At 37.0% G+C, this 68,938-nt stretch overlaps 2 protein-coding genes across 2 annotated transcripts in view; both read right to left on the reverse strand.

The window, feature by feature from the left end:
• Positions 1 to 575: 575 nt before the first annotated feature.
• USP53 (ubiquitin specific peptidase 53) lies at positions 576 to 38,920 on the reverse strand. Its single transcript, XM_061443718.1, has 17 exons — positions 38,755 to 38,920; positions 30,161 to 30,828; positions 27,484 to 27,576; positions 23,707 to 23,841; positions 21,606 to 21,719; positions 21,442 to 21,524; positions 21,023 to 21,128; positions 20,077 to 20,223; positions 19,415 to 19,564; positions 18,732 to 18,903; positions 17,598 to 17,747; positions 15,849 to 15,992; positions 14,843 to 15,566; positions 13,361 to 13,402; positions 12,138 to 12,205; positions 4,141 to 4,240; positions 576 to 3,355 (listed from the first exon to the last, which is right to left on the reverse strand). The coding sequence occupies exons 2-17, from the start codon at positions 30,302 to 30,304 to the stop codon at positions 2,491 to 2,493; spliced, it is 3,237 nt and encodes a 1,078-aa protein (XP_061299702.1). The 5' UTR covers positions 30,305 to 30,828; positions 38,755 to 38,920; the 3' UTR covers positions 576 to 2,490.
• A 15,982-nt stretch (positions 38,921 to 54,902) lies between these two features.
• MYOZ2 (myozenin 2) overlaps positions 54,903 to 68,938 on the reverse strand; it is an 18,592-nt gene continuing 4,556 nt past the window's right edge. The window contains exons 3-6 of the mRNA XM_061443714.1: positions 67,112 to 67,281; positions 63,483 to 63,612; positions 61,735 to 61,918; positions 54,903 to 55,333 (exon numbers count right to left, since the gene is read on the reverse strand). Of these exons, the coding sequence (XP_061299698.1) occupies positions 55,102 to 55,333; positions 61,735 to 61,918; positions 63,483 to 63,612; positions 67,112 to 67,281 (716 nt within the window). The 3' untranslated portion in view covers positions 54,903 to 55,101. The remainder of the gene's footprint in view (positions 55,334 to 61,734; positions 61,919 to 63,482; positions 63,613 to 67,111; positions 67,282 to 68,938) is intronic.

The following is a 68,938-nucleotide window of genomic DNA, read 5'->3' on the forward strand; positions in this document are numbered from 1 at the left end:
GGCATTCATATTGCTCATTGTACACAAGTATGAACATTGCTATGCATGTTTAAAAATAAGTGTCCTAATATTCACAGTTGTTGCTGTGCTATTCATACATAAAAATACTGTCATTTCAAATAAAAGATTTTTTCAAAACATTTTACAAATTTTACATTATTTACAAATGCCAGTAATCTTTATTTTTACACAAGTATCAGAGGGCAGTTTTACTTAACTGGCTATGTATAGTATGTAACATTGCTAGATGAACTAGAAAAAGTTTAATCTACAGGTTTTGAAATACCTCAAAAATACTACAATTAGGAATCTTCCAAGTTGACACATTTTCAGGGTTCATTTTCTGTATTCAACTGATTTTCTTATAAAAGGATACTTTTTAAAGTTTTTTTTTACAGTTTACCAGCAGCCATACATACACACATGCATAATTATTTGCACTATAAATCCTAGACCTCCCCAACCCCTCCCCAAAGTGCTACGATTGACCATTTATTTTATTTAAAATAAAATTAATCTGAGATTATGTTGCATATATTACGTTCCAGCTCTACTGTAAGTTACATGTAGTTTAAAAAAGAAAAAGAAAAAAAAACCAAAAAACCAACAAAAAACAACCCAACCCTGACCTTGACAAAGAACCACCAAAGCTACTGTTCAAATGTCTACCCTGGACAATTGTGCTAAACAATTGCTAACATTTGGTTGAAGCAGTAAAACTCACATAAGGTATATACGGTTTATAAACGTAAAAAAGCTTTCCTAACTGTGCAAGTATAAAGGTTTCTTATGCATATTTAACTTTCTTGCATTATTTTCATAATGAAAAGGCATTGATGTTCAGATGTAACTAGCAGCACCCGAAGTTAACACTAATATGAAATGGCAAAATTTAGTCTTTTTGGATTGTGTCAGTCTTTGCTGACGTTAAATTACATATTCTTCAGTGTTACAAGACTTAAACAGAACTCTAAGGCCCTCCCTCTGACACCACAACACACAGCAGGTAATTTTGAACAGCCAGGGTTGCTGCTTTCTTCCCCAGCTGTCACTGAGCCACATGCTGGGCCTCAGAACAATTGCATAGTCCTGTGCACCAATTTAACTAACCAAATAAAAGCCAAATGAATCCTCCACTTTTGTTACTTAAAAAGTCAGGTTAAGAAAAGACATGGCAAATGCCAGAGCTGCTAAAACTGCAGGGCAGAGTGCTAGGGCAGATGAAGAGAGGAACCTCCGCTTTTCTAGCCCCTTCAGCCACTGCAGCCTAAATGGCTGCAGGTTCAGACAGCCTGATCTGCCAAGTACAGAACATGTGTGTGGGGGAGTGCTCTGCATAGGAAAAAGCATCAGTAAAATCAAGTGTCTGACCTCCATTAAACATTGCTTGAAATGTCAAGCTGAAAAGAGAGATAGGAAGTTGAATAAACAGCAGCATTGACTTTGCATGCAATAGTGGAATAAATCAGAACTGAACATAACTAGCAAATATATCTAAAACCTTACAAAATTAAACTTGCCATACTTGCATGGTAACTGTATTTTAAAATTAGCATCCTATTCTGCTATATCAGTTTGTAGTTTATGTGGTTAAATTTAATTTTAATAAGTTAAAGTATATATAGCTTATAGGGTGAACAAATCTGATAAATGTTTTAAAATGTACACTAATACAGAATAGGTGTATTAATAGGACATGCTATTTCTGCAGTTTCCTTGAATTCCCTTTGAAAAATCTTACTTAACACTTGCAAAACAGAACAACCGTTTCTAAAGAATTCTTGTTAAGGCTTTTAAAACAAAAACTTTGAAATTATCTGGGTAAACTTGTATTAAAGACACTTGAAGGTCTGTGAAAGCACATACTCTCAGAGAAGTCAGCTGAAAAAGCCCCATGTCACCTTCTACTATCTATCAGGACAAATACTGTTCCATTATAACTACATTTACTTCATTATGTATGGTAGCATATTTATCCCTTTTGTTAGTCTATGCATGTAGTGACCACAGTCCAAAGGAACGCTTTTTAAATTGCAACTTATTAAATTTTGTTACAAAAAAAAGTAACATCTAGTTGATTCCGCTGCTGTATGATGTATGCACTCAGAGGGACTGTTTTTAGTATAAAGTGTAAAAGACAAGCTGAGTAACAAAGGCAAGCATTAAGGCAACAAGAGTAACAAATCTAAGAACCCTAAGTTTAGCACCTCTCCTCCTTTGTTCACCTCTATTTGCATATTAATTTAGACAGTCATGAATCCAAAGTACAGTAAACTCGGTACATAGTCATCACACACTCTCTCAATGTCTGTGCCCATTTACAGGCCACATGAAATACCAAAGTCAGATCCAGAGATTCTTTTTTTAAGACTATCTACTGCAGCGTACACCTTCTACGTTTGCCTTGTACCACTGCTCAGATGTGGAATGCCTGGGCTCAAGAGCAGCATGGTATGTAGCATTCAGTTCTACTCCAATTGATGGGGTATGCTATTCTTTGTGGAAGCTTCCACTATCTGTGAAATACAGCTTGGGTCTCTGATGATATTTCATCCTGTATGTGTCAGTCATACAACTATCTACTGAAAAATAAGTTGTTAAGGATACACTATCATTTCCATCCACATAGCCAGCACTTGGTCCTGTATGATGAGATCCTGTCTTTAAAAAGTTTTCAGACAGAGTCCAAAAATCATTAACTGATAAGCGAGGTGGAGAATCTGGTTTATGAACAAACAGCTCATTCACTTGAAATGGCTCTTTAAGCCTTTGATCGTTTGTAAATATGCTTGCCTCTGATCCAGATTTTAAAGGTGTACCTGTTTGCCTCGACGTATTGTTTTGCAACACCTCTGTCGACTTTTTACTGGCTGCCAAGTTATTTTCTGATCCTAGAAAAGTATTCAGAGCATACTTCTTTGGCGGTAAAGGCGGAGGAAGATTCTGGTACGCTGCTTCAGGCACCCAAAGAGCATCCACCCTTCGGAGTGGGTGTCCGGCATACTCACTGTGAGGGTGAAACACCATGGGCCTTTCTGACAGGTTCTGTGGTACACAAGGTGACAACCCCACCTTGGGACCAAACATTCTTAGGTGATGAGGCTGCGGCTGGGAAGAGGAGTCAAAGTCGTCGCTCATCAGCTTCCTTACACAGACATTTTCTGTATAGGGGTGGGATATGCCATCTGCACCATATACTGGCACGCTGACCTTCTCTAACTTATCTGGACTAAGCCACTCTGAAGAATTCTGTTCACTTGACTTATTTCTGCTTTCTGACTTCACACCGTCTTTAAGAATTGGCTGTAGAGCTAACGATGGGAAAAGTTTCCTATTGGTCTCAGGCATTTCAGCTCTGAAATAGAAAATCACATAAGTATCCCTAAACACATATGAAAGAGCTCGTATAACCCAAGGATTTTTTTTTTCAAAAATAGTCTTGGTAACACTGCTTACATATTCCATCTGACTAGAGAACTGGAATCTGCTTAACATACAGCCATTTGATTAAAAGTTGTATTAAATCAAAGTTTCTTTCATTTGAAATGTAAAGTGCCCCAGAAAATGTTTGCAATAGCATCAATATCTGTAAGACAAGAAAAATTCTTTCCACATTTAAGACTACATCAAAAATGACCTCTGCTTTCTTCAAAACATCTGACTCAGACTGATACATCCACTTTTCAAATATTAGATATTACTTGTGGGTGCCAAATTTTTATTTAGATTCTTCACTTTTAGGAGGCACTGAGCACTTACAGTTCAAATTAGAAACAACTGGTATATAGCAGCAGCTTCCAAACAGAAATCACCTCTTTCTCCCCTTCCAGTATACTTCTCAAGATTTCATGGGGTTACTGCTCTAACCACAAATAAGTTAATCACTGCCCGTTGCAGTACATTAAAGGAAGAACATAAAACTATTGAACCCCTTTGCTCTGCTAAGATGGTTTAAAACAGTGTTAGCTATTTGATTCCATTGACAGAGAGAGCCTTTAGCCTTATTAATTATATAAAATAAAAAAAGGTGCTGTGTCAAAAATAGTCAATGTCTTAACATTTGAATGGTTAACACTGATTACTATCACATAACAGAATTTGTAAACTGTTACACAGTAAATTAACACTAGTATTAGTTACCTCTTTACTGGAGGACTGGGCACCTGCAGATATAATTCTGTTGGAGAATTAACATGAGGTCTATAGTTAACTTCTGAATTGACCCGGTCTTTCCTCAAGTCTGGGGGTAGAAAAAAATTCTTTCAAAATCAGCAGAAATACAGTCCAATTCCTTCTTTGTAATTCCTCAGATATTACAAAAGCAAAACACAACATAACAGGACAACTAATTCCTTTCAAGAGGTGACACTGGTCAAAATAACCATTTTGAAGACAATTTGTCACAGAAGGTCAAATCTTACATTCATCCAAAATAATCTGAAGGAAATGAGGAAATTTGTTGTTGTTTGGTGGTTTTTTGTGTTGTTTTTTTTTTTGTTATCAGAATATAGGCAATTATCTCAATTTAGAAGTCCTGTATTCATGTTTCCAAGATCATCTTAACATTTCATGTAATTAAAAGCAGATTTTGAAAAGCAGCTTTTTATGAAAGCATGTTTATTCAAACATCCAAAGTAATTTAAATTACAAAATAAAAACTATTTACTATTTCTGAAATTTCACATCATGTAATTATAATAAAATGGGATGAATATTGCAGGGATTAGGGGGTGGTTTTTTTTTTGTTCTTGTTTGTGGGTTGGGTTTGTGCTTAGGTTTTGTTGGTTTTTTTTTTTTTATTGAATAAATGCATTCTCTGAAACCAATTAAAACCAAACCTACAGCAAACTGTAATGTTCATAGAGATGCTGAGCAGACATACAGCACACTCAGTCATGTGCTCTAAACACACAGTATGAGTGTGCCAGGGCCAGCACTATTACACTCCAGAAGCTCCTTTTATTCATAGACAAAGAATCATTCTTTAAAAACACACAATTTCTGAACAATGCAGCTTCTAGTTAACAGTAAATAAAAGGAAGCACTGAAGTATCCATGTCAACAACACATAGAATAAAACACTCTCTTGGCAAGTGACAAGCAATGGTCTATTTGGAGACAAATATTCAAATCTTCCTGACGCAATGACTGGAGATTTATAATGAGCCACCTGCTCTGAAGCTATTCAAAGTCTTATTTTATGTATATCTAGACTAGATTCAGATAACTACTTAGTCTATTTAAAAAAAAACAGAAAATAAAGGCAGCAGGCATTGCCCAATTTCTAGTAGAATAATCCTGTATTCAGTATTTAGACAGTTTCCAATGGGGTAACTGTTCCACACTGTCATTAACACGACCGAAATTCTGTACCTATTCTTAAATTATGTAATCTTAGCAAGATCAAATAGTTTAATTTACTTATTTCCCCAAGTTTAAATAAAGTCTTGTAACTTTTGACTCGTGAACATACAAGTCAAAACCCCAACAACAGAAAAGAACTAAACTCTGGGTGATGCTGCTGGGCGATACTTGCTTTGAGGGTCAGTATCTGCTCTATCTTTAATTGACGAAAGACCAAAGATACTAAATCTTCAACAAACAAGACAGGCTGTAGAGGTTAACACAGCACACAGCACAAGAGACAAAGCCCCCACATGGCTTTCCTTTAAGCCTTTAAATGAGGAGGGGAAAAAAAAAAAAAAAAAGAAGTTAAAAAACCTTGCTATCCCAGCATGATAAGCAATACCACAACCTTAGGAAGGATACTTATGGAAAAATATAGTTACTGAATGAGCCTGTGTGAAACTTGCATGGGACAAGCAATTCATTTGAAAGAATGTTCAAAACTGTTCCAGTGACCCATGGCATTAGAACTAACCAACATTAGGTAATATTTCAAACTGAATTCAAACTACAGATTTTAATGATGTATAAACTGCTTTACTGAAGGAAAACCCCAAAAAGGCACAAGCTCTGACATATTATTTCCTGTGATTATTTCCAATTCAGTATTTAATTTCTATCCCAATGTTATGCTACAGTCCTAGGAATGAATTAGTTAAATAACTTGCTATATTAACAGTTCCGAAGCTAGTGTTTTTAACCTTCAGACTCTATTATAGGAGAGTACATCTACAGAGAAACCACAAATACATCACCCATACAACTGCGCCTTAATTCCCCAAACTGCCTGATGCAAAGAGAACAGATATTAATTCTATCTTTACTCCAAGCCAAGCTCCTAAGGAGCTCTCAACAGGCAGCAGCACAAGCTGGTCCGGAGGCGGCAGCAAAGGTCTCTGTCTCAGCAGGTCGCCGTCTCAGCAAAGGTCATCTGTCTCTGGTGTGACCACAGCACACATTCAGCCAAAGCTGCTCAGTGATACCAGGTGGTTTGTGCCTCCAGAATTCCAGCTAACTTAAAAATAGATGTGTTATTTTCTTTTCTGCTGACAGGATATCCATGCATGGTTAAAACCAGACGCAGATGCAATTGGGAATTTTGGCTCTAGGTTCATTGCAAACTTAAATATGGGACACACAAGCACTACGCTCAGCTGGTGACTGATATCCTTATCAATGGGTCATAAGAAGTTTACCAATAAATATAGGATAACTGTTTCCTGAAATACAAACCAATCTGCTCTGAAGATTTATGAACATGTATTTTCACATCTGAATAACCAATCTAGATTTTCAAAAGATTAACATCCATTCTATAGCCAACAGGTAGGCCAGAGAAGTTCTCCTCATATCTTCATTTACACATACAGAACATTTCCAAACATCTGCAAAGCTCAGTGTTATAGGGAACCAAATAAACAGGACGAACCCCAGCCCCAGTTTTCCTTCTAATATGTTTTAGCCCCGTGCTTCCTGTCCTTTTGATTATGTGATAATTATTTTTTTTCCCCCTAAGTTTCCAATAAAAAAGACAAGGTGTACTACTTAGAAGTATTTACAACAGAAGAAGTACCGTGGCAAATTCTTCTCTCTGAACCAAGATATTTTTCTGTATTCAGTTGACACGACAAACTTACTGGAAGCTTTGGAAACATGCCAGTCAAGAGTCATAGACTCACAGAATAGTTAGGGTTGGAAAGGACCTTAAGATCATCTAGTTCCAAACCCCCTGCTATGGGCAGGGACACCTCACACTAAACCATGTCCAGCCTGGCCTTGAACACTGCCAGGGACAGAGCATTCACAACTTCCCTGGGCAACCCATTCCACTGCCTCAACATCCTTACAAGAAAATAAACACATTATAACTTGTCCAAAATAGAATATTATCTTGGAAAAAAAAAAACCAAACAAACCAAAGCAAACCAAAACACAAAAATATAACACCAAACTAGTGACCATCTTTAGAAGAAAAAAAAAAAAAATCCTTATGTTCAAGAAACTCGTCTTTTGGAGCAACATTCAGTTGCAAAACATTCCTTATATACTCATCATTGCTTTTTTTCCATGACTTTAAACATCTGGAGAAAACTAAAATACAAGTTTCACTGGGGTTGTGTTTTTTTTTTTTGCTTTGTTTGTTTACAGGGTGGGGTGGCGCATATCTACATGTGTGCAAGCATTTAAATAAATTCTGAAGTGAAACAACAGTTGACAAGGACTAACCTTCCCTTCACTCTGACCTGGCTGTCTCAAGAAGTTCATCAGCTCTTAGTTTTAAAACACAGTTTTGAACCTTTGCATCATCTATTTTAGATGTGAACTTCTCACATGAATGAAGTGAATTGGAAATGTGAGAGTACTTTACATTTCAATCTTCATGGGCTGCTTAACTACATTTGGGAATCTTGAAAATTGTATTACGGGGGGGGGGGGGGGGGGTGTGGGGGTGTGTTGGTGGTTATTTTTTTTTTAACCAAAATCTTTAATCATTTAAAGACACTCCAAAAAAGCATTTATTTCTTTCTGTTTCATATTAAGTAAATTAAGTAGCTTCGTGCTTTAATTCTCTACTCTGTTCTTCAAACAGATCATATACACTGGCTGCACTATAAAGATATCAACTAGATTTTCCTAGGTATATTTGCATTATTTTAAATCATTACTATAAATGTATGGTTTTCCTAAGAAGATGAGTTTTCTTTTTGAGAATTTTGACTTGTTTGTGAGGTTTTCTGAAGTGACAAATAAACAAAGGCAATTTGGATTATTCTTTACATATTCACCAGAGCTTCAGAATGATTCTAGATTTCAGCTGGAGTTGTCTCATGCTATTGAACCGAATAGTTATTAATGGAAAAAAGTCTGGGTTTGTAATATTACAGAAACAATTTTGCATTTATTTTCAAGGTGGAGCAGTTTTAATTCCAAGTATATTTTCTTTTGAGATCACTGAAAAGGCAGCTTTTAATACTGCATCTTAAATAGGAGGCCAACAAGCACTTGGCTAATTTTAATCACAGTGCTTATTGTACTGACAAGTTAGCTCATGAATGAACTGCTCTGAGCTTTGGGGAAGGGGGCTGAATCTAGAAAACAGGGCTCCTAGGATTTAATTCCCCCTCCTCCCCTCTTAACCTTCCCCAAAGTAATGCTTTTTATTCAGTGGCAATATCATTAAGGCCTCTGTGCCTTAGGAATCAGGGAGGGTTGTAATGAAAACCACCAAAATCACTTCATGACTGAAAACGATTCTTAGTAGCTAGTACAGAAATTGCTCTGAAAATCCATTTAAAAGTTCTATGGCCCTTCACAACTTTGAAGAATTAGTCATCTTTCTTCAACTTGAAGATGTGAGGTTCAAAGTTTTCCTCTCTCACTGTTTATGCCAATGTTCTTTATAAACAAATTTAAAAAATAACCTCAACAGGTTCATCAAACTTCAAAAACACTACCTCATTAATATAAACTGAAGCTATTATATCTGCTTACTGAACACCCAAGTTTCCCTGTGAAAATCTGATCACACAAATTAGGGACTGGCCTTGCAGGACATTTGTTTCAGTACTACAGTTATTTATTATTTATTACCAGAGAAAGAAGCAGCCATTTGATCTGCATAACCACTGTGTGATCCAACATTACTATCTTTATAATGCTCTAACAATAAGTTTTATTCTCAACTGCTGAACTGACTTATGCAGCTCCAGTTAAAGGCAATGAAACAATAAAGCACTATTATACAAATGGTGGGCATAATTTGGATTTCAACATTATTTCCGTAAGAAACTTTTCCATACAAAAAACCCACTCAGAGATATTTTTTTCAAGTTGCCCTGAGAAGCTAACAAAGATTTCTTACATTCTGCTCTTCTCTCAGAAAGGATTAGGCATTTCTGTATTATTTTCTGGGAGGCCATCTGGTACTATCACTTAATGTTTTGTTCATAACATTCAGAGATATATAACATAAGGTAATACAACTAATACCTGTAAATGAGTACTGTCTGCCCTTGCTAAAGGTGTCCTGACATTCAGACAATCAAAAAGCCTGAGTCTAAAAACACCTGTAACCTCACACACTTGTGAAATTTCTTCAAATTCTTCAGGTATCTTTTCAGTCCATTAATCGCTTTATTCCAAAATACGCTCATATGTGAGAACTTGACATTTGATTTAAATACATACCTTTTTGTTACAAAATTATTCAAAAGTTAGTTACTGAATTAGAACAACTGAATAGATGGGATCTTATCATCAATGTTTTATGGTAACTCCAAGGATCACCTGGAATCTCTATACATTTTCTTGAAGAAAATGGACAATGCACATTGAAAGCTTTAAGTATACTGAAGTAAAGTACATGGTTGTCTCCAGAGATTGCTCATTATTAAGCTCAGACATTGTCCAAACCTATTTTTCATTCCAACGGAGTCCTTTATGCATTGTTTTTTTTTTTTTTTTTTTTCCTCTTTTTGCTACCCAAGTGTGGTATAAGTATAGTACAGAACTAAAGCAGAATCAATGTCATGCAAAGACAGATCTTTGCAATATGAATTTTGTTGGTGGTCTTTTTGCTTTTTGTTGTTGTTATTGTTGTCAAAAAACACAAATACAGAATTAGTTCTCTCTCCACAACCAAAAAATAATTTCAATAATTCCAGAAGAGATGAGTGGTATGAGACATACTCCCCTCCAATTTAAGTCTTAAAAGAAACTATATTATGCATTCTTTTCAAATAAGTATGGTATCTATAAAAATCAAAACATTTCCTGGGGAAGTAGCCTGATATTTATTGCACCTCTTTGTATAAGCCCCATTCCATTGTTCCAGCAGCAGTCGATAATAATTTTGGCTGGCCCCATGCTGACCTGTAATATTTACATGCCTAGGCATTTATCAATTTTATAAAACCCCAGACATATTACTATGTCAAAGGAAAGAGACTTCCTTATTACATGTGTTTCGTCCTGATACTGCTTCATATCTTAAAGAAAAACAAATGGCATCACAGTCCACCCAGACATTAAAACAAAAACAATAAAAAAATCTTCCTTAGTATTCACCAAGAAAGTTTGTGGAAATGCTGTTGGGAAAAACACAGGGAGGGAACAAAATTACTATCATTGTTCTTTTTTGTTTATTTTGGTCTGTGGGGTCAGGAAAGCAACATGCTTGCTAAAAACAAACCTTAAAACCAAAACATTAAACTGAGACATATGTTCTGAAAGCAGAACTTAACCAACAGAAATGGAGATGAACATTTAATAATTTCAATTGGATTAAGAAAAAAAAAGCACCAATTAAGGCCAGTGAAAATTGATTATACTGCATGTTTTACACCAGCATAGGGTCATCCAAAAATCTCACAATCACTGAATGATAGAAGGGTTTGGGTTGGAAAGGACCTTTAAGAATCCCTTAGTCTAACCCTACTGCTGTGGGCAGGGACACCTTCCAGTACACTGGGTTTCTCAAATCCCTGTCCAGTCTGGCCTTGACACTTCCAATGACAGATCTGCAATTTCTCTGGACCTGTCCCTGTGCCTCACCACCCTCATCATAAAAAAATTCCTTCCCAGTGTCTACTCCAAATAAACCCTCTTTCAGTTTAAAACTGTTGCCCCTTGTTCAGGTCACTACAAACCTCAGTAAAATCACCAATACCGGTGTTTTCATTTTTTGTACAGAGAACCTACACCAGCCAGTAGTAGTTACGCACCTGCCGCTTCCTGAGCGGGCAGTGGCACGTGACATACACAACGAAGGACAAACTGCTCTACCAACCTAGAGAGAAAATGCTTTGTAACAAAACACTCCAGAAGAAGACCACTATGGCAAGAAGACTCATTGTATTCTGATTATCTAATAACTTATATAAAAAAAGCTATGGCCTCCCAAAATGATACTTGTATTTTCCACACAAAAATACTGTATTTAAAACAGATCCAAGCACTACAAAGAAAAAAAAAGGAAAAAAGAAAAACCACTCAGTCTGTCACTTTGGTGCTAGAAGTCATGTGAAACAACTGTTTGGGAGGCATGTCATGCTTTTACATGACTCAGCACACTGAACGCTGCCACTGCTGTCTGAAAAGGAGATGCTAAGAAAGGGTAAACTCTCAAAATGCATACTGATGACCTAGCACCTACATAGGGAACTGCTCCTGCTGCTATCATCATAGCATTAAAAATTCTCTTTACATGACGGTGATGAAAAAAACCAACTCCTTTATTTGGGAACACATGTATCATGGCAGATAGCTACGAATCCATTTACACTGTACATCTACTCTGCAAGAAAGCCAAGAAATGGAATAAATTAAGGTGCTTCGTGGAACAGAACGCTTTAAATGCCCCTAAGAAAAGTGACAGTTATTGAACTGCTGCTCTATCACATTTCCATCAAAATAGCCCAAGATGGGGTATGAACACTTTCCATCTTTATCGATCAGTCTTAACTCACTGAAGAGGCTAAAAATGTGAATAAGAACAAAATTTGACATTACCTTATGCAGAAAAACTATGAATTACAAAAGACACATTAAGAATCTGTTCATCTCTTCTGTGATATTAGTAATCTAGTATTTAAATTTTGTTAGATCTAAATTGGTTTTAGAAAACTTATATAAGTATATTCCTTATATTTCATATACAAGTATAAGGAATAAGTACAAGGTACCTTATACAAGTATAAGGTGTACCCCTTATACAAGTTAAATGTCCTTACCATAAAAGTTTCTTCTCTGTTGTGTATGTAACTCATTGTCAGGTTTTTTGGTTGCCAAGTTCTGTTCACTGTAAAAGAAGCATACAATCAATTTGAAGGCTTAAATCAATGATGTATGATCACAAACTTTACTGCCTTAAGTGCATAAATGCATAAGAACTTTACCTATGTGAAACTGACTCTTGTTATCACCGTCACAATTTTTACTAATACATACAAACTTCACAGAAGATACACAGAACAGTAGGGGTGGCTCTTTAATACTTCAACACAACTGCCACATGTTAACAGTCTGTGCTGATAACAGAGAAATTTAGCATGACCTGAATACTTCAGTAAGGACAGACAAAAAACATACAGTGCAAGGCTGGAGTTCTCAGTTCATTCTGGAGACTGGACACCCACTCATCCCAGCCTTATTCCAGATTACAAAAGCAGGATACCGAAAACATAGCATCTAAAAAGCAAATTTTCTTGATGTGGGTATTACATCAGCCTGCTTAATAAAAAGAGCTGGTTCCCAGAGTTGTCAACAACAGAAAAATGACATGTCACCTGTGAGAAATAACCACCAACTGCACTTTTTCCCATTGTAAACTAAAGAATTTCATAAAAATGTCACAAAGTGCTTATTAACTGAGATCACCAAGAAAGTGTGACGATTTGAATACCCATTTTCTGTAGTGATTTTCAAATAGAACAGATACCACTGGGCAATTTCAAATTCATTTGCAGGTTTTACCTAAATTGTCGCTTTTATTGCGGCTAAAGATTACCACTCATGTGGTACTATACGGTTTCAAATTTATCATCAGTATCACCCACATCTGAAACAAATACATTTTTCAGCTTTAATAGTTCTATACCCTGAATATCTCAAAGTTAAACGTATCTTATTAAGACAAGCTCAAGTTTCCTAGAAATGCAAGCATCTCATCAGTATCAATATCCTAAGTATGTAATCTGTTAGCTAGCATTCTATCTTGCCCATTTCTCTACTTTGACATTCTGCAATTCATTAATACTTTGTTGTGACAACAAACATAATTCTTGCAATTGTCACTTGGGTCTTTCATTCATGGAGATTTTAATTTTAAAACTTTTTATCAAACTCAAAGATAACTAGAAAATTCCAGCAGCAAATCCAAGAGGAAAGGGGAAAAAGTGAAATCAGCAGATTTAGTATGTCTTGCTGGTTTACTTAAGTAAAAAGTATGCCTTACCAATCCAGATAGGGAGCTGACAAACACCCTGCCAATTCCTTCCTTCTCCAAGAGTAAAGCAGGGAAGAAGATACAGTGGCAATTTTTCAATTAAGATAAACAAAAGAAACTCTTGTTATTGAAAGCACAGAAAAACACGAAATATAGTGAAATAGGAAGAACTGGAAAAGAACCTATCAGAAAACAAAACACTTGATTTTTTTTTTTCTACCTTCTAAAAGAACTTTCAAGTAATTCCCTTGTATTTTCTGTTTTTATAAAACAAAGTATGAAAGGTTAGAGGAGAGCTTGTGGGTATTGCCAGTCAACTCCAATTACCACTCGTATAAAAAAATCTTTCTGAAAATTCTAGGAAGTCGTTTGTATTTTGATAAAGAAAATTGTTTTGTTTCGGTTTAAAATTTTTAGACAAGTCAGAGCCTTTTAATTTCCAGGTATATGCTGTTCTCTTTCAGCACATTAAAAGTTATTTTAATAACTTCTAATGAAAATATACATCCAAAATTTTTCTTAAATCTAGCAAACGTGTGACTAGACTTGGTCTCACAACTGTGCTTTTACATTTAATGGATATAAGTAAGATTTGAAATAAGAATATATGACTTCTAGTAGGAATTAAGTTTCACATGCAGTTTAAGAAACCCAGTACAGGCAACCCCATGTGGAAGGTTGATAACTTAATATTTCACAGCACCGCATTTAAGTTGGAAGGGACTTCTGCAGATCATCTAGTCCAACCCTCCTTGCTCAAACAGGGTCAGCTACAGTAGGCTGCCCAGGACCATGTCCAGTTGAGTTATGAGCACACCCACAGACAGACACTCCACAGCGTCTCTAGGCAACATACTTGTTACTAGCATACATCAGTTCTTAGTAAATTAATAAAATTTGGCTATTAACTAAGTTTTTGGACAATTTTAGTAATTTTACACTTTTTTTGGAAAGATTTCTTTCAAACAGGTGAATAAATTATCAAGTGATGAATATATATACCTGTTCTAGAAAACTGAATTTCAGAACAATGACCAGTAACTGTGTATCAGATTCACCTACTGCCATTCCCATCTCCTCGTCAGGGCCTGTTTGCACAACTGCTAAAGATACCACTTACGTAGACACCTGTATTCCATTACACATGGCCACAGTCGAAAACCTTCCAACTAAATAAGTGTAGCAATTATTTTAAATTCAGACACCCTGCCCCCAGTCAGGGATTAACAGTTCTGGCTCAGCACCATAACAGTGAGGCTCAGTGCCTTCCAAAGGGAACTAGTGTTGCAGACTCAGAGTGAACATAAACTTAACACTTAATTGTCCGCACCCTTATTTCTAGATACATTGCTAGCTTTCTACATACCTGACCTCAAGCATACGAAGTTACAAAGTATGTTATCTTGATTTTTTTAAAAAAATGCAAGCATTGTAACAACTTACTTTACCTATAAATACCATCCATGCAAGTTCTAAGAGCATTAGTGTTACCTGCAGGCAGCACTTTCTCTAATGTTCTTGACATCTGCTGGATTGATTCCTTCAATAACAGGTGAGTCTGGATTTGTAGATCCATTGCTGATATGATCACTGCTTTCATATCCAGATTCTGTCTTCTGATTTTGCCAGTTATCACCATGCATTTTTCTCTCTGTAAATCCTTTGCTTTTTTCAGCATTCCCTTTTCCTTCTGAATCCAGTGAACTCCGACTTCCTGTACCCTGTTTTGTTTCATCTTCATATATAGTCATTAAACCCTTCTGGATTTGGTTCTCTTTTGGCCAATAGCTAAAGCTTTGCTCCTTTTCATGCTTAGATTTACTGTTCGGATTTGCCTTGTGCTTTGGGCTATGCTGTTTTTTATCAGTCTCGCTGAAAATGCTGTCTACGTTCAGTGTCTCCCGCATAGGTTTCCAACCTTTACTTCTGCTTCTGCTGCTGATACTTCCTTTGTCCCTAGAGTCTTGACTGGTGTCTGTATCGTAGCCAGTGACACCATCAGTCCGGGTCCTTATCAATGGTTTCTCCCCAGCAGGACAAGCTTCTATTTTATTTGATCCAATCACTTGTACAGAAAGCTTTGCTTGGTGAGGTACACCATCATGCTTGTAAGAGCCTCTTCCCTGGCTGCTGTGTATGCGCTGATCAGCACAGTGTCTGTTTCCAACTGAAGGAGACCCCAAGTTAACACTGGCACGATCTTCCCCCATCAAATCTTAGAAGGTAAAAAAAAAAAAAAAAAAAAAAAGGAAAAGAAAAAAGCTCCATTAAAGTCCATTAAAGTTCTCATTAATTTAATTTTTAACTGATAGTGTAATAAACATAAGTACTGAAACCTGAAACAACATCTCAACAAATTCGGTACATTTGTTTTAGAACACCAAAAATTGAGAAATTCTAATCTTACAGGTATGTTCTCCTCAAGGAGATTAAAATCTGCATATATAGTATTGATTTTTACAGATATTTAACCCATCTGGTCATATTTAGAATGTACCTCTTTGTCTCCCAGACTCTTTCCTTGGTCCTCTGTCTGCATCTTTCCGTAAAGATGAGAAGTTTTTCATATCAGCAGCTTTCTGAGCACACTCTCTGGATATGTCCTTCAGCTTGTCCTTTTGATTGCTATAAGCTAACTTAGCTACAAAAAATATTTTTGTCAAAGATCATTACTAAAAAGTTATTCATCATCAAAACATGTCAATACATTTACGTACCATGTTTTTAATAGTACTCCTACTTAAAAAGGCTAATTAATTACATAACACAAATTAAGAAAACAAGATATACAGTATATACACACAGGTATCTCCAAGTACTCCACCCAATGGAGCTAACGAAAGGAACCAAAGCAGCATAACATCAAGTATGTCTTAAACACCTCTTACTAAAACTGAATTCTCAAAGCATATACCACTCGAAGCATATGCTATTTACACCAAATTTTACGACTTATACTAAAATTACACTAAAAAAATAAATGTCAGTTTAATCTTGTCTGAACATAAGAATCATAGAATGGCTAGGGTTGGAAAAGACCTTAAGATCATATAGTTCCAACCCCTTGCCATGGGCAGGGACACCTCGCACTAAAACACGTTGCTCAAGGCTCTGTCCAACCTGGCCTTGAACACCGCCAGAGATGGGGCTTTTATCACTTCTTTGGGCAACCTGTTCCACTGCCTCACCACCCTCACAGTAAAGAACTTCTTTCTGTACCTAACCTGAACTTCCCCTGTTGAAGTTTGAACACATCACCCCTTGTCCTACCACTACAGTCCCTAATGAAGAGTCCCTCCCCAGCACCCTTGTAGGCCCCCTTTGATACTGGAAGGCTGATATGAGGTCTCCATGCAACCTTCTCTTCTCCAGGCTGAGCAGCCCCAATTTTCTCAGCCTATCTTCATATGGGAGACGCTAGTTTTACTTTTATTAAAACAGTGGAGCTTATGAAAAGTGGAGTTTATGAGGAGAAATAAAAATCTTTCTGAAATGGTAAATACTGACCATTTTTGAGCCATAATTCCATTTCAAAGCATTCTGTTTCAAAAAAATCTAGGTATTCAACAATAAATATGGAGGAGAAATATCTCAAGAGAAAGCAGCATCTCTCAGCCTAGAAAGTATGGGAACTTGAGAACAAAGGCACTCTGACAAGCAATGCAGAAGTCACGGCTTCATGACTTCTTATAGCTTCATTTGCTTGGAAGTCTAATGTACAAAGAGAACACACTTCAACAAAGGACACCACTGTTTTGCTATTCTTTCCAAACATAAGGTGAAGTCCATTAATATACAGGACTACAAATAATGCTGAGTATCACAATATTGCTGGGGAACAGCATTCTTTGAATACTGTGGTTTTGTGATCACAGGCTATGTGTTCCAAAACATCAGTCAGGTTTAAGTTTCTAATATGTCTTTTCATAAATAATATGATTTGAAGGTATAATGATGACTGAGAAATAGATCATGGCCTCAAGAGCCACTTCAGCAGAGGAATAATCAGGGGTATTAAAAAAAATTTTGCATTTACAGTTCTCAAGAAAAAGTAAACATTCCATGGCAGGTATCACTTAAACACTAGCTGCGATTCCAAGATTCATTCAAGTCAATGATAGAATTCTATTTTTAGAAACAGTTCTAGTCCAGATGCTAGCATACATCTGGAATGCTATCAACTGAAGTATTTCATAACAGAATACATTTTGTTTTTTTTTCAGGGACAGGAGTAGGTAATACATACCTGCACCTCTACCACCACTAGCTTGAATATGGCTTCTATTGAATGCTGAATTATCTGGCTGAAGTTTTTTATAAACCCTTTGATTAGTGGGGTCTCCGATTCCATTCTCCTTCATTTGGTGTGATTTAGGAGCAGAATGCTTTTCAAGTCCTATCAAATAACATAATTACTTTTAGAAATTAGGAGTTGCTAATTCAAAGTTGCCAATATCTAAATTAAAAAAATAAGAAAACTTTTTAATTGTGGATTAGAGAAAACCCCCATCAGAAAACCACACCCCATTTCAATATGGTATACAATAAGGTTCTGCAGTACTTTATATACTGCCATATTTATAGTGGTACACTACAGTGAAATACGGTCCTCAATTCTTTCTTCCCTGAAGCAGTCTATGTCCAATTATTACTCATTATGTAAAGAGGAACATGTCAAATTCAACTGGCTTTTTATGTTACGTTTAATATTAAAAAACGAAACATAAACCCTTCCCCAAAAAAATACTACCACCACAAAGTCCAAGCCCCACCCCCCCAAAAAAAAAATCCACAAAATAAATCCACAAAACCCACAAACTACAGAACCACAGAACCAACAGAACTGGCTTCTTACATAGAGGCCTATGCTTTATGAATCCTGGAGAAAAGTTTCCTGCAGCTCCTCCTGATTTTTTCCCAACATTCTGACTTGTGCACAAACACACATGCTCCAAACAGATCTTTCTATGGGTATGAAGCTTTTTCTTTTGTATAGCATTTATCTTTTTATAGCATTTTTGAAGGTATTTTAAATGTATCAATAGACACATAACATCTGCATACACAAATATACATTTTTCATCTGGAATTTCTGAAATTATTAGAAAGTAGCTATGAACAATCTACAAAGCAAACTCTATTCCTCATTATCCATGAGTCTCAATTTACATTCCTTTATCAGACACAAAAGAAACAGTTCTAGTATTGCATATATACACTAATCTCTTTTCTTTTGAGACCTTTTAGATAATTAGGAACTGAAGTATTTAAGAACAAAGCAGCTAATTCATTACATTCTCCTTTTTAATCCCCATTTCAGAAGTACAGTTAATACGGCTACTGGAAAAAAAAAAATGTTGAAAACAAAAATCTTAATTACCCAAGTTTTTGCTATTTCCTGCTGCTGCTTTACATTGAGACCAGTGAATAATCTGCTTTGGAGCATCTTCTGGAGATACAGCTGTGCCATCTGGGTTAGCATAAAACAGCAACAGTGGCTGAAAGTGACATCGAATGCACCGGGAGACCACATCTTTCCATTTTGTTCCAATCTAAACAAACAAAAAAAAAATTAAAATAATCCAAACAACAAAAAAAATATCAAAACAACCCCCCCAAAACTTTATCATCATCATTGAACCCAATTATGGAAAGAATAATTTATTAGCAATTCTAATGCCTAATTCCAAAGGTACATTAAGATTCAACATTCGTCACAAGAGTTTATGTAAATTGCAGAAAAAAGCCAGAACCTGTACTACATGGGCTAACAACCACATCAACACTGTGAATGCTGCTGCCAGTAATAAGGGCTTCTTTTTCAGTAAAAGAAGCACAAATATGATTAACTGTAGATAAATTCATTAATATTCTGAAATAGTTGGTATTTGGAAGGCAGAACTGGAAAATAGTGAAATCAATTCTAAAAATCTGTGAAACTCATTTACAAAACTAAAAGTTAATTTTATTAGAGATATTTGTTTCTCTTGTTTCAAGTCTTGTGTCAGAGAACATATTAAAGTAAAGATCATGAAATTGGGTAGCAGTAAAACAAATATTTACCTCTTTTACATTTGCATCATCAAACAGCACCCATTTGCAACTCTTGGTGTGAAAGGCAAAGGCACAGTAATGTCTGCTTGTGTAGCAAATCATTCCCACTAGAAAAAGTTCACTATTTTTGGCATTTTCATCTGTAACTCTATAAAACAGCTATAAAGATGGTTATATATTTCAAAATGTGTAAAACATTTAGCCTCAGTTTTCAAACCTACTACTGGCATTTCAGCGTAACAATTGGTATCAAATACACTGTTGCATTATAGAATTTTTCATCAGTAAAATAATTATTTTTGTACTTATTAGATCTATTTTAATATTTATTTTTGCATAGTTCAAAGGGTAAAACAACAATGCTTTGAAATAATTCCACAAATGTCAAAATGTCAAATGGACATAATATTTCTAGATTTTCAACTAGGAATTCATCTACATTAAATGCTGTACCTAGGCACAAAAACTATACTTCTGAATGGACTTTTTCCTCTCAGACACTAAGTTAAACAGCACATTATAAAATGGTGAAAGTAGACATGAACTTTGAAGTTTAATTGTGCTTTTCAAAAAAAAAAGTATAAGTTTATTTTTACTATATTTACATATACATAATACACATGTAAAATAAAGATCTAGAATGAGCAAATAGTAAGTCTTAGAACAGATACCCCAGGAAGATAAAGTTGTGTTGCCAGATTCCGCATAACCTCTTCTGTCAGGTCAGAGTGTTCTGAATCCCAGACTAAACCAATTGTGACAATCTCAGGACAATTCATAAGAACACGGCGAATTTTTATTTTTTGACCACAGTTACTCTAGAGAAAGGGAAAAAAAATATGTGATGGGAGGGAAAACAAAGATGTTGAAAAAAATGGAAGTCCAAAGTTGAGTTACTAGACAAGAAATAGTGCAATAATACAACTCTACAGCTTCCCAAATTATGCACTCAAATTCTCCAATTATGGCGTTTGTTTCTAACAATTTAAGGATAAAATTCATGATAAAAAAAACACAGTCTGATGAAGACTACAGCTAAACTTCCACATCCAATCACCACCTTAAAACAGAAACCTCCAAAACATCTAAGTCAACATCACATTTTCTCTTTCGTTCCTCATCCATTTAATCATTCAAGCTTAACTCTGTGTTCTTGTGTACTTTTCTATGGTTCCTAAATTAACAGTATTTATGCAGAGAAAGAGATATGTTACATAGAATAAGCGAAAAGAGATTATTTTTGTCAGCAGAAGCACACAATTCTTTCAATTAAAAATTAATATTGTTGGGCTGTCAGTGTATATGAACTACAGCAGCTTCACTCCAGAAAATACACCTGTTCCAACTAACCAGGTTGAACATGAACTGAGGAATAAAACACAAACCTAATAACTGTCTAAACAGGCCACTCGCACCTACATACGATGTTTATCTGTAACCGGAACAATACAATATAAATTTAAATAAAATAGAAATTTATTTTTTTTCCCCCTAAGTTGGGCTGTGTAGAAGTGGCCACAGGTAATCCTACTTTTCAGGGAATACTTTAGTCCAATGTATTATCTTAGAAAGTTGTCCCTTGTGTCTTGAAGTAATGCAACATCTTTGGTTACTTACAGGACAATTTCTGTAGTCATCACTAGTATTCGCTGCCTGCAGCAGTTCCGCAAACATTTCTGGCTTGAGGCGTTCATGCCTCTCCATCATTCTTTCTACTTCATTACTGTTAAAAAATAAATGGAAATAACTGTTGATATCCTTTCTTAAGAGTTAAAGAGATTTCAGTCAAATCTCAACTCTATCTTTCAACTAAAAAGGAAAGATAAAGTGATAACACAGTAGCAATACATTTTGTCAAGTTCTCTCTAAATCTTGGTTTTGAAATTCAAATGTTATTTTTGGACCATATCTCAAATAAACATTTTAACAAAGGAACACACATCCATTTTTAACAATTACAGCATTTCTCTGGTATGCTTTGCTTATTCTTGAAAGGGTGTATATAAAAAACGATATACAAAAATAAAAGCTCTTACCACAGGGCTGTGGTAGAAATATAACGCACAAATTCCGTAAAAGGCAATGGGTCTGATGATGCTCCACAAGTATGACATACACACTACAAAAATAAAAATACTTTTTATTTACTCAGGACAGTGGAAACCAATTATTTGTTAAAGAAATCAAATAAAGGTCTGACCTGTTCGTACAGTGTCATAGCAAACTTCTGATGAGAAATACAGGATTTTGAAGTGCACATATCTGTTTCACTGTTTGGTACCAAGTGAAAATGGATCCTCTCAAGGATGTTTTCCTAAATAGAAATAATAATGTAAATATAAACTCAACTGGTGAAGTCAGAATATAGGAGCAACATTAAAATTACAGTTTAATACTCCAACTACTCCCCTTGGCTCCAAATAGTCCATCTATAAGTCTAATGTGTATTTAATAACCCTTCCTATTCACAGTCCAATGAGAATTCTCTTCACCTTAAGGTTTCCATTCATTAACAAAACAGCATAAAACAACAGTTATGTACCTGTTCTTCCAGAGTGCATTCTTCTTTGGAGGAAGTGAATCATCAAGAAAAAATTGAAAAGCTGTTCTTACAGTAAGATATGATATTAATGTCATTGCATGCAATATCTGAAATGTTTTTTTAGATTAGGCCTCTGTCTCAGTTCTTCATGTTTTTATGTTTTTCTGTATGCATGTGAAAACCCATCTAGCAGGTAGGTATCCACCTGTGGATACTCACATGAACGTCCAAAGCTGAAAGTATTCAAAGTAGCAACTATATCTTCTGTCCCTCAACTTTGTGCCTGAAGGTTAATAGTGATATATTTTTTCATAGAATCATGGAACCAACTAGGTTGAAAAAGACCTTTAAAATCATCAAGTCCAACCATTACTCCAGGACTGTCAAGACCACCACTAAACCATTATCAGTGAGGGCCTTATATACATATTATATACATTACACTTCCACAGATGGCGATTCCACCACTTTCCTAGGTAGCCTGCTCCAAAGCCTGACCACCTTTCTCCGTGAAGAAATTTTTCCTAATACACAATCTAAACTTCTCCTTGCGCAGCTTGAGGCCGTTACCTCTTGTCCTATCCCTTGTTACTTGGCAGAAGATACTGACACCTATTTCACTACATAACCTCCCTTCAGGTAGTTTTAGAGAGTGTTCAGGTCCCCCCTGGAGCCTTCTCTTCTTCAGACTAAAACAGTTCCCTCAGCTGATCCCTGTCAGACTTATACTCCAGACCCTTCACAAGCTCCGCAGCCCCTCTCTGGACCTGCCGGCACCTCAATGTCTGTCTTGCAGCGAGGGGCCCAGAACTGCACAGAGGATTTGAGATGCAGCCTCACCAGTGCCAAGTATGGGGGGATGATCACTTCCTGGCCCTACTGGCCACACTATTTCTGATACAGGTCAGGATGCTGGTTGGCTGCCTGGGCACAAGCTGGCTCATGTTCAGCTGTCTATCAGCACCCCCTGGTCCTTTTCCACCAAGCAGCTTTCCAGCCACTCTTGCCAAGCCCGTAGCAGTGTATGGGGTTGTTGTGGTTCAAATGCAGGACTCAGCACTTCACCTTGTTGAACCTCATGCCACTGGCCACAGCCCATCAACAGAGCCTGTCCAGATCCCATTTTATTTTAAATGATCCCATTTTTTTTAATGCTGAACAATTTTCATAGTCTAACAAAGGACTTCTTAGAAAGGCCTCTTTACCAGTGTTCTACACGATTTTCAGCAACAGTAATGGCTCATGTTTTTCAGGGAGACACTTCATGCAAGAGTCAAGATCTTCGTGTATTTGTTCATTCTTGGACAAGAAAATGAAAATATCTTCTGCAGAAGACTTTAGAAACAAGATGGCTAGTTGCAATGGGATACATTTCGATAACTGATGAAAGAACTCTTGGAGGAACAGTCTATATATTCAAATCCATAGACACCTCTTCTCCCTCGAAGAAAACCCTTCTCTCCATTCATGAACTTTTAGCAATGACTGAGAGCTCATCATCCTCAGTGACCTCCTGCAGTAACCATATTTCACATATCCCTCTGCCCAAGAGAGTTAGGGAGTATGGAGCAAATTACTCTACCCCACATTACCAGACACTTAACTCCATGTGCCTGTTCCCCTAAACTGGCATAAAGGAGGTTTGTAGTATTACATCACTTGTATCCTACCTGTGAGCCTGGAGCGACAAAACAAGCAGCCAGCTTGGCATTCACAAATCTAACATAATTCTACTCAGCTATTACAAAGAATACTTAACGAAGCATTCTGCTGCATCATCCATGAATCCAAGCTGGAAACGCTGTTCATCCTTAAAACTTTCTGCCAGGGCATGTCGCATATTATCTGATGGGAGTGCTTTTTCTCGACTGTGTTGAAATTGTGAAAATATTGCCTAGAAGGAAATACGATTACTTAGCTTTAGTAGTCATTTGACTAGACATTATAGTTCTACAGAAATACACCAGTTCTTACACAGCATGCCTAAGCAGCAAATATTGTAAACGTTTATTAATCTGTGCAACTTTAGAAGCTACCACTTTATCTTAAGGCTACATAGGTTCCCTGTTCTGTTCCATATTCCATTATAATAAGTTATGCTACCAAACTTAACTTAGATCCAATAGGAAAACAACATAGAAGCATATGGAAGTGCAAGTGATTGACCCCCAGAAGCAACACAAGCCCTGGTCCATAAATGTACAGCTTTTTTAATGCTATTTCTGGAATAGTGGTTCATGCATACATATCTCATCTTTACAGATGATGTGCATTTCTTGAGGCATAATGTAATGCCACTCAGATTAGTTTAAAGCCCACCGCTTATAAAGTAACAACTACAGACAGGATTGTATCGTTATTTAAATTATGGATATGCAAAAAACCTCACATAAATTAGATAGAATGCTTATAATCCTTGCTCAGCTCTCTGCTGAACCAGTGCACACAATACAAACAGAAAAGGTTAGTATCTGCAGATCCAGAACATGAGGATAAATTGCACTTGATTTTTAATTAATTTCCCAGAAGAGGTAGTTGGCTGCTACTACTCTTTTTGGCAGAGATATGTATGCAAGTGGCCTTATCATTTAGCAAGTAAGGGAAGTTGATTTTGAAAAAAAATGGAATTTAAAAGACCTTAAACAAATGAGAAAACATTTGCAGATATTAAAGGGTGTATTCCACTGTCAAGAATTTTAAGCCAAAATTTGGAAAAAAAAAGAAGAGAATAAACACAAAACAAATAGAGAGAAGCCATGTGAAATATAAATAAAGATCTGCATTTTTCACACAGGCCTTAATTAAAAAACAACCTGTTGGACAGAAGGCAAAGACACAAGAGATAAGCCAAGTTTCAGTGCTAACACAAAGTAGTGTTTTAACCATGATTCGTTCCAGGGTGTCTGTCAAATATTTAAACTTCCCTCCATAACAAAAAGCATGTACTACTCATAAAAATTACAGTTGCTATCTCGTGTAAACATTCAAAATTAAGTTTTAAACAGATCTGATAATACAAGTTAACTCTGCTTTTAAAACATTTATCACTTCTCTTTTTTGGCTGGTAGGTCATTTTTTATATGCAACAGAGCCTTACATGTCCAGATTTAAAAAAAGTACAGATAAGCAGTTATGCAGATACGTATGCTCATTTTAGTGGCCTGCATTGTCCAAGTCCCAGTGTTATCCAGAAAAGAAAAGAGCATATTGAATTTCTGAAAGAAAAAGATAAATGGATTGAACTGAAGGAAACCAGAATTTATTGGCTATGCAGTTCACAGGAAAGGCCAATTTACATAAAATAACATCCTTTTCTGGGGAACAAGAATGGTTAAAATAGCCCAAGACCACAAAGAAAAAAAAAAACCTAGCCAAAACCCCACACTAAAACCAGAAAACAACCCAAGTTACCAAAATGCATCTTCATCCAGTATATACACTGCATGAAAATCAAAACACCATAGGTTCTGAACATAGAACAAACAGAAACACTCAACCAGTATCTCTAAAAAGCCAAGAAATAAAAATAAACAGTTGACATAATGACTGAGGACAGATACTTCCAAATGTGTTAACTACGATGTTTTGAGTTCAGTACCTAGGCTACTGGCCATGGAGTTATAAAGTGTTCAAGGCCAGGCTGGCCAGAGCCTTGGGTGACATGGTTTAGTGTGACATGTCCCTGCCCATGGCAGGGGGGTAGGAACTAGATGATCTTAAGGTCCTTTCCAACCGTATTCTATGATTCTATACTATTAAAAAAAATAACTAATTCCATTTTAACCAATTTCAGAACAGGCAGCAATACCACTGTTTAACAGCATTCTTGGGAATTGATCAGAATAGGAAGACTGTCCAGGCAACGCAAAATATTCAGGTACAGTAAGCTGTTTAGACAAATCACACACGGAGATGCATAATGGCAGTAAGCAATCCCTCAAGAACAGATACTTGAAAGAATAAAGAAAATTTAAAGTCCTCAATTACAGCTGCCTTATGAAGCAGCTGAAGCTAGTGTACTGCTTTGGAAAGTGACTTCAAGTGATGCAAACCTTAACCTTCTTCATACTGGAACCCAAAAAAATACAGGAAGAGAGAGGACATTAAGGTACAGCAAGTGGTATGTTCTGCTTGAAAAAAAAGCAGCACCTGGTCTTCACAAGCGCACCCTTAGAATAGAGCAATTCCTTACTAACAGGTTCAACTGCAACACACCACACTTCCTTCTTCATGTTTGAGCACACTGAAGTGACTACATTATTTTTACTATAATTTCAGCTATATGATTAGTCATTAAGACTATGTAGTGTAACACACACATTCCAGCAATTGCCATGCACCAATCCCTCTTCATTTCTTAAAGGTGGTTACAGCGCAACTTGGAAGACTGTGTGTGAACTTCATATGTAATATCGGTCAAATCAAAAGATCATAAAATTTACTATGTATTATATCAGATAGAGACATGAATCTCTGGACGCACAAAACTCTAGGAAACTGAAGATATAATCCCAAGACTGACACAGATTTTTTTCTGAAAACACAGGAATGCCTGAGTTATGATCTGGACTTTATGTACAAGTAATACATTTCAGTCTGTGAAACTCCCTAAGAATAAACTCGAAAATACTTGGGTTTATTCTCACCTACAATTTAGCATCATCAAAAAAACACTTCCTCAGTTAGCTACATTTTCAAATAATGTTTTCCTTTTAAGCTCCCTACAGATGAACAATTCCCAGTTCTGTATATTGCTATATCTACTACTGTATTTAAAGAACATTCTACAGCCCTGTATAGGAACCCCAGAAGTGTCTTTATTTTCAAATTGCAGTAAAAGTAGAAAGCACATACTACTAAAAACATACCTGTGTTTCCTCATTGGTATTTATACCCAAATGAAAGAGATATGCTTGCAGCTATTTCCCTAGTAACTGCAGACAGCCAAAGCAGTAAGAATATAACAGAATTTGACAGACTTCAGATGAGTTAACAAAATGGTTTGAAGCTAAGTTTTATGCGCTAGTAAAGATATGCAGATCTGACTTACTTTCTACACTAAACACAAAAAAGGTACCAGCTTTCATTAGTTTTCCAGTACTACTACCTTCCTTTCATTACTTCTAAACTGAACAATTATACTCTCCACCATCATCATGAACTACAGAATAAAAAGAATCTTGAGTACTTAACAGACAGTAATATAGTTATTGTAAAAGAACTGTTTTCAAACACTACAGGAAAGAACAAAAGCATACGTACATAAAAATATCTCCAAGAGGATAGCTAGAAATTTTCAAGTAAGTCTGTCTTTAAATAGGAAAACCGTTTTATGTATAAGCAGACAAATTTCTGTACTGTAAAATACCTTCTTTAAACACAATATTTGTTTCAAGTATCCTTAACTCTAAATTGTATATTCACACAAGAATGACTTAGTCAACCAGACATATACATGACAGGAATATAGATTTGTGACAATTACTTATTTTTCCCCTCATTTTGAAAGATAAGTCTTCCAAAAATTATTCTTTACCTTCAAAGCACAAAATATGCACGCATCTCCCTGACACACATGTCCAGTTAAACCTCTTAAACTTCGTCGAAAAACGTCAAGCTGCCACAACACCTATAAAAATAAAGTTTCACAGAACAGAAGTAATGAGTTCTGAAAGTTCTATGTTTAAAACAATAACATACAGTAATTTATTTTTTGTTTGTTTGGGGTTTTTTTGATTTCATATAATGTACTACTAGAGCATCATACTGCTACAAGAATTATGGTCCTTTTCCATTAGCTTGGTGAATAGTGGAAATGCAGTTGCATTTACCACTCAAAATTTAGATCTGTTTAAACTTTGTGAAACAATGGCAGACCATGTGTGGAAAAAAAGGTGAAGCACTCTTATGGAAACAAGTAGCAAGCTAAACTGTGTACAGAGATTCTAAGACTTCTTACGGCTTTACAAAAGAAGAAGGTAGCTATGGTTCTCTTTCTCATTCCCCCTCCCTCCTTTCGTACTTTCTTTCAAATAAAGAATAAAAAATATGGAAACTGAACTGCTGGGTAAAATGCAAGCATTATTTTGGGTTAAACCTATACTACATTCTTATGGTCTGTTACTAGAACAATTGCTGTAATGTATTTGTTTTTCCACATATCAAACTAACCCTGGGGCTTAATCAGGCCTGTTTCTACTTTTTATTTGTATAAGGGTAATGTCAGATTGGCTACACACACTACTTTCAGTAGCTGACGTCTTAAGTACATAATCTGTGCAGTAGTTCAGAAAGCTGAGAATTAAAAAAAACCCACAAACTTCCTCTTCCCCTTCAAAAATAAATTCCAAGAGGCACAGTAACAAATGCATATCCAGGTGAAAAACCTCAATCCTATCTATAAATATAAAATCTAAAACTAATTAGGATGCATTTGAAAATTAATATCTGAAACTCAGTTCTAAAGGGTGAACGTAAGTTAGAAGCAACACATTCCTCCTTGCAAAACAGCAGTCACCAATCAGCCACTGCTTCACAAACAGCAATAGGATGTGAAGTAGTAGGATTCTCTGAAACTATAACTAAAAATTATTTAGAATTTATTTTTAGGTCACTCTAAGTGAAAACAGCAAAACTGCAAGAGAAAATAGGTCAGACTGTTCCCACTGAATGTAAAACAGCAAACTCCTTCTACTAAATCTATTACATATATTTTAAGTTTATGCAGTTGCTATACACACCACATACAGATCTTTCCAATTTCCTATGTTTAAATCCATACTGTTTTTAAGAACTAGAGTGTTGTGGTTTTCTTTTGAAGGAAGCCAATGCAGCTATTTATAGCCCTTGCCAGTTTGGTAAATAATTTTGTACAATTTGATAACAATTAGGTCCAAAGTTTAAGCATTACAAAAAAGTACTTTGTTCTGCTCTTTATTTACAGAGTCTAGAAACTTGCTGCTGTTAATTTCCAAATTTAAAAAAAGACTACAATATAAACTTAGTTATTCATGGTATACCAATTTGCAGACTGTATAAAGACTAGCATTGCTCTGCCAGAGAATTAAGTAGATCCCTATATTCCCTGTCATAAGCAGGCTTGTAAAATATCAATTTTTCACCAGATATTGTCACTATTCCCAAGACATCTGAAGAGCCACCATTTTTTCAATTTCTGCTCAGAGCAGTATGTAAACAAACACATGCAAGAACTTGACAAGTAATACATATGCATATAAACAGTAAAAGAAATCTAAATCACATTTCTTTGGTATCAAATTTATCTCCTACTCTAATTCATAGAATCATAGAATGCTTAGGTTTGGAAAGGACTTTAAGATCATGTAGTTCCAAACCCCTTGCAACAGGCAGGGAGACCACACACTAGACCATGTTGCCCAAGGCTCTATCCAAGCTGGCCTTGAACACTGCCAGGGATGGGCCATTTATCACTTTGGGCGACCTGTTCCAGTGCCTCACCACCCTCACAGTAAAGAACTTTTTATATCTAACCTGAACTTTACCTGTTTCACTTTAAAACCATTCCCCCTTGTCCTATCACTACAGTCTTTCCTGTTAGAATCAAAGCTTTCAGCTATACATGCATCTTCTGATATGTCCCAGAACAACGGGCTTGTGCTAATTTCGAGAAAAGAGTATTTTAATAAAAACAGTGTCCTATTCAATACAAATAGTAGTACTGACTGCCCCACATTAAAAAATATCTCAGATTTTGATAGGTAACAAACTTATGTTTGACAGAAACATTAGTTTAAAAATTCAGCAGCAAGTTTTAAAGTTAATGAGTCATGAGTTTCCAGATACAAAATGGAAGTATTTCTGATATTCTTAAAGCATGCAAACAAAACAACACTGTAATCTTTTGCAAAATTAAATACTTAATACTCAATTTCTTGAAATTAAATATTAAATATGATTATTTCCATGGAGTAGTCTTTTCTACAGTTGCCACATTTCCTTCCTCCCCTTGCCTTAGGAAAATCGATTCCACACAGACATGCTTTTCTGTCTCACTTGGAATCATTAAGAAGTTTAACCAAGAACTGAATTTAACACTATTGAAATTTCCTGTAGAATACACATACTGCAATATGAATTATAAGAACAGCATTGCCAAAAGAACACTTTCCCTACTGTGACCATCTAAGCTGCTATAAAAGCAAAACTGTTAATAAAACAAGTTGTTTTCTTACCTGAACAGCACTATTAAGAAAGCAGCTGTTTTGTCCTGGTTCATTTAATAAGCCTTTTGTAGGGGCCAGGGACAGTATACTTCCAGGCTGATAAACTCTTCCAAGGTTACCCCCAGGTTTTCTTAAGAATTTCACCCATGCCATTATTTTTTAGTCTTTGTAACTGCAATATTTACACTTAAATAATTAAGGGTACGATGGGTGCAAGGCAAAGAAGAAGGTCCTATGAGAATTACTCTAAAATCATGGTGTTCCATTCAGCTCTATACAACAGTAACCAGTCAGAGGTTTAAGTCTGTTTCCAGGAGCTGCTGTCAGCCATCTACCACGATCAGTGTCTCAGTCAAAATACAGATGTATAAAATCTTTAACTCTCAGACTTAAAGAAAACCAAAAGGTGTCCAGTTAAGTTTAAAACGTGTGAAAAAGTTATCAGAAGTTCTTATTAAGCAAATAGCACAGTAACTGACTTCTCCTTCCAGGGATATCAATTAAGTATTCCTATAAATCACCAGCTGTATTACATTTAAAAAATGGAAAGTTCTTAACAGTAGTTATATTCCTGTTCTCTCATTCTCTTCCATCTTCTTTTTACTTTTAACTGTGACCCATGAAATACATTCCAGTTTAGAAGACTCCATGTTTATTTCATTCTCTTTCCAGTGAATCTGAAATAAGAAAAAAAAAAAAAAAGAAAGAAAAAAAACCAGAAAATATAAAAATACAGTTTCCAAAAGGTTAAATCCTCCAAGGTCAGGAAAGGGATCATGGGCAAAACAACCTCCTAACCTAAAGGTAGGTGCAACAATAACCAGGGAAGAAGAAAAGAAACAACTGCCACCTAAAAGTTGTTTTAAAGGTGAAAAAAAAAGTATTTTATGTCATAATCATTTCTCTCCCAACTTACTAGACCTCTAAAAACCATGATAAAATTACTCTAATGGTTGTGCTAATGATATGCAACTGCTTATAAAAAGAACACATATCACATGAATTTTCTCTGAATCTCCAAGTCTTAATAAAAAGACTGCCAAGTGTTTTTATCCAACACTTGAAAGCCTAAGATGGTTTTGATTTCAATATCCTAGCAAATCACACAAACCAATACATATTTCTGTGCCTGAAGATTACTAAAATGTACAGATTGTCAGCTAATACTCAGCTTTCAAAAAATTGTATTAAATATCACATAAATACTTTATTAGCCTGGTTGTATTCTTACAGCATCCTGAAAAACATAGCAAATAACAAAGCAAGAGTATTCCAGTAGATGCCCCAATAACCGATTCTAAGATTTTCGAATTCCAGCAGTTAAGTTGTTTCTCTTATTGCTGAAGGTGCATGTTTAAAGCTAAATGACTCATCATCCGAAACATCACAGGCATATATAAAGGCCATGCAGTCATCACCTCATAACAATGGACTGTTCAATCAGTTTAGCATAACTATTTAATCACTACACAAAAATTTTAAGTAACTGCACAGAGCAGAATAAAGTTAAAGGAAAACAATAAAGGCTGCATATTTGTGGAGAGGAAAAAAAAAGGGGGGGGGATTGAAATTATGGCCTCACATTACAACCAAAATATTCACTTAAATTTTACAAGCATGTGAAATAGGCAGACTTCTCACTATAATCTTTTTCAACTGTGCAAGCCTTTCAAGATTGGTGAGCAGCATTAAAACACAAAAATAAAGTTTCTAACTGGAACATTGGATAAATTAAAAGCTAACTTTTCCCAGCTCAGAACGACCAACACCACATTAGCAAACAGTTCTACAAGTATTGTACAGTTGGGATACCACAGAAACAAATCGTATGACTTCCAAAAATACCTGCAGGCAATCTTGCACCCCTAAAACTATTGTCCTTTTATTTAAAAGGAACATTAGTACTTGCCTGCATTATAAAAAATAATAATAAAAAAAATGTATAAAAATCACTAACTGGAACCTAACCAAAAGTCCCTTCTGCCCCACGTATAATCAGATGTTTTTGTTTGTTTACTGATGTTACTGTACCTCACCCATAAGTAATTTGATGTAATAATACTGGAAATATTAAGTGCGATTTGTGACAGCACTGAGGAAGAAGTCTCCAATCTAACTGGAAACTGACCTTGACAGAATATCATGTGGTAATTTTGTTTTCTTTGTTTACTTCAATAAACATAGAAAGTAAAAAAAAAAAAAAAAAGGTAGCGAGTAACTGGAAACACGTATTAGCTTAAGATCTTATCCGAACCTTAATTAAAAGGAGTATCAATTTCAATTTTTTCCCCCCACATGAAAGTCGAATTGCTCCACAGTGTAACACCCATTTTTCCACAAAGGGCCAAACTCTTAAGAAAATCGGGACAGAGGTGAAAGTGAGAGTAAAACAAAGATTAGCACAGAAAAAGATGAAAGATTCTTTGAAGTCAGGTATGCAGAAGTGTTAACATGGTATCTGCACAGAGCAATTAAACGCAAGAAAATATTTTCACAAGTGTTTGAAAAGTTTGAAAAGTTTCAAACTTTTGTTTGAAACATTTCAGTTTTTTGTGTGAAAGTTTCAGTACAGTACATTAATAGAAAACAATGAATCACTACAGTAAAGAGGAGTCAAGTAAAAAATGTAAGATGTATAGCTGTTTGTAATCAGATACATATATATGAACACATATAAAAGAAATGTATTCAAGAAGCTAATACCACGCATCAAAAGCACTTAGTAATATGATGCATTATTTGGCCCAAAAAGTCTCCTGCTGTCACAGGGAATCATAACTTTTAACTGCTAAGGATGACATCAGAAATATAACTAAAAAAAAAAAAAAACCCACCAAACAACACCCCCAAAACTTCAAAAACTAAACAAAAAAAAAAGCCAAACAAACCCAAACAACCCAGAAAAATCTTCCATTAAACTCTTTCAACCACCAAATACTTTCTACTGATTTCTGATTTAGTATTTCTCTATTCATATTGAAAAACTGACCCAATACATTTTTGTCAGAGAAAGAACCTTCCCCTTGACATACTAGAAAATCTGCTTGAGCATGCATTTTATTGGTGATACAGGGTTCCTGATTCCACTTTATATAGTTTCCCATATGGAGAATTGTGTACCGTTTTCTCCCCCCTCCTGCTCCTGTCCCAGAAGACAAAACTGATGTTAAGATGAACTATATTTGGTAATCAGCGATGTCAAACTGGGTACAATGAAGAGTTAAAAACAGGAAAGAGACTGGACTGGAATAGTACAGATGGCCTGTGCTACCCATAAAGGTGTGAAGCATATTTGCATGACAATGCATGCTTGAGGTGTCCCTCATTGTGCTCTTACCTTTGAGAGGGCAAGAGCAACAGGATCAAAACAGTGAGGCAGAAACACTAGGCTTGCTGTCAAGTCTCCCAACTGAATACACTACATCTCTCATCTCCAAAACTGCTTATGCACTGGTACCTCACCAACAGTGGCAATTCAGCAAACCTGTGCCCGCTGTCTGCATTTCATGTAGAGATTGCTCAGCATACAGCAGCCAAAATAAGGGAGCTCTTCCAGAACAATTTAAGACAAAGAGTACTCAATCACTAAGAACTCCTAGAAAGTAATTCTGTCTTGCATTTCAGGGATGCTTGGAAGTATTGTGTACAGTTCTGGTGTCCTCAACATAAAAAGGACATGGAGCTGCTGGAGCAAGTGCAGAGGAGGGCCACGAGGAGGAGGAGGAGACTGGAGCACCTCCCATACAAATAAAGGCTGAGAAAGTTGGGGCTGTTCAGCCTGGGGAAGAGAAGCTGCTTGGAGACATCAGAGCAGTCTTCCAGTACCTGAAGGGGGCCTATAAGGATGCTGGGGAGGGACTCTTCATTAGGGACTGTAGTGGTAGGACAAGGGGTAATATGTTCAAACTCAAACAGGGGAAGTTCAGGTTAGATATAAGGAAGAAGTTCTTTACTGTAAGGGTGGTGAGGCACTGGAATGGGTTGCCCAAGGAAGCTGTGAATGCTCCATCCCTGGCAATGTTCAAGGCCACGTTGGGCAGTCTTGGGGTGATATGGTTCAGTGCAAGGTGTCCCTGCCCACAGCAGAGGGGTTGGAACTAGATGATCTTAAGGTCCTTTCCAACCCTAACTATTCTATGACTCTAAGCATTTACCTGCTGGGCTGGGTTTCAGAAAAGTTAATCATTCACTGCAAAAAAATAAAAATAGTAATTAAAAAATAATTTAAAAAATGGTTCTGGGTTATCACTATGTTACCGTCACATTTCATTACGATGCTGTATAATTTCACATTCACAAAGTTGTGAATAAAAACAATTCCAGCTATTACACCAGGCAAGCGCACACAATCTTATCCTAATAAATTGGAGGATACATTCATTGTACAGTTTTCATATCTGGGCCAGATACTAATTTTCCAGAACACTGATATTTTATTCATATGGCCTCTGTTAAGTACCCACAACATTAGTACACCTTTTCCTGAAAATTTAAATACACCACCAGAAAGATCAGAAGCTACTTAAATATTATTTCACTCCAACCATCTTAAATTACTTTTTCCATAAATTAATTCTTTAAACTGCATAGGTCAAACTAAACATACTTCCTCCTCCAACAATTCAAACAATCCAAATATATAAGAAAAAGCAAGAAGGGCATGTCAGAAAGGTATTCCATCTAAAAGATCTCTCTGTACTTCTCAACCAGAACTTCGCACCAAATGGGTACTCAAGTCCCCCTACTATACTCTTTCGCCCCCCAAATGGTCATTCAACCCAAGGAACAGAGAGAAGCTGTGAAATAATACTATCTTGACACAGAGTTCTCTAGAGGGGCACTGTAGATGAGCCTTCCAATGGTGCCATAAGCAATGTGACTAACTTATGTCATCCATTTGTCATCACAGCCCTAAGGAGACAAAGTTTAGACTAGCATCTTGGTTTTAAATTTACAACATGCAAGCATATCAAAGTCTGAGTTTGTTAAAAAAAAAAAAAAAGGCCTTCAGATTAAAGGGATCAGTTTTGGATGACTGTTTCCAACCAAAGGCACTCAACAAAGGCTATGAACTCTCCAAATCAACATCCATTTTAAAGCCTAAATTCTCCTACCTCACCTACCTCTGAAGAGCAGACACTGTTCTTCAGTCATCAATGATCTCAACAAGCACATGGCCACCTTCTGTTGTGCAGCCTTACGGAACAAAATATATGCCTGCCACAAATTTCCAGCCGCTTGCCTCTATAGCTTCTAGAAGAACAGACATGCTAGTCAGCAGAAACACATGTTACCACCAGTTCTGCTGCTATACCCTAGCACACAAGTAACTGCAACCATCACAATCTTTTCAATATAACAAGTAATGTCACTGAATCAGCTTACAAATCAGCAGTCACTATTTTACCTAAACAAGTAACTTCTACAAGCAGATTTAGGTTTAGGAATCTTTGATACTCATTTAGATAAAACTGTTGAGATAAACAGCGGAGATAAAGTCTGAATACTGAAACTATCAATGCTTGGCTTCTGATAGTTTTACGTCTCACAGCTGAGTTCTCATGTGGTTTTCTACCTACTTGGGGATTTTGCCACCTCTGCTCCTTATTTCTTCTTATAAGGTCTCTCTCTTCCAGCCAGCTGCCTGTTTTCATGTACTTTGTAAGTACATTATCATTTATAAGACTTCTAGACCTTCCATCAAATCAGGTGGAAACTTGCGATGGGTTCAGAAGTTGTTGGCTCTGTGTATCTCTGAAATTTGCCTGAAGAATCATTATTTACATCTTCTTAGCTTCATTTTGCAACTCCTTGAAGTGTGTTGCATGACTACTGGCAAAGCTTTTTCATTCCCAATGCTAAGCTTACTTTTAAGCAACACAGTTTCTTTGCTTCTGCTTGGAAGTTCACACTTCTGTGCTGAGCCTGGCAACCTACTCAATGGTCTGACAACTGTGGTAAATCAATTTCTAAAGTAATATATGTTAAAACCTAGGAATTCCAGTACAAAACAAAAAAAAAAAAGGAAGAAAGAATAATTAAATGCATTACAATGTAATATGCTTATGATGGGAACCAAATAGAGTTTTCTGCAGCAAACCAACATTATGGAAACTGTGGTTGCTCTCTCTTCCTCAACAGAATGAAATCAATCAAAATTTCAACAATGTACAAGAATTTTATTGTTTTCCTCAGCTCAGAAGTTTTCATTTAAAATTGCCAAATTTGGTCAAGAACAAAAATTTGATTTGTACTGTGATGGTATTTTGAGAGTTCACTCAATTTTTTTGGTCCCTGCACAAATCCTGTCTCCTTGCACCTTTACCATCATGTTGAACTGTATATATCAGGAGATCTTTTTTGCCATAAGATACACCTAATGCTTTTAGTAATCACCAGTCTTTGTCTTTGAAAATTATACTATTCACTGCAAAAACTGACAAGGAAATATGTTAACATGCAAATTCTCACTATCTGAAACACCAGAGAAAATAACCTTCATCATTAGCACCTATATACAACACACACAACATGAAACAAGAACACCACTGTAAAACGGTGCGGGGAGTGGGGGAAAGCAAATTATATTCCTAGCAGTGACAATTAACCAGTAGCCTTGATTTTGTGGGCCATTTGCAAGTATACCAGCCAGTGGTATTGGCCTGACACATTCTTTCTGCCTCCAGTCACTAACTCATTAAGTCCCCAAGAGACAAAAACAGCGTTTGAGGGTTATCACTTCTAGAAATTCTTCCAACCAATCTCTGACAGTTTTAAACCCAGGTTTGGTTCTTTTTTTCTATTTTGAAGGCCTTTATCATCTCTTCTTCAGCCCTGATCCATTTAACTGTTCCTCATATGTCAAACGACTGCTCTTGTATGCACACTTCTCTGTATCCCTTCAAGATGGGAGAACTAGAAGAGTAGATGCTTTCCCAGACGGGTTTTGTATAAGCACAGATTATTTTTTTTTTTTAAGCTGTTCCAATAAAAACTTTCCTGTTTGCATCAAAACCAAAACAACAGGTTCACAGCCCAGCATCTCTGGGCTGTCATAACTAGACAACTTTAGAAATACCTACAATAGGAACTCTGAGTAAAGATCTCAAAGAGTACAAATTCCGAACCCATGACATGGGCCAGCATCTGCAGTTAATCATCACACAGAAACAACAGAGAAGGTTTTTGTTTCTCCATCTTCCTATTCCTTTACAAAGTGCTTTGTTCTGAGACTACCACGTACTCTTTCTTGAACCTCAGAAAGATAGAAGGTATCTCTACAGTCATAATTGTCACACTTGCCTACTTTTCCCAGTTAACTGTGTCCATAAACTATAACCATGCTTTCAGTTTTCTTTGTAGATGCTTGACCATGAATAGAAGTGTAAAACACTGAAGTTCTGTTCCTTCCCAAAAAGTGTTCTGTTTCTTAAGTTACCAGGAACAAAAACATAACTGAGTTACAAGGAAAAGCAATATGAGCATAGTCTTCAAGGCAACACGTATTTTATTGGTTTGACCAAAAGAAAAAACAAAAACAAACCCTGAATCGTTACACTTCCTAAATTTCTTCATGAAAAATCTGTACAAGACCTTTGCACCAATATTTCACTCAGTTCACACATCTAAAATTCTTATCCAGTTGCTGTCCCTGTTACAGCCTCAACTCAAGTCTCATTTACCTGGCTAACACCAGTTTGTTTCTGCTTAAGCCATGAGGACAATTTTTAGTAACTCTCTGAACAGACTTCATTCCCATCACTACACCCCTCATGTGACTGAATGGTTCTACTCTACCAAGAGGCATTAACCAAGGAAAAATCAAAGTGTTGCTACTGAGATCTTAGGAAGCAATGTAATCAAAACACGATAGTGCTAATACTCTGACCCTGAAGTCCCATGGGTCTCATACCCAAACAATTCTGTTAGGAGTACATCACATATGTCCTATGACTGACAAAGATCGTGCACTATCAACTTCTGATATTAAAGTGCACATTTTCGTATTTTACTGTCAACATCCCACTGGTCCAGGATAACTTTTTACACAAGTAACTTAAAAAACAAACCTAAAGAAAACAGTAAATATATCCTACTTTGAAATAATTTGTTAGGGGAGGAAAGGACTATGTATCATTTGATAAGGATAATTAATTTACTTATAAATTACATTATATATAGTTTATACATTTATATAACATGAGCTTTCACTATTTTAACATCTAAAATTACCCTTATACAAAAACAGAACAGTTAATACTAGAGTCAGAGGGGGAAGGGGATACTGCATCAGTCAGGCACAGTGCTGTTTATGTGATTAAGTTTTTCTCTCTTAAAATAATCCCAGTAGCTTCAAAGTTAAGAAGGGATTTTTTAAAATATATTTTTGCATGTACATGTAATGTAAAACATTAAGTAGAGATATGAAAAACTGAGACTTATTGTGGGAATGGAAAAATACATGTTGAAAGAGTGAGACATATTTCCGTTCAAAAGCTGACTTGAAATTATTTGCATTGAAAATCAAAGCAAACGATAAACTCAGATGAGAGGCTAAACATACAATTTGCATACATCTCTCTACATGCCTCGGAAATTCTTACCTGTACGAACACAGCAAATAACACAGCCTCCAAATCCTGTAAACTGATTAAATTTCAAACGGCTCCATACTACCTGTACTGGCATTTCCTGTTCTAAACACCCTCTGAAAACACTTCAGAGAAACTGCCTGATGGGCATGTGACTACCAAGTTAAACATTAGGTTCTGGCTCTCACAGAACCAACACAGAGGCGCACACCCGTCTCCACACGAAAACATCCCCATTTCAGGGGCAGGCTGTCCCCCGTTTACACAGCCTACGGGACAGCGCCCACAGCTCGCCCCACGATCTGTGTGTGACCCTCACCTGGGCCGTCCACAGGCGGCTTCAGGGCCTCACTCCCACTAGGGCCTCTCCGCGGGTGGGCGCCGCTCCCCGGGCCAGGGGCCGGCGGCGTCTCAGGCGAGCGACCCGGTCGCCGGCTCAGCGCTGCAACCTGACCAGACAGTCCCCACTTCAGCCCTCGGCCTCCCCTCACCGGACGTGACCGCCCCAGCCGCCACCAGACGTGCCGGCAGCAGGTGAACGGCCCGCGGCAGTCCCGACTCCCGGCCGCTGCCGCCCGGCACAGCTCGCCCTATCTTGCTGAGGGCAAGAGACAGACCCCACTCCCCACTCCCCATTCCCCAGCTCAGGACGTACGGCTACCTCCCACTCGGGGGCCTTCGCCGCTGCCTCACCTCCCGCCGCGACACGAACACGACTGCCACTTCACCCCCAGTGCGCGCATCGTTCCCAGCTCTCCAGCTCTCCAGCTCTCCAGCTCTCCAGCTCTCCAGCTCTCCCCTTCTCCCGGCGGCGAGTCCGAGCGCAGCCCCGCCCTCACACAAACTTCTGCTTCCCCCCTCCTCTCCCGGAGCCGCGCGCCCCTCCTCCCTTCTCCCGCCCACTGGTGCGCTTGCGCAATGGGGCGGCCGGCAGGCGTGGGGGGGGCAGGAAGGCGGGTGGGGGTCTCCATAACGGTATCCGGATCTTCTCGAGCGCTCCCAGCGCCCGGAAGGAGATAGCGCTGCGGGAGACCAAAGGGAGGGGGGAGTCACGGAAGCGGCTGAAGTAGACAGACCAATCACAGCATCACCCCCTCACGCTCGCCGGAGAAAGCCCGGGAGGAGGAAACAGCCGCCTTAGCTGGAGTGCGGCAGCGCTGCGCATGCGCAATAGGCACGCGGGAGGCTTCCTCACGGGTGCCCGTGTTGGAAGGACGTGTCGAGGCTGCGTTTTTGCGGTATGCTGAAGGCAGAGGGCAGGGGCAGCCGCTGCAAGGTAAGGGGTTGCGGCAGCCCCTCCTCCTACATTCCCCTTCTGTCAGTGGTTGAGAGCGCGGCTGTCCCAGGCGCTGTTGTGGTGGCACCTGAGGTAACTGGGAGCAACTCTTCCAGTCGTCCGGTCACAGCCCAGGAAGCCTCTGTTGGGGCTGTTCCAGACTGCAGGGTGTTCGAGTTAATAGCCCGTTAAAATGAACGAGGCAGCAGTTGTCTTTCCAGCAGTTGTTTTCAAGGGCTTATTTCAGGGTATCTGTCTACGCACATTGGGCTTTACTTAAGATAACCACAAAACAACACAGGCACGGTAGTGTCTGGTGGGGAGAGGGCAGCTTTTAAGCCAAACCCCAAACAAGTGTACATACACCTCAAAATTGTGTTGTGTTTGAGTTCCATGTTACCCAAAAAAGTCCTGTATTACGTATATACCTACCCGAGGGTCATTGGCCCAAAGTCATGTTCCCTATGCTTTTTATCTGGTCTGTTATTTTTTGTTTGTTTGTTTCTTTGGGGGGGGGGGGGTCTTTTGTTATTCTCCAAAGGAGTTACATGTTGATGAAGACTCCTCTTTCTTGTTGCTCAAGTACCTTCTGTATTGCATTATTGTAATCTTGTTTGATAAACAAGGAGATTTCATTAATATGTTATTTCTGTGAGTATTTTAGGTATTACCACACCCAACATCAGTTCTGGGTGCATGCTGCTGAATGCAACTTTTTGTATTCTCTCTCTTACTGTTGCATTTTTTATGGTTTGGTGGGATTGGAGAAGTATATAAAAGCATGTTCACTTTCCTAAGAGCATCTCCTGTAATAGTAAATTAAATAGTTTCCCTGTAAAGTTGCCTTTCTGCATCTCCTTCAGGTCATCTAGGTTGCAATAACATTTCACTCCAGAACTGACTGTGCGGAACATTAGGCACTGCATCAGATTAGTTCACTGCCTTATTTATACTGCACTAGTATTGCTTTTGTATCCATTTTCATTAAAAAAATCAATTTTAATACATTTTGATCAGATTAGTTTTGGTAGCCTTCCATTGTATTGCTCGTATGAAGATGCACACTGGCAAAGGCAGTTTTCTCGGTTTCAGTCTCCAGTCAAGTGTCTAACTTCTGACTTCAAAAAGCTCAAAAGTTCTTTGGGGAGATTTTCATTAGCTTTTCCAGGCTTTTGTTATTTATATGTATATATATATTTATATGGTTGCATTTTTCAGTGAATTGGATAGACCTATTCACTAATTGGAGTTACTTGATACAGGGTTTGTATGAAGTGTTTTTTCTTGAGACTTTCAGATGTTATGGCTAGTAATTGGCATATATATATATATGCACACATAGTCTTTTAACAGATACCCTGTTTACTGGTCTCTCACTTTCTGAAACATTTCCTATATTTGTGATTTTTTAAAGGAATTGAATATCTAATTTTCTCTTGGTGCTAAAATTCATACAGTATGTTAGCACAATGAGCTTTCCGAGTGTTTTTCTGTCATTCTTTTTTAGCTATTTATTGATAAATATTTGAATTTCTAGTTCTCACTACAAATTTTAAGATAAAAGCATGTTAAAGTTGGTATTTTAACATTACCATTAAAAATCCAGTTTTGTATTAGTGCATCTTGTTATTCTGCATTTATAAGGAACATTCTGCTTTGGTTAGTATCAATTTAGTCCTTGATCCCTACTTTGCAGTCAAGCAAAGGCATCTGTGGATCCCAAAGTGGGATTATGACCTCATTCTGATTATGACCTTGTTTTGATATTTTTCCTTCTCCATGGACTCTGCTTTTGTCTTTGCTTCTGCCCTTTCTTCAGCACAGGGTTGTTTTTTACTGCTAATCTTTTAGGAGTCCCTTAGAATTTATATTGAGGGGTTTTGTTTCTTTTTTTCCTGTTCCTTTTTTTTTCCTCGGAGTAAGTGTAATCTGTGAGTTTTAATTATGGTATATTTTAAGGTTCCCTACCAGTGAATCTTGATAGTCTTCCGCACAGTTTAGACAGCGAATGACACAGGTGCAGCACAGAAAGCCCTGAATGAGGAAGCAGATGAACTTTAAAATTAGAATAAATGGTGCAAGTACAAACCAGTGTTACAAGCGCAAATGATTTCTTGTTGTAGTTATTGTCAGTACAGGATATGTGCTATGCATGATGCAGAAGAATGTTTATGTGGTGTTAGTACTGATGTTTATGTAAAGTTTGGTAGTGTTGGTAACATAGATTGTTAAACTGGATAGTTAAAAAGGCATTAAACTTGGAGGAGAGGGATCCAAAGTAAAATAGGCTTTTACAGTTCTACTCAGTAATCCAGCCATTTAGATTGGCATAAGGCTAACAGGCCTATATTAGGATCTTCAAAAGGAAGAAAGATCAGTGTAGCAGAGTGGATGATGGAGAGATGGGGTTTGGCATGTGACACAAAACACAGCTGGAAGAAGATGGAGGTGGACTGTGTCTAGGCCCTTAAACATATCTAGGGCGCTAGGGTTTGCACATGTCCAGTCCAGGTTAAAACATATCTATGGAAAGTCATGCACCAAAAGAAAAAATTCAGCATAGTTAGGAAACATCAAAAGGTTTCTTTGTGAGTTGGTGATCATGTGAGATCAGCTGTATATACTCAACAGGAGCTGTGTATGTACTTACTGGGGGATTGAGCAAAAAATAATTAGTAAATTATGTGTAGGGTCTGAGGCAGAAAAATCCACAAGCTAATGCAGAATTTAAGGTGTGGTTATTAGTTAAATATTTTTTGAGAATTTTCACTGAAATCACTACACATTATACTGCCTGTTATGGTCCAGTCTGTTTTTCTGGCCTATCACAGAGAATGTTATGTGTGATGAAGTACCATTTATCATTGATTTTTAATGCATTTATGAGACATTCCATTATAATTGTAAAGTATGTTTCATTCCAGTGGCTGGGAACCATCGTGTTTTTGTGAAGTAATTATTAAGCTCTTAAGAAAGTGTCTGCTACTCTGCTGAGAAGAAAGAGAATGAAGAAAACAATTCTTTGAGAAGAACCTGTAATCTGAAAGAGATCAGGGACACTAGGCTCTATTCTGCATAAATATTCTGCATAATAACAGGATGAAGCTTGACTAAGTAAAGTAGGGGTTATTTAAGAGGCTGTATTGCTAAACTACTTAAGAATATGTGATATTCCATGTTCTCTAAACCTTTGGGGTAACGTCAGATTATATTGCCGTGGTTTAAGCCCAGCGGGTAACTCAGAAACATGCAGCTGCTCCCGGAGGGATGGGGAAGAGAGCCGAGAGAATGTAAGAACAGTCCAGTAACTAAGGTATAATACGAAACCGTTACTGCTGCCACTAATAATAATAATAATAACGGAAATAGCAAGGGGAGAGAATACAATTGCTCATCATGCACTGACTGATACCCAGCCAACCTGAGCAGCAGTCTAGGGCTTCCAGGTGACTCTCCCCAGTTTATATACTGGGAATGATGTGCTGTGGTATGGAATACCCCTTTGGCTAGTTTGGGTCAGGTGCCCTGTCTCTGCTTCCTTCCAGCATCCCATGCCCCTCTCTGGCAGAGCATGAGACTGAAAAGTAGGCATTACTTACCAGCAGCTAAAACACTAGTGTGTGATCATCACTGTTCTCAGACTAAAGTCAAAACCATAGCACTGCACCAGCTACTAATGAGGAGAAAAATGACTGCTACTGCTGAACCCAGGACAATATGTTTAAACTTTTTTGCCGAGAGAGGAGAAAAAAAAAATCTTTCGAATTCCAGGACACTCTTGTAGTTACTTGTCTTCAGGAACAGTGTTTTTTCACTGGTTAGCTTGGTGCTCTTCATAATGCTGCAGGAGTTACCAATAAGGAAAATATTGGTAGGAAGCAGAGCCATAAAGCAGTAAAAGAACCAGAGAAAAAGTAATTTTTAGTATTTTGCAACATAAAATAATACTCATATACATTTCATAGGTGGGAAAGGAAGCCCTAACATCATTTTAGTCCAAGTTGTCTAGGTTGTATGCTTACCTGTTTTATCACAAAAAGCTTCAACACAGGAGCAGAACAAGTAAAAAAAAAAAAATCTCTCTTCAGCTTGCAGTAAGCTAAGTGAGGGCACATTGTTTTGAGAGTAACTACCTAACTGTATTCCAGTTCTCAAGTCTCCCCTGCCATGAGAACTTATGCTTGCAACCTTTCCTTTTGAGCACACTCTGGCAAATTTTAACTCTTATAGCCTGTAGCAAGCAGTCACATGAGGCTTAGTCATCTGACTGCTCTCATTCCCACATTCTGAATTAGTCTAAAATTTTTACATACGTCCATATTTTCTTCTTCAAAATAGGTTAATGGAGCATTTCTTTAAAGACTCATTCAGACAAATGTATTCAGTCAGTTAGTTTCCCACTCCTTTTTTTAATCTCCCTGGAGCGCTACATTTAAAAGGTATTTTGCTCTTTGTAGCCTTTCTGGCTACTCTTCTGTTTGTAGACATGCTTGCGGGCCTGCTCCGTGCATACTGGGTCTATGAGAAAGCCCTAAGCAAGAGCAAAACATAGAGAATGGAGAACAGAATGAGGAAAAATACAGTTTAGGAGGAGGATACGGAGTAGTGATGGCAAAAGTGAAGGTGAAAAAAAGAATGAAGTGATAAAACATGAGTTACTATCCAGCAATAAGAAGAGGAGAAGGAACGAAAAAGGATCTGCAGATGTAAAGACATGAATGAAAGAAGAAGAAAGGCAGTCCTGGCTGAAAAAGCATCATTGTTTTTTTCATCATAAAACTTCTAAGTTAAGCTTCAGAAGCAATGAGAATGTTAAAGAGTGTTGGTTTATTTTTGCTAGATTAAAAAAAAAAACAAAACAACAAACCCCAAACTAACACAGGAGACCACAAGAGAGTTTAAATATAAGGGCATTACAGACTTCGAAGGAGGAGCCTCCTGCATGCTCTCTTCATGGGCTGAGATTCTAAACTTCTGTTATTTCTGTTCAAGTTGCTACTCCTTCCTCTTAGTTAGCTCTAGACACACTTTCATGGATCATAACCACTGTTTTTTTAACTTTCTACGCTACACTACACTTTCCTTCCTTTAGGTGCAGGAATAAGCACAATATATTTTGCTCTTACTTATTCACTGTACATTACCCTGACTAAATTTTTTCCCACTAGTTTTTCAAGTGTTAAAATGTTCAATGGGGTGACAAAAGCAATTTCACTGAAGACATCTGGAATTTCACCCTGAGAAAAAGAACCACTGGTTTTCATTCTTCAGACTTTTTGATGATAATGGGCCTGGAACAAGATCTCTGCATGCATAATCATTTTCATCCTTTAGGAACAAGGAAAAGGGTGGGGATTGCTTAAATCTTGCAAATTAATATCTTCCTCTTGCATAATCCAGTTTCCAGTCCAATAATCTACTTCTGTGGAACAACAATGCAACTGAATATTTTTTCCTTATTTTAGGCTTTTTTAATTTTAAAGTTAGTTCCTGAAACAGTAGAAGTATGAGAAAATTCTGTGCATACTGCGTGTATCAGTGACTTTTCTGAAGCTGTATCCTCAAATTTGGGTTCTCTTGAAAACAAAATAAAGTTTTAAAAATGATCTTTGTTTGCATTGCATCAGTCGTGCACAGTGCTTTCATTTTTCCAGGTCTGGTTTATTGCTTTCTTTAAGGATTTAAACCAGTAAGAATGGATGTCTGCAACAGAAAAAGAAAATGATATGTTCCCTCATTTCTTGGTTTCACATAGATTTCTGTGGCTAAATTGAGCTTTTTGGGTGAAACCCCATGTGAAGTAAGTGAGGACAGAAGAGCAGTATGCACTGAATGTAGAATGAAGTTACTTCTCACTGTATAGTACAGTGGTTAACATTACATAATACACACTCAGTCTCATTAGAACTAAAATACATGAATACCTCGGATAATAGCAAGCAAAAATGTTCTCAAGTATTTAAAAGCTGATTTTGTCCTGTGTGAGAAACTGAACATGATTTGATTAAAATGAGTTGTGTCCACATCTCACACACCTCAGTCTATACCTAAACAGAATTTTACAGGGTTGTGTTAGAGAATAGGCTGACTTTAAAAAAAGAAAAGAATAATTAAAAAAGGCATTTGATTTATGTGTTCTCAGTGCTCAGTGTTCTCAGAGCTTTCAGTGCTCAGGATTAAGACCATTGCTTTACTTTTTGCTTTTTGTTTTTATTCCTTTCTGAAGTTTTCAGAGCTCCCAGAGTATAGCTCCACTTCTGTGCACAGAAGCTGGTTTGCATTTGCAAACTAGTAAGTTACTTTGCAGTGTAAATTTAATCTATATGACTTTAATCTGTGCAAAATTTAAATCCCAGTAATCTAAGAACGTGATAACTTTGTAGCTATTACCATGCTGAGACATCCATAGTTTATTTCCAGAGCTATCTAGTTCAAGCACCTCTGTACTATGATCCACTTAAATTGTAGAGAAATCTGTGGGAATGTTGGGGGTGGGGGTGTTACATTGTCAGATAAAGCCACATCAATTCTAGCCTTTAGTAAAAGCTTTTATTGATTCTATTGTAAAAGCATGTCACTAGTGTTTTTCTGGGCAAACAAAGATGAGCAGAAACCACTTGCTTCTGGAGTCAGGATTTTCTTGGTGAGTTTCAAAGCTGCTGTGACCGTCTTAACTGATTAGTTTCTGTAACATGGACAGGACATGGATACCGAGGCAGATTGGCTTTTTGTAGAGGGTAAGCACTTTTTAGCTTTTCCTCTTACAGATTGAAAAAAATCACCACCACCAAACAAAATCAACAAAAAGATCTGGAGGGAAAAAAAAAAAAAGGACATGAAAGTAAATAGAATAAACCATCTTTTTTTCCATAGACAGATCATGCCACACTTGCCTGCTTTCTTTCTGAGATACACTAACTGCTTTTCTAGAGCAATGAAAATATTAAACTGAAGAAGAGTGAAGTTAGTAAATTAATTGTTGAGCAGGCAAAGAAATACCTCAGGAGAAAAGGTAGCAATATATTACGCTGAATGGTGGGGGGGGAGTTGTTAGAGCTGTCTCAAAAAATTGATACTGAAACTGGTATTGTTTAATATTGTCATCAGTGATCTTGGCAGAAAAACTAGAACTTGCTAATGAAATTTGTTGACATCACAAAATTGGGAAACAGTCCCTGTTAGCGTGGTGTCGTACTGGAATAACCGGATGACCTTGAGGAGTACAGAAATAAAATGGGATAAAATAGAATAATATAGGCCAACTGCTAGGGAAGACTGATACAGGTTCAGAGCTTGTTGCAATGGAAGATAAGAGAATTGGAAAGAACTGGATGTATAAGCCAAAGAAAGGGTGGCTGTGAGCCACAGATTTGATGTTGCTGTGAAAGGTATATATTCAGTCCTGAGTAAATTCAGCCCTGTATTTTTTGTACAGATAAGGAAGTATTAATGCCATGTGTGGCTGGTGAAACTTTAAAACAGAACAGATCTAAAAATCCAAGAAATTTGACCTATGAAAGTTTTGGGAAAAAGAAAATCACTGCTGAAAGAGAGGAGTGGACGAGGAAGGGACTAAAAGAACTTGGATTGTTCAGTTTAGACAAGTGAAGCATAGAATACCTTACTTTCTTTGAAATACTAGTTGAAGTAAATGTGGTAGGAAAGGAACCTAGTTTTAATTAAAAAAAAAAGTTAAAAAATTTTGTTAAGAAATTACCGTAAGATGGGTATGATAAATATGCTGCAACTGGTAAAATTGCTCTTCTCCTTCCTGTTTGAACAGCATGTTCTTAATTTTTTCCTTGCCAGCAAACAGTCAAAATGTTCTCTAATGAGAACTTGGGAAATGACATATTGCTAGAATTCAGCTGCCAGAATTAAGCCTTACTTGGCTTCTTGACATACAGTAGTCCAGCCTATGAAGAGCCTGTCATGCCTCAAATGTTTGTTTATGGTCATTTGTAGTTATCTTGAATAGTCATCTTTCAGTAATCTTGAGTGTAATGACTACTGTTGAACAGTAACTACTGTTTAAAGTTAGTATTTTGCCTAGCATGGCTAACTTGGTTCTGGACTGCTGCATGGCTGCTAGCCTTCCAGCCGTGGTGATTCTTAGTCTGCTGCTCTGTATGCCACCCAAAAGCTCTTCATTCCCTACATTTTCCTTTTAAATCTTTCTCCATTGTTTTCCTGTGCACATGCCAGGGAATCTCGGTGTGTTTTCTTGCAGAAGAATCCTCTCATGTTCATGAAAGAAGATTTGACTGTCCAGATGTGCTTCAGAACTCCAGAGAATTCCAGTTCTAAGCTATACTTTCCATGCAAAGCAGCCTGAGGGCATTCCTGCATTAATGAGTACAGCCAGCTCTGGCAAGGTTCAGGCTGTTCTTTGTGCAAACTCTGTCGAATATTTTAATCTCCATTTGCTTTTGAAAGAATAGTTGGCTCACAATATTCAGGCTTATATTTACTCTGACAGGGATTATAGATCCTCTGCCTCTTGCAGGTGTTATTTAGCTTTGTCTCACAGTGTCTCTGTGAAGTAGGGAAGTATGGCAAATCCTGAGCTAGGTGTTTTGGATGAACAGTTTTTTTCACAGGAAATGCAATTTTCTTCTGAAAGCAAGATACTGTGAATTCAGCTTGAATTTAGTTCATTAATTTTGGTGGAAAATAACTGTGAGAAGAATAACTGAAAAAAAACCTGTAACTTTGTTATGTCTTTCTTTTTAAAAACATTAAATTCTAATTTGTTGATACTTTTATCAGTTAAAATTTGCTGACTTTAGAATCAAATCTGTTATTTCAAGCAGAATTAAAGTAGATTGTTATTCTAATAGTAATGGTTCTTGTCTTCACAGTGCATCGTTGCCTGGAATATTATGCATATACTCATGTAAACCTGTTTTTTACTTTGTTTCTTTATTTTTGCTATTAAATTTCTTGGTTTAAATGTAAAATAGCCCTCTCACCCTTCCCCCCCCCGAAAAAAAACAACCAAAAAACAAACCCAAACCCCCAAAACTTATACAGCTCACATGAGTAGTTCTATTTTATTAATGGGAAAATGGGGGAACAAATTTTAAATGTTGCATCTAAAATCAGTCTGTGATGGACCTGTGCACAAAGTTGGGATTTTTTTGACTTTTTTTTTTCCCCAAGACTCTTCATGTGTTCTGATCAGAAAAGTGAAACGTTCTCTTTTATCCATTTTCCTTAAACTTTGTATAATAGTCATAACTTACTGAAAAATTCCTTTGATGTACTGTGATCTGATGCATATTTAACATGTGGAACATGGTGACTGTGGACCCGAGAGGGCAAGGTCTCACTGTATAGGATCAGGAGTCTTGCCAAGGGTGAGGCTGAGGTCAGGCTTTCATGTTCCCTGCAGCACCCATACTCTGTTTAGGAGGTTTTAAGTTAACCTTGGCTCTGACTGTTTCTGACTTGCATTTTAAGTGTTCTCACTCACATCTGGAAATTGGCTTTCTTCTAACTGCCCCCATAATGGGTATTTTGTTGTAAGTTAAACATCTGTATTAATGGCACTTGCTAGAATTGTCCTGGTACTTTAAAGCGTGATTTTTGGAAGACAGCCAGAAAGTATTTCATAGGACTGCTAGATCCTTCTTTTATCAATCTTTGAAAGTGCCCAGTGGAAGATATTTATAGAAAGAAATCAGCTAAATTGTGTGGGTGATCTTTTCCACACAACTTTCTATTTTCCAGTGATAAGCCCCAGATTCAGCTCACAGTTGTGACTGCAACATCCTGTAGCACCAGGTTTCACAACTAGGCATTCCTAGAAAAAATATTCTATTAATTTTAAAGATGGTTCCTTATCATTTTACTGAGTCAGTTAGGTCCTGTGTTATTGTTCCCTCCTCATCTTCTCCATACTGTTCATGGAGACCTCTGTCATAACTTCCTTTATTTGTGTTTAGATAGCTTAATTACTATTTCCTTGCAGAAAAATTTTATTTGTCTCTTTGTTTTATGAGTCTTCTCTATTCTACTCTTAAACCATGCTCACTTTTTTGGAGGGAAGGTTTATAGCTCTAGTAGTTTCTACTTACTGTGAACACTTAGCCTTCAGGCTATTTAAAGTAATGTATTATTTCCTGAAAGAATTTTACTCTTTCAGTTGCTTTTTAGTTTCCTTTTAGTAAGAGTATTTTATATGCAGGTTTTGTTTCTTAAACTGTATCAGTATGCTGACTGAATTTGATGACTTTATCATCTGTATTCTCACCCCCCATTACGTAACAGCTCTGTGGCAGACACAGTATTTATAAATAATTTAGAGCACTTTGGTTTTGAACAGTACGTAGCCTCTGGGAATAATGAAGGAACCACCACTATGTGGCTTTTCAGCCCTGTGGGGATCTTCTGATATTTGTGTCTACACTGCTAATAATTTATGGACACAACACTGAGCAATTCTAGTCTAACATATATGGGATTTTATGCTCCATAGTATTTCTGTATTGCAGTAAGTATTTTTTATCCTGTTGTTCTAGGTACAGACCAGAATATGTTGTGCTGGTTAGTGAGGCCATCTAAGAACTGGAGCAGGGTGCAGGTTATTCATGGCTGGTCTGAAAATAATTTTTAAAACCTCTTAGTAGGTATGGGCTCATTTTCTCCATACAGTTCCATTCAGTTTCCTGGAGTATTTGAGGCATTGCTAGGGTTGTTTGCACTTCATGGCATGTACAGTGCAAAATGAACTACATACGTAATTAGGCCAAGCTTTCCAATCCAAAACTTCCATTCTGACATGGAATGTACCCTTGATAGAGGCATACATTTCAATTACAGATGCACAGTGGAGATGTAATAAATGCCATGAATAGCTGCACAGAGGTTAGTGTCAAAACCTTTGCTTGATTTCACTTGGATCAGAATTCCGTCTCCAATGTGGTTTTCCCACTTCTGGTTGCGACAGTGCATATTTAATTAAAATGCATAAATACTTTGAGACAATGGAATAATAATAATTTATTTCCCCAATTGTCAGTTTTGTAGTTTATGCAGAGGGAAAGCAGCCAAGACATGCTGACGTATTTAAGATGTCCAAGAAGGCAGTATGCAGTTAAAAAAAGAAGACATGCAAAATACAAGATTGGGTATAAACAAAGTGTTTCTAAACAGTAATGAATTAACAACATGAATTGTTCATTTCATGGTACTGATACATAATCTCTATTACACAACAACCAGAAAACAAAACAGCTGCAGTTTTTGTTGAAACTGGGAGAGACACCAGATGGAGGGTTTTATTAGCACATTCAGGCAACAGAAAGCAGGCATAATCAAATAGCCATCATCAGAAATCCAGCATTCAAGAGGCTGTGGCCTGTGGGATTCAAGAACAAATTTCTGATAATCTACTGTATGTAGTTCCTCTGAAATTATTTCGGTTCTGCCAGCGAAGGACTTGTGTATTAGGTAATTTGGCCTCTTAGCTAAGTAAAGTGAAATGCAGTTATATAATTTTGATGAGTCTGACCAAAGTATGTGACACAGGAATGTCATAAGTGATACCAAAAGGCATAGTTTAAGGCCATAACTGTATAGGGTTAAAATATGAACTCCTTCTGATTGCTGTTGTTGCTGATATCAATTTATTCTCCAATGCAGACAGCACAGGCCGTGAACCCTGTTTTTTCATGTCAAAAGAAGTTTAAGGCACATGTTTTAAAAAAACGTTATATTCATGGAGCTAGTCAAAAGTGTTCATCTAATTTTTTTTTTACATCCTGTAATTACAGAGTATTTTATATAGTTTGGGAAATAGCAAATGTATTTCCTCAGTTCACCACATTTTTAGTGAAAACATTTAAATGAATTTTTAACTTCCCTTTAAAGTGCTGGAATGAGTACCTTAATTTAAATAAAAATTACCCAAGAAAACTTTGGAAACAAAGACTTCTAGACATTTTAAACTGTATATTGACTCCTATTACATTTTTGCCTTTTCATCACATCTTTCAGTCTTTTTCTCTTTTGGAAGCAAGTGTGAGTGTCTTGTGATAAAGTGTATGTGATGCTATAAGCACATTTTCTGAAATATTTATATACCTGTGAATGTTTATGCTTGTGTAAAGCTGTGGTTCATGTGTTTTTCCGTTTAATGTGTCCTTTCAGTTGTATTCCTTACAGCTAAAAGCCATTTTTAGAAGCAACACTGACAATTTAAAAATATGTGTTTGTTGATCTTTCTAGACCTATAACTAAGGAAACTTTTATTCTCTCACTTACAGCCATCTTGTTGTCTACAGAAATTCACTAGTGCCCAAAAGTAGTTTTTCCTCTAGTTATAGGATACGTTTCAAGTGTCATGTGTCTCACACGACAGTTGCAGGTGCTAAACCTCATTGAGGTTAATAGGGAATCTCTGAATTTCCAACCTTAACATAAGGTTTTCCTTTGTGGCAAAGGAGTTGGCTTTTGGCAGAGATTTGTTTATTGCAGGACTTACACAATAAGGCTGCATTGTGGCTGATGCTGCCGGGAAACATTCCTGGGCACTGGCACTGTTGGCACAGAGAATACTTAGCACATACTGAATACTTCGCACATTGCGCAGCTATAGCTTCTGCCAATTAACGCTCTCCCAGACAGTTCCCAAGCATGGTTCAAGAGTTTAGAATGGTCAAGGGCCTGTTCCCAACAGGCAGTTTGGCAAAAGCCACCCAGTATGGGAGGATTAAATAGCATGGCTGCTGATTATTCTCGACAGCTGACCTCAGTTTTAAAACAAACCATCTGTGCACATATGATGTAAAATTGTATATGTATACAGGTGGTAGTAGAGTTAGGAAAGTAGGAGGCACCGAGTTTTTACTCTTCTGCAGCAGCTGACAGCTGTAGCTGATGGTTGAATTAGAGTTACTGGTTTTGCAGTGATATGGCTTGTTTCAGAGGTCTCAGACAGAAGTTGAGGAGTTAAGGGCTGTCTGTAATTCCCAGCCCCATCTAATACTGTTATTTGGGCCATCAACTGAGCACATGCCTAGCAGGCTAAGTACTTCTCAAACATCTTAAGCCTCCTGAGCCCATTCTGCACCAGTGGATGTGTAGATGAATAGGAAACTAAAGTTCCCATTGTGTGTGTTGTGTAAGAAGCAAGGTGGCATGCTCTGCATGTGTAGGTTATTTTTACAGAGTATGTAATAAAAATGATGTATCCCTTCTTATAGTCCTCACTGTGTATATGCTGTGCATCCATTTTCTCATGTTCCTATCCAAACAGGCTTACAAATGTTTATGCTGGCTCGTAAAAAAACAAATTACTCCAGAAGCTGTTTGCATTGCTCCTCGCTGTTGGTTTAGTCTTTTTTTCTTTAGGCTTTCCATTTTTAGCCTTGAAGAATTAATAGTGTTGTCATTGTATAATCATTGTACAGTGCATGCAGGTAAGGTCCTCAGACTAATCCCTTGCTAGAAAAGTGTTCCCAGTCAGTGAGGTTGATTTTTGATTTTCTCCTTTTTTTTTCTTTCATAGAGTTTTTCAGGACCCATACATTTGTTTGTGCAGTTTATGTGACAAAGTAAAGAGATGACAATTTCCTTTGCCAGCTGTCTTAAATCAGATTTGAAGCATGGAAACCATTTTTACAGACAAAAATTTCAGTGACAGAAGTATAGGCAACACTTTTCCACTTTACATGTGGAAAAAATACGTATGCCATTCTTCAGATGTTGATTACTTCTGAAATATTCACTTTTGTATCTCAAAACCACCAAAACCGTTAATAAGGAAAGTACCTGAAAAACATTATTTTATTTGCTTACCATCATCATCTGATGAGATTTGATTAGCATGTTATTTTAGAGCTTGAAAAGTTCTGTGAATAAAATAATTTAAAGAAATAAAGTATCTGAGGTAACCAGAAACCTCTTAGAAATGCTTGGAGACCATAATGTCCTGGAGAAGCATCTAGCAGATATGAGAGTGGCCTATTGGTTGAAGCCAGGTTTCAGGTTTCAAAACACATACAGACTAAACTGTGTATTAGAATATCCCACCTGCAGATGGTGGATACTTCTCAAACACAAAAGCATTTAGAAATAAACAGTTATTAAATAGGTGTTTGCCTCTTACTAGAATGTAGTTGCGGCTTGAAAAGGGAGACTGAAAAACAAGAATCTCTTTTTCTTGCCTGCTCTCAGTGAAGTTATGCATACTTAGTAAGAGTCTGATAGTTGTGGTTCTAAAATGTCAGAGCTCAAGAGCAAGAAAACTTGCCTGCTTTGAAGTCTCAGTATATGCTATGGCTGTAGGGGAAGAGGCTCTATGCAATTTTTTTCTAGTAACAAAAGCATTTGTGGTAACATAGATCAGTGATACTAATTTGGTATGCTTGATGTAACTGGTCACTGGTGAGTTTTTTAGTTGTGATTAACCTGAACATTCTAGACTTATCCAGGAAATACTTCTGTACTTTTTCATACCACTGTGTAATGTCATCTTTGTCATTGTCTTTTTTTTTTTTTTTTTGTATTTTCTGTAAACACATTCAGGTGACATGGATATTGACATCCATAATTAAAGATGAGTAAGAGTCAGAAAGGAGGAAAATGGCCTAAACTTCCTGTCACTGAAGTAATGACAAAATTCTTTGGCTGAAATCAGGGTCTTAGAAAAAAAAGTGTTTTGTCTTCTTGGTGATTTCTCCTGAGCAAGCAGTACTCAGAGTGCGCTGTTGCAATATTGCTCAGTTGTTTTACCATAATCAGGACAGCTATCAAATCACATCCCTTGATAGTCGTGTCACTTTTTTTTTTTTTTTTGTAAATACACTTGTTCTCAAATGATAAGCGAAGATTTTAAAAAGTAAAAGAAGAACATGTAAACACAAACAGAAAATACCTGTCATATTTGCCAGAATATTTTATTTATATTGTGTCTACAGATGAAATTAGGTGCTGGAAAAGAGACACTGCATCAGATATTATTATTCATACTTCAGCTGCCAAGGAAGAATTTTGTTGGTAGCCTTTAGTAATAATTGGACCAAAATACGTGGTTGTGCAGCTTTCAGCTTTTTGTATGATGTAGAGTGCAGCTTCTCTCACAGGTCGTCTGTTTCTGGAACGGTGTCAGAATCTGAAGGCTGAATGAACACTGCAGGAATGTTCTCAGATGACCATCCTTTTGGAGTCCTATTGAAGGATCTTCTGGTAGCAAGAGGGTTTGCGAGGATCATGAATCTGGGATCATTTAGCATCAGTAGATTATAATCTGGTACCTTGAATTTCACCAGCTTTGATGCTCTCTCAAAACCACCAAAAGGAGTGGCAACTCTGTAGATATTGGAGAAATAAAAGGAAAATGTGCTTTTAAAAATACCTGTTTCCTTTTCCTCCCAGAAGCTGAAAAGAGCAGAAGCTATTTTAATGATGCAGATTTGGTACAATTTCTTGTTTACATTTTCAAACTTTGGGGAGTTGATTGTTTTTCTGCCAAATTCTCTTTAAGATCTGTTTTATTTTCCCTTAGGTAAAGCCTTCAGCCTTCTTCGAAATTCAAATGTACAGAAAAGCTGAGGGAAGAAGATGTTGCAAGACAACCTTATCATTGGTGAGTCACAGTTACTAAACTTACTTGTTGGTGATAAGTTTGTAAATCTGAAAACGGTGCAAGATATTCTCTCTAGCAGTAATTAGTTTAGGAAGTTCTCTCTCCATTTTCTTCTATCACCAGTTGCTTATTTCTCCCACTACGCTATATTTCAGCACCATATTGTTGTACCAGTTAGAATGTATGTGGGTTGTGCCATAAACTTGGGCCGCTTATGTGATCTGCGTTAAAACAAAGACCCTTCAAAACAAAGAAGCGTTTTAAAATCCAAATTATTTCAGCAATCTGGTTTCTATCATTATGCTCAAACAATTGCAGCAATACAAGTGAAGAGGCAGTAAAGTGTAATGTGAAGGAGAAAGGAACAGCCAAAGACAACAGTCTCTGGAAAGGAGGGGAATGAGTGAGGACTTCTTACATAAGCTTTGTTTCTGAAGAAAGTGTTTATGTAACTAAACCTTGAAGCACTGGCTGAAATTGCCCCCTAGTCTTCAGTCAGTATTTTTCATGTTATTTAAATGTACCTGTTCCCTCAGGCAATACTGCCTGACAAACTAAAAGATAAGAAATACCAAGCAGGAACTGACTGTTCCATGCATTTGCAAATATTTTAAAACAACAGTATTTTCAAATACCTCCCATGATTCTTGTGTATTTGTAGATTTCTAGGCTGGGGAAAAAAAAGACAAAACAAAACTAAATTAAAACCAAACTGAGTCTTTCTGTTACTTTTCCCAGACTCCTTTGTAAAAGCAAATGAAATATAACGTATTCTGCATTTTGATCAGCTGCATAACCTTGCTGGAATATACTCTATCCAGTTAAGAGTGAGATTTTTAAGCTACAGATTGAGCACCTGATTTCTGTGTAGGTACTTAGTGGCATGGAAAATGGAATTTTTGTTGACGCGGAATTTCACCAGCCTTGGTAGGTTTTGTGTTTTCAGTATAAAACAACAGATCTGCTGGTATGTATCTCCAGTGGCTCCAGGTGGTACAGTAGAAGCCTAAAGAAATGAATGCTGGCAGAAGCCAAAAGAGGTAATTTGAAGATCTGACTAGGATTTTCAGGAAGATAACTACAGATAAAGCAAAACCTAGGGAGAATTAAGTATGTACACACACACACACACACACACACAAATGCCTGATACTAATTCAGAAAAATGAATCCATGACCTAAAAGAAAGGGTACTGCTCTGTCATTACACAAATAATTCACTAGATCTTGGTATAAATGGCATTTGTTGGAGGGGATGGTGGTAAGTGCAAAGGGTTGATACTGTAAGATGTAAAAAAATCGTGCAAGTTCTGGACAAGCATGCTTACTGAGTGAAGAACACTGCTTTGGATTAAGCTCTCAAAATGTTTCTCAGATGAAGATAACACAAGATTTTGCAGGAGCAGCAGCCAGTCCAGGCATTAAATTCTCTTGAGGTCAAAGGAAATTATTTATACAAAATGCTTGTGGTATCAAGCTATTCTTATGCAACTGTCATCTAGGTCACAGTGTCAAATTGGATATAGTATGATACTGATTAAAAATGATGGCGTGGTAATTGGCACAGAGTGAATGTAGTGATCTACATCTTGCAGGATAATGAAGGTTGTTTTAATTGCTGCTCCAATTACAATACACATTCTCACATTGGTGTAATATTTAATTCTCATCAATATGTAAATTAAAGGGATATGTATAAAATGCATACCAATTCCATAGTGTAAAGCTTCATCTTTGCAGTATTACTGGGTTTTAAATACAGCATATTTGTGCAGGTAACAGAAACAGGAGGCAGTTTATGGAAATTCAAATGTCTTTTGTGGGATAAAACCCCATGTAGTTGTGTACAAAGTCTGGCTCCAGAGAAATATGCATTCCAGCATGCTGGGCAGAAACACATGATGATTGACATAAAGGAGAGCACAGTAACTGGCTAATAGATGTTAATTTTCCTTTACAGCAGCAGTATATTTTTGTGAGCAATAACTTGTCTGACAACATGGTGTTGTAATGACCTGTGTGGTGTACGCATCAACTTGCATCGCTTGAGCTGCGATTCATTGTGTAGAAGTCTAAAACACATCTGTAAGAAATTCCAGTACTCATTGCTCATAATAAGGGTGGAAATGCTGATTCAGAGCTGTAGGTAGTGGCACCAGGAAGTGTAAGAGATTGTTTAATATCCACTTTGCATATTCCTAAAAAGTAGATGCATGATTTAACAGTAGCAGGCACAACCACCTTTATTTTTAGCTGTTGTTTTAGCAGGGCAGGTGGTTCTTCCCCTCTCCCCTGGCCCCACAGTCTTTGTTATTGAACATTATATTGAACATTGTCTCAATACAGGAAACTAATTGTAGCTGAAAGTCTGGAAATATGTTTTAACTGTATTGGATTAGCACCTTCATTTACCTAATTACAAGAAATGTGAATTTCATTCACTGTCATTTGTAGAACATTCTGCTTATTGTTAATTCTGTGCAAAAAAGAGACATAGGAGCAAAGCATCTGACCCTGCAAACTCTCAGAGCTTCATGGTAGCTCAGTGCAAGAGTTAATCCCAGTTTTCAGAGGTATTCAGGCACTAAAGAACTGGCTAAGCACCCAGTTTCTACTAATCTCACATCATTTCAAGTTAGCACCCAAAACTTCTCTGAGGCTCTACATCTCATCTTTTTTACTGAAGAGTTCAGAATCCATTAATCAAATGAAAACAGCACCTGATCTGAATGGGCTGGTTTCCTGCAGTGTTTTTGAAACAGTAGTCTTTGGGAATTGAGAAAGCTGAGCAAGAATTTATCTGGTAGGAGAGGCAGAACTAGTCAGACTTGCTTGTCTTATGTGACTAAGATGTAGTCCTTTGTATGTTACTCCTAATACTACCTTTGACATTTTATCTGGCTTCAAGAAAGCAGATGGAAGTACCAGTTTAATTAATGTTACAAACTCCTCAACAAACGTAGATTCATGCTATCTTTTCCACAGGTATTACTAGGTGCTTCCATGCTAATAAAAGAGGCTAGAAAATATTTCACTAGTAAATACTTCTTCAGTCCTAATAGGAATTAATCTCCAGAGGAATCAGATGGCATAGCTGTGTTCTGCAGCATTGCTCTGCTAGCACGGAATCATTTTCATCCAGGGGGAGGAAGGGTAGCCTGATCTGAACAGTCTGTTCAGACATCCTCAGAACTCAATTTCTCTGATCATGCACTCTCTCTAATGCTGTGTGCTGTTAAACTGGCTGTCTCACAGAAAGCCCTCCCTCAGAAGGCAAATGTGCTTGACTTTTGCTGCCACCACTTCTTCCTTCATTGACCTGTAAGCATTGCAAGTTTCTTGCAGCATAAAAAGCATACTAGAGCTCCGCTAATACCTCTATGAATTCTGTAATTCTGATTCTGACACTATTATTAAAAATTGCACTGCTACAGAGTCCTGAGTCGCCTTTTCATTTCTGGCAGGAGAAAAAAAATTAATCTGAACAGTGTTTAGTGCTGAACATAGTTTTAAGCCATGCCTGTGTGCATCTGTTCCAACACATCAGGCATCCCTAGCTGCTGAAGTTGCTTTTACAGTTTGATGTGTAACAAGGAAAGCTGAAAGGAACCTGAATATGGCTTGGAAAGTCTTCGTGCCCTTTTCACAGATACCATTAAATGAGCCGGGAATAATCCCAGGCCCATTTCCTTTGGGAGTCCTATGCATCACACTTACTGTTAACCACATCCCCTCCTGACTAATGATGACTGTACCAGTGTTTTGCACAAGAATGCATTGAATGCATTTCTTGAATGATGAAGCATTATAGAAAGCCTTGATTGATGCCCTCACTGATAACAAAATGATCCCTTTATATCACTCTTTAATTGTTTAATACAGTATCATTTGCTTTCTCTCCAAGGCTGCAATTAAAGAAGTGAAGGATGCTGTGACCCAAGTGCACAGAATTACATAGTAGGATCTAGGCATAGATATCTCACCTTATGAACAAAGCCCTTAGGCTGCTAAGTGCCTAATGTGTTCCTTATACAAGTGCTCAGATTTGCCTTTATCTTAGCTATACAGGCAGCTGCACCTATCTTACACCAAAGCTCACTGTAATTCTCTAATTAATAATCTTCCATGTAAGAGCCAGAAATCATCTTATTATATATCTCCTAAGGGTTTGGCATTCCTGTAGAAATAAGTCCAGGCTAGCCACATTCTCAATTTCTTTTTGGATCTACTCCTTCTTGCTAGAAAACGTAAATCTGAGTGTACTGTATGTAACAGCTTTTCTAGGTCCATGAGGCATCCTTTTATTTTCTTCTGGATATGGTTTTTTTTGATGAGGAGAGTTGTGGACTTTATTTGCATGCCTTGTGTTTTGCAGTCCAGATCGGGATTTATATGCCAGTTTTTAGGTCTTTATGGCACTTCCAAGGGAGGATATTGACTTTCCATTGTATGGATGCACGTATGTTCAAGAAGTTTGGACTGTGGTGAGCCACAGTTTATCTGTGTTCTACATAGATAAAATCCCCATAGACGTCTGAACAGTTAAGTGTGGTAAAGAGGACAACTAACACACTTTGGAGCCACAGAAGTCGTTGGATACCATCTCAAGACACATACCCCTATTAATGGGGCCTCTGTGCCCTGCCTAATCCTGTCTTTCACAGGAATGACTTCCATGCTCAACTCAGAATCTCTCTTGTGAGAGGGAGAACTGATTCTGACCTTGTTATTTCTATATGTATTTTTTGGTGGTGTTTTCTTCTTGGGGGGGGGGGGGGGTGGTTCGAGGTAGTTTTTTGTGTGTGTGTTTTTTTTGTTGTGGTTTTTTGTTTTTTTTTTTTTTTGTTGTTTTGGTTTGGGTTTATTTTGTGGGTTTTTTTTGTGTGTGTTTTGGTTTATTGTTTGGTTTTGATGGTGTTTTTTAATTTTGGTCAGTTACAATAACCATAGTGCATAAAATTTGTGGTTATTGTTCCAATGTTAGCAGCTGTGGCACAGCTCTCTGACTTGTATTTGCTGTTTTGTCTGCTGAGAATGTGCCACACAGACTTAATTGTGTTGCTGTTAGAAAACCAGAATTAGTGCAATGTCTGCAGTGCAATTTTGATGTTGAACTGTGTACTTTTTCAGTCCTTGCACTCAGAGTTGAGGTCCACCTCGATGGCAGAAACACAAGTGGTGTTTATGGTATTTTTCTTGAAGTTTATATTGCCATGAGCCATTTTCTTTTCAATAGATTGCTATCTGACATTTTGAGTAAGGGTTTTGTTTTGGCTCAGCTGTTAGGACCTCAGCAGGGGCTATTTAGAGAAAAAGTGGCCATAACTTCAGTAAATACAGTGTGAAGGGTAGGAATGAAAGCAAAAGACATAAGTAAGGGTATGAATGAAAGCAAAAGACATAAGTAAGAATGTGTTTTAAAGCTTTTAAAATAGTTCAAACCCCATTATTTTCTGTGAATGTAGTTCTACTGAAAGCCTTAGTGTACTAGTAACTATGTAAACAACCCTTCTATGTAAAATGTTTTTTTTAAGTCTCGTTGTAACATTTTATCTGTTAATTTGTTACCGAGGGCTGTCAAAGGTAGAAAAAATGTTAAATGCAATCAAATATGCAGGCTGCTATTTGGTGTGAGGGATGAATTGAAGGATGAAGTTCATGATACTCTCATTGGCTAAAAACCAAACCATGTGAGCTGCATTATTGAAAAAAAAAAAAAGGTGGTTTGCATTATACAGTTTACAAAGTTTTGACTGAGAGTTACTCTGCTAGATTTTACAATCCCATAGCTAATGAAGTCAACAATGGAAATACTCAAAGAAGTTTCAAGCACTGCTATAGCCCATGTTTCTCATTTATTGAGTACACTGAATTCTGGTACTTATTCTTTCAGAGTTTTCAACTCATCTTACATTCCTAAGTTCTAGAATTTTATTTGGGGTCCATACTTTAGAGAGACTAGTTTCCTTCTTAATGCTATTGTTTGCCACTTGTAATCTGTGTGTTCATGTTCATGCATGTAATTGCAAAGAAAGGTGGTAGGTGTTTTTACAGCTGGTGGAAATGTTTAATTTCATAGTAGTTTTTCTCTGAAGTGTAAAATTCAGTGTCCATTCACAATTACCTGTTAAAGCTCCTGTAGTCAGGCAGTTCTGGCTTTGCTTCAGGTTTAAAAAGTTTAGGATATAAAGCTTCCAGCAGCTCTGGATCATCCCTAATAGCTTCTATCCAAGGAGACTGATAATACTTTGGCACAGAAGTAGTGTTGAACTTTTCAGGAGGAATTTCTTTCAGTGGTCCAGAATATCCTGCAGGGTGGTCAAGGCAAAGCCATTATAAATAATAATTTGTGTTTTCTCCTTCCTTACCACCATCCTGTGTAACTAGGAAGTAAAATACCATTATTTCACAGCTGGGTAAAATGAACAATTGGATCAAATCACTGAAATAACAAAAATATTTTTAAAACAACATTTTGGTTCAAACTGTAATAATTCTATATTCTTTGGGTTAAATTCTTCACAATTATTAAAAGGGGTTAGGCTTACAGCCATTATAGAGGAGTTTTTGTCTTTGTCTCTGCCTTAGATGCTTTAAAATCTCCTACCTACTTTTTTCTGGTCCTCATTATCTGGAAAAGTGACAAATCAGTTTTCTCTGCATAACCGTCCGAGGATCAGGCTCTGATCAGAATTCTACTAAGTAAATAAATTCCATATTCACTATGATTTCTTCTAAAGCCAAGCATATTATGGCAGGAATTAATATAGGGGGAGGGGAGAAGCCAGATTTTAATGTACTATTTGAAGAATTTTAAACCAGTGAGACATTATCCAATTATATGTAATACTATTTATGTGGAAAACAAGGGAAATCTGTTCTAACCTTTAAACTCCCACTACATCTAGCTCTTTAAATTAATGCTCTTTCCTTCTATGAGCTTAAAAAAACCACTGTGGCTTCATATCTATTCCTTTTGCCAGACTTTTTTTGCGTAAAGAAAGGCTTGAAGATTTCTATCATGTCTTGGCAATGGAAACTACCTCTGTTCACGGTGTATGTGACCAATGGATGAACAGAGTCCTAGCAGTCACTAACAGAATAACATTGACCTAGTTTACATAGACTGGAAAACATTGAATGAATGAAAAACATTCACTGAGGAATTCTGAACAAAGAATGAATTTGTAAAAACCACACTCTGCTCATGAATAATTCATGAACAGGAAGAAGGTCTATATCACTGAAGAAGTTAAATAAAACAAATTAGCCTTCTCTAGTCTTTAAAAAATGCAAAATAAGACCTTCTTGTAGCTTGCTTCTTTAAATAAAGACAGCAGTACCCTCACAGTTAAGGACTTAAAAAAAGAATAGTTTATACAGCCAGAGGCAAAATCCTTAAGTTACTTCTCTACAAAGGTTTCTAGCAATATTTACAGTGAATTCAGTTTCACATTTTTTGATAATTAAACTACAATGAATAACTTTCAGGCAGTTGAGCAGTGTATTGCATGTCAGAAACAAAGGTTTGGCAAAGAAAAACCTATGTATTAATCTGGTTAACAGATCTGAGGATCTGTTTTTGTTTATGAGACTACTAAATATAGCAGCAGTCTTTCATGATATTAATGTATTTTTTCAGTTTATGCAGAATTAGTATGAAAGACATATCAAATCTTTAAAAAGGAGCAGAAGCAACTGAAGAGCACCACTTGACATTTCTGTGGAAGATTCTGATTAGTTACCTTATTTCTAATTTATTGATTTCTAATATTAAGTCCATTAAAAAGTTCTTTTTGAAGATACTGTTTTTCAAAGAGTGCTATGAAATGAAACCTAAATATATTTCATGTTTGTAAACTCATACATTACCTGGGGCAATGTTGTCAGGATGTGGTGGGCTCCGGGGATCAGGAGTATTAGGAGGTGTCATTGGGGCATGCTGGGGAATCCCTTCCACACTGAGTCCATCCATTCTAACACTCTGTATGGGCTCTCCGCGCTGCATTCAAATATAAGAAATGTCAATTGACAGCATGGGCAAAAAAGCCTCTATTGAGGGTTGGAGGGACACTCCAATTTACAAGCCAGAGCTGAGACCTAGGGTATGCTACCTGAAGGCATACTGTCCTGCTATTTGGTACCCTCTTTGGTCCCAAAATCTCCAGGGTTTTCTGGCTGTTAGCTAGAAGATGAAACAGTTTTACAACTCTCTTACATTGGCCATGTATGCAAAAAACGAATAATTTTTCCAGTGTTAAGTATGATGTTCTTATATATTCAGATATAAGAATGATATCATTTTTAATGCCTGTGAATTTTTTATTGAAAGGATTGGAGGTGTTGTGAGCAAGGTCAGCAAGACTCCCAAAGCCTTATAACAATCCAGCTGAGTTTCTTGACCTTTTCCTAAGTTTAGAATACTTAAATCTTGATGCACAATCTACAAAGAGAGTACATCCCATCTGATGGTTACACCAAACACCATAAAGCTACCTGTGCCTATGGGCTGTTTGCAGCAAAGAGTAGTTCTGGTCACTTGAGCAGGCATAATATGTGTCCGTAGATCACTAGAATCTGTCATGTGCCAGGCAGAGCACCCTTGCTATACCCAAAGATTCAAGAAGTCTGGCAAGGCAATATTCAACCAGATTGAAATGCCAAATGCTTGCCTTCTCCCAGGGTGCCAGACAAGATGGGTGATGAAGGATCACTCTCCTCTTGTGATACCTCACTTGGAGTACTGAGTACAGTTCTGGTGTCCTCAACATAAAAAGGACATGGAGGTGTTGGAACAAGTCCAGAGGAGGGCCACAAGGATGATCGGGGGCTGCAGCACCTCCCATACAAAGACAGGCTGAGAAAGTTGGGGCTGTTCAGCCTGGAGAAGAGAAGGCTGCATAGACGTCAGAGCAGCCTTCCAGTATCTGAAGGGGGGCCTACAAGGATACTGGGGAGGGCCTCTTCATTAGGGACTGTAGTGGGTAGGACAAGGGGTAATGGGTTAAAACTTAGGGGAAGTTTGGATTGGATATAAGGAAGAAGTTCTTTACTGTGAGGGCGGTGAGGTACTGGAATGGGTTGCCCAAGGACGTTGTGAATGCTCCATCCCTGGCAGTGTTGAAGGCCAGGTTGGACAGAGCCTTGGGTGACATGGTCTAGTGTGAGGTGTCCCTGCCCATGGCAGGGGGTTGGAACTGGATGATGTTAAGGTCCTTTCCAGACCTAACTGTTCTATGATTCTGTAAGTTTGTGTTGTTTGAATTTCAAAGCACTGATTTTTCAGAGCTTCTCTTCCTGTATCAGTTGAAATTTCACTGCATTTGTTGAATAACTTTTGTTTGGAGTTTTCCTTTGTTATAGAAATAGCTTCAGTGTAGGTCACTTTCTGGAGATTCAAGGTATGCTGTTACTTTCCACCCTGATAGGGTATCAGTTCATCAGTTCTAAAGAAACATTCAAAGGCTTAATCACTGTCACATAAATATAGAATTAAAGTCTCGTAAGAAGTTCGTGTCTCATTTTAGCTATGACACATAAGCTAAAAGCAATTTAAATATAGACTGTTTAAGAGTTTGTTAAAGTAGGAAGCAAACAAATAATACTCGTTTAAACTTGAGACAAACAAGATCAAGGCAGAATGTTTTCTAGCCATCCTGAAGTATGTTGGAAAGATTATTTTTGGCAGGCAGAATCATGAAGATGAGGAAGACACCACCAGTGGTAGCAAAATAGATATTGAAGGAAAGGGAACAGGAACCAAAGAGGCATCATTTTTTTCATATGTCACACTGACATACTGATTGCACAGCATGCTTACTCTACATGTTTTGTGGTAAAAAGTAGACTAGAGGGCAACTGATCTGTCAGACCTTGTAAAAAAAGCATGGAACTGGATCAAGAATACTGGTGAGATAGAGGATATGCTCATGATTTATGTGTGTACCTTCTAATACTCAATAGAGGGAGAAACTGGGAGGATGGTATTCATAGATGTGTTTCTGAATAACAGTGTTCTAATAATAGTTTGGGATGTCCAGTAGAGTTGTTCAGATTTTTATATGGGATTTCTTTTGTGCAGATTTATTTTTCAAAAGTGGATTTATGAAAACTCAGACTTGATGCCTGTGTAATTTTACTTCTGTTGAGTGACCAAAGAAGTTTGAAATATCTGCACCACAAAAATAACCCATGTGAAAATTTTTCTTCTGTGATGTGGGATATTAAGACATTCTTTTCTTCCAGAGGAAAGTTACCTTTTTTTTTAATGGAAAATGTAAATGCCACACAATTACAAATATATCTAATATTACAGTCAACAAAGCATAGAGAATTCCTTCTTCAAGAAGGAAACAAAAATATTTCTGAAATATTAGTTATGATATTGAAATATTGAACTCAGCTACAGTAATCACCTGAGTAAGTTTCCTTAAAATCAACAAGCTGTATTGATTTTATTGTTTCTGATTTATTTACAAGCATATGTGTGTTTTCTTTAGTAAAATGAAAGATGAGTAAGCATGTTGGTGCTTTGTGATTCTGGTTAATATATTAATTGTTTCCTATTTGTTCCAAAACAAGCTTTAGATTGTATCATAATACGTTACATATAGTTACTATTTTTTTTTATCCCACGTGAAGATTAAAGAATAATTGAGTCAAAGTATTTGTATGGATTCTGTAGGGGTTGGAGACTAACACAGTCGTAGCACTAGCTATGCAATGAATAGTTGTAAAAGCTTCAGGTAAAGAGAATTGCTGTTCTACAAGAAATACTTCCTATAGTAAAAATAATTACTTTCTGTAACATATATGTCTTTTAATCTTCAAAACATCTTAAAAGTGCTGAGACAAATTCTGCTTCTTTAATTGCCTGCCTTTGTATCTGAAAGCAGGAGTGATGCATACACGTAACCGAGAAGCAGAATTTAATACAATACTGGAATCAGAGGAGCTGCTTGCGTGCTATATTAGACTGAGCATAGAATATTCATGTTCAAATAATTAAAACTTGCAGCACATTGGAGAGTTAGGCAAAATTTATGAATAATGTTGTCCCTATTTTCAGAGGTTAAGCAAAAGGTCTGAGTATTTTGCAAAGACTGCAGATGAGACAAATGCCAGGTATATTTAGTTCCTGCCATGAGGATTCCAAGAGTGTCGTTAATTATTTAACCAATTCCTGAAGGACTAGTTTGAAGAATAATTGTAATTTCAGTGGCAAGCTCTATCCTTTTTCTCCCAGTTGAGTCAGACAGGCCAGAATTGTGGTAGTGCCATCTGCGAGAGTCATTTTGCTGACTGGGAACCATGTTGAGGTCACCAACGTGTTTTAACAAAAATACTGGTTGCATGAAGCAAACTCTTATTTCTTCCAAACTTCTGAATATTATTAAATAGTTAATTTTCACATTAAGTAGTTAATTTTCAGTAGTCAACTAGGTAGTTATTAGAAGCTAGCCTCACTGTGTTTCATTAATAAGTTATTACAAAATACTCACATTTCTTGGCTTGTTTGCTACGTAATGGTAGTTTTCATATGTGTATTTGTCAGATCTCCGCTGACGTCTCTTGAAGAGTCTTGCACCTCTGTTGCTGAGTGTCGATAGTTCCTCTACCATGATATCTCTGGGGGTGCTGACTTTTTTACCAAGGTTTAAGCTAGGTGATTCTGCAATACAAGGGATAAATACATGCCTCTGTTTTTCTTAAATGTCTGATATGGCATACCCTGCACCTGAAATCCAACAACATGTTAACACATACTTCTGTAACACATAGAATAGCTTCATATGGTATTAGTGAAATTAATCATTCTTCCAAAATTTTGGAACAGAGTTCTGAACACCACAAACCTGTTTTTTTGAAGATACTAAACACCTCAAGATCCAAATTTACTGCAGTTAAATAGCATTCAGCTCTTACCAAAATTAGGTCTATAATGTCCTACACACAGTCTTAATAGCAGACTAGTAAAAAGTGGCTTCTGCTGAAACCAGGAATGAAATTCCATCTGACCCCAGGGTTCTCAGATCAGACCTTTGCTTTCTGTGGCCTGTATTGGATAGATGAGCAGGTAGCCCCTTTTAAACATGCCTTAAATAAAATAGACATTTTATTTTCATTTATTCTTTAATATTCTGCTTGCTTTTGAAAGCCAGGGCATGTTTTGTACTTTAAGAAACTTTTGCACTAGGAAGTCTCTATTACATAATACTTTTAAACTATTTCTAAAGAAGATTTCAAAGTAAAGCTCAGGGGGTTGAAAATGGGAGTCCTAACAAAGAATTAAAACGTGCTTCTAGGAACTATTAGATTTAATACATTTGCTTTTTAATTCTCTCCAAGAAGAAACTGAATTACTAGATGCAGTATTACGTTATTCACCGCATTTTGATTCCTTCTTTGTGGTGACTTCCTTGGAGATTTGAAAATGAATAATCAGGGGAAGGGGAGATCAACTGGGACTCTAAATGGCCAACTGAATATCAGAAACTCTACTGGTCATCTTCATGGTGATGTCCTGGACACTGGGATGCTGGTGGCGATAGTTGTTGCATAGTGACTGAACTCTCCCTAGATGTCCTCAACCTATACATAAAGCTTAACCCTTAGAATACAGTAGTTTCAACACCAAACAATTTTCTGCCAATTTATTTCTGCTTAGAAGTTGTAGAATTTAACAAATACAACAATAATTGGATTGCATAATAAAAACAGAATTTCTAAGGAAATAATTCCTGTTTCCTCTTACTTTAGTATTTATCATTTTATTAATTGAAATAATATTCAGTTATTTCCCTAGGTTGTTCATAAACTTCAGGAAGAAAAATAGGAAGACGCAGTGTGTTTTGAGGATTGTATAGTGATTATTATGGTCTCATATGTTTTTCTGATCCACTCAAAATCACATTTTGTTATTTCTTTGATAATAAGACATTCTATTCTTCACGTATTCTTACAGACTACGGGATTTAAAATGCTGAACTTTGGACATATATTTTAATGCATTAAAATGAAATGAAAGAAAATTATATGCAAGGCACCATATTGTGCTTCCAGAGTAAGCACACAGGAAATGCAATTTAAAATTAACATTACAGATTAATTAACAGCAGAAGGTATGTAATGATGAAGGTAATATTGCATGTGCAGAGTTTAATTTTGAGTAAATGGCATGTTCAACATGGCATATATCTCCTAGTAATTTTATGTTGGAAAAACAATGTGATTTGCTGACATTTAGGAAAACTCAATTGAGACAGTTATATTAAATATTTAGCCAAAGCTGTACAGGTGAGAGTTTTCCATGTACTAAGTCAAACAAA

Source organism: Pezoporus flaviventris, unplaced genomic scaffold, assembly GCF_033815535.1.
Source record: "Pezoporus flaviventris isolate CSIRO_AGI_PZ_B2104156 unplaced genomic scaffold, CSIRO_AGI_Pfla_v1 ptg000002l, whole genome shotgun sequence".
NCBI classification, from domain to species: domain Eukaryota; kingdom Metazoa; phylum Chordata; class Aves; order Psittaciformes; family Psittacidae; genus Pezoporus; species Pezoporus flaviventris.

Bases quoted from the DNA above. Each gene is read 5' to 3' on its own strand.
- USP53 (XM_061443718.1), bottom strand. From the start codon at position 30,304: ATGGCATGGGTGAAATTCTTAAGAAAACCTGGGGGTAACCTTGGAAGA. The intron at 21,720-23,706 runs GTTAAGTATTCT...ATTTCTATTTAG, and splicing joins ATGATGCAGCAGAATGCTTC to GAAAACATCCTTGAGAGGAT. The intron at 4,241-12,137 runs GTAAGGACATTT...TTCTACCCCCAG, and splicing joins ACAGAGAAGAAACTTTTATG to ACTTGAGGAAAGACCGGGTC.